General features: G+C 40.4%; 1 protein-coding gene across 1 annotated transcript; it reads right to left on the bottom strand.

Moving 5' to 3' along the window:
• Positions 1–6,579: 6,579 nt before the first annotated feature.
• On the bottom strand, positions 6,580–36,633 carry MMP2 (matrix metallopeptidase 2). The gene is made up of 13 exons (XM_033070153.1): positions 36,316–36,633; positions 32,606–32,832; positions 31,066–31,214; positions 28,859–28,987; positions 27,959–28,132; positions 23,688–23,861; positions 21,038–21,211; positions 19,516–19,671; positions 17,672–17,813; positions 12,989–13,125; positions 11,046–11,205; positions 8,303–8,412; positions 6,580–7,574 (listed from the first exon to the last, which is right to left on the bottom strand). Exons 1-13 carry the CDS (start codon positions 36,457–36,459, stop codon positions 7,471–7,473), a joined length of 1,980 nt encoding a protein of 659 aa, XP_032926044.1. The 5' UTR covers positions 36,460–36,633; the 3' UTR covers positions 6,580–7,470.
• Between the last annotated feature and the right edge of the window lie 30,463 nt (positions 36,634–67,096).

The raw sequence follows: 67,096 nt of genomic DNA, 5'->3' as shown, positions 1-67,096 counted from the left end.
AAGTTGGCGTACTAGTTGCATGCCAACATCTAAAAAGAATTATTTTTAAAAGAAAATTTCAGAGTTAAATTAACATTTTCAGATGTTGAATTATACCAGAGAATTGCACCAAGGTGACTTGTTAAAATTACATTCAGGTGGTATCAGTTTCAAGAACAAAGACTTTAACAAGCCTGGAAAAAATATAGATAATAGGTTGGAATATCCATAGTGCCTGGTGGAGATAGTGCTGAGATGTGGCCAGAGGTCTACTGGCAGCACACTGTGCTCCTATAAAGACAATATTTCCTCTTCAGACTGGCGGGAATTGCTGTGGAGGACTTACCTCCTACAGAGAGGAAATTCCTTGAACCTGGCTCGGTCATTTCTGAGCCTGTCCTGCCTGAAGGCTGTGTGGCTTTGGATGACTTTCCTCATTTGGCTTGAAGGGATGGTGACTAAAATGAAGAGCTTGAGGGACGTGAGGAAGGAGAGACAGACAAACTCAGGGGAAAAGCTTCCCCTAAATTAGTAGGGAGTGTACATATGGCAGAGTGTATATGGGAGTTGTGACACACGATGCAACAGTTCTCCCTTTCTTTACAGAATTGCTTTTGTAAAAGAATTTTCACATTTATTCCCGACAAAATGTACTTTTCCTTTTGATGTTTAAACACTCTTTATCTTTTTAAACAGCCTGGTACTACCCCAAAATAACTGGCCCAAAGAGAGCAAAACGCTTCAGGCCTCCTGCCCGGCAGTCTGAGAGCGCAGGAGCGCTCCGAGGGCTGTTCCCAGCGCTGCCCGTGCTGCGGGGGCTGTGGGGGGCTGTGGGGGGCTGTGGAGGCTGTGGGGGGCTGCGGGGGCTGTGGGGGGCTGCGGGGGCTGCGGGGGCCGTGCTGGGAGGGGGAGCCGTGTCTGTGGGCTCCGGGTGCCCTGGACCTGTGCGGGTGCGGTGCTGGTGGGTGCGGGTGCGGTGCTGTGCGGTACCGATGCTTTGCGGTGCCGATGCTTTGCGGATGCAGTGTTTTGCGGTGCCGGTGTTTTGCGGTGTTTTGCGGTGCCGATGCTTTGTGAGTGCGGTGTTTTGCGGTGCCGGTTCTTTGCTGTTCCGATGTTTTGCTGTTCCGATGTTTTGCGGTGCCGGTTCTTTGCTGTTCTGGTGTTTTGCGGTGCCGGTTCTTTGCGGTGCCGGTTCTTTGCTGTTCCCATGTTTTGCGGTGCCGATGTTTTGCGGTGCCGGTTCTTTGCTGTTCCCATGTTTTGCGGTGCCGATGTTTTGCGGTGCCGATGCTTTGCGCTGCCCGCAGGGGCCGCTCCGAGCCCGGACAGCGCGGAACCCACAGCGAGGAACATCGAAGTCACTCCCCTTCCCCAAAGTTTGTCTGTGACAACCTGTCTGCTGACTCTGGAGGGAAAATCCAACTGGAAGCAGCGCTGTGTCAACTGCAATAACTCTCTCCCAGTTTGCTCTAAAGCTGTCAATTATTGTAAAGCCGCTTCTTGGCTCGGCAGTGGCTTTTATCCCCTTGAACTCCAGGAATGGTTCTAGTTTGCATCCACATTTCATAAATGTCCTTCTGAATTAGCCAATTTTGGGATTGTATGTAGGCTACTTTGGTATTGTATGTAGGGCTAGTGTGGATGCAGTTTATTCCAAATTTAGGGGAATAAAAGGCTCACAAACTTTGGTTGTGTTATATCCTCCATGATTTTTGCAGAGCCTTCTTTTGGCTTTTCACAGTGTGCCACAGCCTAGCTCATGTCACAGTTTTTCATATCATACTCCATTACTTAAATATAATTCCTAAGAATTTTAGCATTGGCCAACAATCTTATATGGAAATACAATGCTGTGCAGTGCTAATAGAAAGGCATCTAAATGTGAGAATGGATGAAATTCCTACAAATGAGGGGTTTAGAAGCCCCTTTGATGGCATTAGAAACAACAGAAAAAGGAATTTCAGTGTAGGTCCTCCTGCTTCATTCTTTTGAGCTGCTGATTAATAGAATTGTGAGTGGCCTTGAAAAGTACATTTTGTTATTGGAAAAAAAAAGCATGAAAATGCTAGAATTTGCTCTCTCTTTGGAGGCCTGGGCTCAGCACTCAATGCATTGGCCACAGAGAGGAGGCACAGCCCTTGTCTTCCTTTTGCAGGCACGACTTACCTCTCTGATCAAGTCCTTTGGCTTGGTTTGCCTTATTCACTCCTCTGCTGCTGTCCTGAGGCACTGAACTCTGCTGTGGGGCTCCACTGAGTCAGGGAGCTGGAAAGGAGAGCAGTGGAGAGTGGCAGTGGCCAGGATTGCTGAGGTACAACCACAGCAGAAATAATGTCTCCATGGCTGAAGGAACTGTATGATGTGACACTGGATGGGAGACCTGTGGTTAAATTTCCCAATTCCTTGGCTAGTGGGGATTAGAAACTTTGTGCAGTGGAAGTGCTGGGTCTGCATCATTGCCTGGCACCTAACTGCAGAGTGTGAAGGATTTCAGGCTTCAGCCCTTTTGGCAGCAGTATTGTGCTGTAAGAGGCATAGAATATAGCTGTGAAGGAGTCCAAGGTTGAAGCAGTGGTAAGAGACATGGAAAATAAGCCCACTTGGATAGCTAAATATTGTGATTTCCTCTGTTTTAGAAAGTGGAGACCACCTCCATGTAATTCCAGAGACAGACTGCCAAACTCCAGGCTAATCTAAATTAAAACAATTATCCTCTTACAATATTAGTTTATTTTGGCAATACTAACAAATTCTTAACAGCAAACTAAGTCAGTCATTTGAGAATAATTCTGAGAAGTCCCAGAGGAAAGAACTGGGCAGTAAAAGACAGCTGAAAGTTCAACAGATTATGTTTCTCACCCTCTGTCTCGTTGGGCAGAGCATCTGTGGCAGGGTTTGCAAGGGCAATGCAGACCTGGAGTATCATGAGGCCTTTTATTCTTGTATCCCTCTTCCAGGCTGCCTCGTTGGTTGTCTGGAAGATTCTGAGCATGAGTATGGTGAATCTGGCTGAAGCTGAACTTTAGAAGCCTCCTGGGAGTTTGGGGATTTGCGAAATGAGGTGAAAGAATGATCCAGTGATGACATCAGCAGGCAGTGTGGACACAGACTTCCCCAAAGCTGGTTGGGCTGGCCAACCTGCAAATGCTGGGGTGGCCTCTCATGCAGCTATTGCAGCTGTGGAGAAAGTGTTTGAGCAATAAAGCAAATGAACTATTGATTCTCTTGGACTTCTTGGCTGTTGTCTCCAGTAGTGCTACCAGGGAAGAACACCCATGCAGGCTGAACACTTGTACTTTATCTCGCTGTTCTTTGCTCAGGCTGTGATGTATTTTCTGCAGAAGGGAAGAACTGGTGTTGTGGGCTAAGCAGGTTTAGGTCAATTAGCCTTCAGACAGTTGGACTAGGTGATTGTCATAAGTCTCTTCAAACCAAATATTCTATTCTGACATCTATATTAAATAAAATATTTTAATATAGCCATGAGCTATTAATTTGTGTGTGCATATGTATGTATGCACTCAGGCATATATTTAATATGTAATTTAGAAATAGCTATTTAGAAGTATATATATACTTCTTAAATTATAGAAATTAATTTCAGGAATTAATAAGGCAGTTCAAGACTAGAAGATACTATTGGTTCCCTTAATCCACTTCCTACTTGGTCCAGGCCAGGAATTTGTTTTCCCAAAAAACACCAGGAATAAAATGTCTGATGAAGGGTATTCTCTGAAGAGGCAAGGAGTTTTGAACTGAAGACACAGTTGTTGGTTTGGTGGTTTTGAGGGTTTTTTCTGATTTTGTTTTTGTTCTTACTACAGTTTCCTACCTGGAAGCACCTTAATACTTCTGATTGTTTTACATAACCAGTTGGACAAACGTTTCCCCTTGCATGTACCAATCTGTGATTCCACAGAGCTCAATGCCTGCTTGTTCGCTGATTTCAGCTCTCCCAAAAGCAGAAGTATGTTCATTCACTTAGTCTTTGCTGCTAAAAACATGCATTTCTGAGTTTGTAAATAGAAATAATTTGTCCAAAATGGACCCAAAGGACCTATTTCCTCTGGATTTTAAGAACAGCACAGTTAGTCAATTGCTAAAATTTATGGGTAGCTGCTGCTTTGTAAAATCAAGGCAGAGTAGCAGGAAGAAAATGTATTTTTAGCAAATACAAAGTGTTAGTGAGACACAAACTGTTAAGCATGACTCACAGCGCAGGCTGCTCTGTCTATTCAGTGTTTAAGCTGTTTAAGTGTTTTCTTGGCTACTTTTTATGTATTGTGATGGAGCAGTTGCTAAATCCTGCCCTTTGCCCAACTGGACTGGAGCTGCCCTGCTGGGGGCCTGCAGCCCATCCTGCTCTTAACTGGTAGAAGATTTCCTTGCTCAAGGAGCAAGAGTGTCTGATCTCTCCCCATGTGCAAAAAGCTTTGGTGCAATGTGTGTGCAACGCTACCCTGACACCAAAAGTCCTAAGTGAACCAGACTTCAATTTAATAAACTCTAGAAGTATAGCAAGGTTGAGAAATGTTTGTGCCAGATTTTGTATGGCTTTGAGGTAGACACTTATGCTTCTCTTTGTTTCTTCATCTTTAAAGAAGGTAGGTATAAACTTTTGGTTCTGCTCTGAAAATGTTCAGTGAGAAATGTGTTGAGGGCAGAAAAGGCACAGTCTTGGAGTGCACAAGAGAGGTGAAAAACGAGGCTTGGTAAGGGTAATCCGGTTCAGCCAAGGGTCTAGGGATCATCGAAAAAGCTCACAGTGTTGGGACAGACCTAAACAGGGAAGCAAGTGGGTGGGATGGATTTGCATGGGACATGGTAGGGTACAGGCTGAGCTGCAGTGCTTCTCAGGCAAGGATTTTCCATCTCATGGTTAACTCATTACAAACAGGAAAGAAGAGGGAGGTTTCAGAAGTGGCTCTCAGTAAGTGGAATTAGACCCAAAGACTTTTTCAGGACACATTTTGTGATTTAGTCTTTCCCAGGTCAGATGTGAAAGGCTAATGAGAAGGTCAGTATCCTCCCCCAGCTTGTCTGACGTATGTAAGTGATAACGTGGCAAATGTTAAGTTGATGAACAGAAACAGATGTGTTTATAAATGCCCGTGTTAATCTTAAAGTCGCCAGTCTGAAACTGAACCCAAAGAAGTGTGCATCAAGTTAAGGATAGAAAATTTATTTCTGGTTTTCTGCCAGTGATTTAGTCATTGGAGAATGGGTTTACACAGGCAAGAACAAAAGGAGAAGCTGAGCACCAGATGTGCAGAGTTTTGTAGGATTATGGTGCTGTTACTACACAACGTAAGATGGTAGATTTGCCAATATTGCAAAACATGCGTAAGTTGTAGACGAAAAGGAAACTATTTCAGTAATCAGTAGAATTTGATTTAGCAAGTTCAGATCTGGAAGGCCCATTGAAAATGTTTGAAACCCCTTCCATATTAAATACAGATGCTAGAGTAGGCACGTTGGGGCAGTATTGACATAAGAACATAAAAATCTTCAGGGGATGGTTATTGAGGATTCTTAAAACAGAACTTTAATTATTGCAGTGCTCAGAAGGAATGCCTGGCAGTCATTAAAGCAGAAAATATTTTCAGCACTAGTGCAGGAAGATGTTTATGATCAGGACAGATCATACATCCCTGAAATAGATCCTGCTATCATGAGAGGGTTGTCAGGTGCTTGTAAAACATGCAGCACTAACATTTCACATTAGAACCACTTTGTTTTGTGCTTTATTTCGTTGACTCTGGTGCAAGACTAATTGTGAAGGTGATGAATGATTTCTAATGACCATTCTGAGGAGGAGATAAGGCATTTTTTCTTTTGTCATGAAAACAGTTCTGGCTCATCCAGGTGAGGATTGTCTATAGTAACTGACAACTTCTTAAAGTGGAGTTATATCTGGATGAGTACAATTAAAAGACAATTTGGCAAATGCAGCCATTTTAGAAGAAGTATCTTTTCAGAATATCATAGTAAAAAAAGTGCTTAGAACAGGAAAGTACTGAGTGTAAACAAACATGAAGTTGTAGAGGACATGAGAAGACACCAACGGATCATGGGCTCAGGTATTAGTTACTGGTCAGTTCTGTGAATCATGAACTTAAAATGAGAGATGTTTTTAGAAGGATCTAGGTTGACTGATGCAGTCCATAGAGGGTTTTGCAGTGTTTCATGTGCGTGGAGCTGGATAAGATCTTTGGTCAGATGGTGTCTGATCTTATGGGCAGGATAAGAGTTTACATCTGTTTCTCAAGCTTACATCCCTACAGGATACACACACCCTCTCTTCCTGCCTGGGCTGTGGAGGGGTAGCCCGAGACAGAGTGTGGATGGCAGACAGGAGTGTGAGCTGTTCAGGGAGAGCAGCAGGCTTTGCACAGATACGGGACCAAATAATCTCTTTAATTAAATTGCTGCAGTTGCACCTTGGAACCAACAGAGGAAATAACCTGGGTTTCTAAATACCCCCCCTATGCACTTATATACTGGGGTAATGTTTTTGCCTTTGACAGGTAATGCACTGAAACATGTTGCTGAAGTTATAATTTCAAGTGGTACAAGGGAGCCTGGCCATGAGTAGTGTTGACAGTGTAATTTGATTTTATTGATATTGTTGGCACTTCATGTGTGGGACATTCTTTTCTAGTTTATCTTTTAATGAGAAACATTCTATCAGATTGTGAAAAGAACATTTTTTGTTGCCCAGTGCATAGGCAAAAAGCCTAATTGAACAAACCTCCCGATATTATAAAGAACAGGAAAATAAAACACATTAAACAATACTTGACTTTTATGTATAACTCATTGTCTTCAAAAATCTGAGTCGTTTCCATCCATATAAACAAGTAATATAGTAGTAACAAAGTGCATGAAGCAAATTGCTAAATTTAACTAAGGTATTAAAATAAAAAGTACTTTAAAACAATACTTTAACACAGTTTTTTGCCATGATTCTATCATGCATCAACACAAAGCAGATCCTGAGGCAACCTGTGCCTTTGACAGTCTTTCTGTATTATTATGTAAATAAATGGAAGTAATGATCAAACTTGTAAGAGGGTGAAAAACATCAAGACAAACCATCCATTTATAACAGAGTTGTATTTAAAAAAAATAAAAATCAAAGTGCACTGCTGGTACATCTCATTTGAGCCTATCTGGCATGATCCAGTCTCCAAAGGTTCCAAGGCTTTGTTTCAGCACCAAGGGAATGAAGAATGATGGCTGTTCTGTTCATAGCACTACTATGACTAGCACGACAACGGAAAAATTGTACCAGAATATATACGTAAACATCTTTTGTATACTGAGGAGGCAAACACTCTTAAATTATCTGATGTGTACAGTACTGGTACTTAGTGTTTTGGTGCCAGTACCAGACTGGTCCAGTAATTAGCATTCAGATCTATTTCTAATTACAGATAAGGCATATAACAAAAAAGTAAATATTTGGTTATTGATATCTCATATGGTTCAGCAACCCAACCAGTCAGAGCTTATCTTGCCAATTTTAACAATCTTCAAACTCTTGTCTTCCATTTGTAGATAGTACTGATCTTTGAAAAAGTAGGTATATCCTGTTAAAAGAAATAAACAAACATAATCAGACTATGAGGCACTTAATTCTTGATGAAAGATTTTTTGTCTCCGTGATTTCATGAAGCTTAATGAACTGAATGACTTATTTCCCAAAATATTTAGATATATTTGTATTATAAAAAAAAGATATATTTTAAAACTACACTAAAATTCCCATCCTGTAGAAGAGAGCTCTGGTTAAATGGAGCCTTAATAAGGTTAGTACTTTGTGAGTCAGAATTTTCTTGGATGAAAAGTTTGCTGGCAAAATAGATGTTGAAAATGTGACTGAGTCAAGGCTCATGTGACACCAGTGTTGCTTTCAGACTTTAGTGCATATCTGTGCAAAATTTAAGGTCCCATAAAGCCACAGGCCAGGATCTTAGCTGGAGTGCGTAGGAAATTAAGAAAAATTGCAACATAAAACCCATTCATGCCTGTGATCAGGGAGATTATCATACTTGAGCTCTGGTTGTTCTAGGGCAGGATGGTGCTGAAATAGTGCTGGGGCTGTGCTGGTGTGGGGGAACCTGGGGAGAATCAGGAGCTGGGAAATGTCCAAGCCACAAGGACTGGCTCGGTCATGCATCCCGGGATCCTGTTAGGACATCCTGTGCATCAGCCTTTGGGTGGCTCCATTTGGCTCCTACTCATGGACCACAATAAGTTTTGCAGCAAACAAATAAGAGAGTTTTTTTTTGTGAGTTCAATCAGAATTACAGCTTACCACTGTCCCCAAGGCCCAGGACAGCATCGAGGTTATCTGGAACACCATTCCAAGAGTCAGCAATGAATTTAGGGGATGCAAGCTCCATTTTCTTCTTTTCTTCATTGTACCTGAAGGAAGTGATATATCTACATTACAAATCTGCATTTAATGTTAAATTGTAATATAAGTTTTCAGGGTGTCCTCAGCAAATGTGACTATATAAAACAAATAACTGAGATTGTGGCTTCTATTTCATTACAATTATTGCTGATTCATTTAAAACCCTGTGAGATACTACATCTGTCCTTCAAAAATGCAATGCTGAATTGAAAATGCAGTTTCTCAGGAAAGTTCTTTCCAGAAATGTAATTTGGATGGGGATCAGTGCTGAGCAGTGCAGGCATCCTGAGCACAGTGATGTGCAATATAGTTTGAACCAGGCTTCAAGTACAGCATGTGAGGCCTCAATGACCCTTCAGGTGCTCAAGCACCTCTTCAGGAGCAGGAGACTTCAGAGAGGTTGTCTTTGACAGTACTGGAGGGAGAAAAACCATTTATGTTCCCAGTTTCTATTTATCCATGTCCATAGCTATCTCAGGTTACTTTTCCCTCATTGCTCCATGGAACTACTTGGATTATATCCAAAGTTACACCAGTTCTAATGAGCAGTAGGTTGGTCAAAATCAATTTAAATTATTCATTTAAATTCCTTACTATTTTTTTTTCCTGGGCTATTTAAAGAAAATCTAATACCTTGCTGGGTAGCTTTAAAACTTGAGCTGTGGAATCTGAGCCAGCTCCTTTTCCCCTCCCTCACAAAACTCTGCTGTGCTCACCAGTCTTGTTATAATAACACTAAAATAGCTTGTGGCTGGAGTGAAGGAGAGAGAAGGCTTCCAAAAAATCCATTTAAAGTAAGTGTGATAATGACACAGGAAGGACTATGGTATGTAACTACTTTGATTCCATTGACAGAATCCTTGTATAAAATGTAACAGCCACGTACTTAAGGGTTATAGCGTCTGTTCTGCAGAGATGCATTTTTTTTCTGAAATATTTTTCAACTGCTTGCTTCCTTCTTTACACAGATAGAAATCACTTAATCCTATTTTGTTTCCTCAACAATAAATTATGCATTCTGCAGTGACTGCACTTGATGAGGTACTTTGATAGAAATACTGTCTGTGATTGGAGTGATGAATTACTTGGAGGCCCTGCAGTACAGTTAATCAAAACAATAGTTGGTACAGAGGAGACCAGCAGCTTTTAAACTCATGGTCTGTAGGCTTTAGTAGGAACCTGAAGTGTTGCAAATGGCTGTATTAGAAATACTTGTGTTTAAATGGTCTCTACAATATGACATTAAAGAATGAGTAACATTCTGTAAGTTTTTAGTTCTTTTTTTTTGCTTTAGACAATGGAGAAGATTACTGTCCTTAAAGTAATCGAAAATTATGATCAAGTGGCAATTGTATGGACAGAGTATTTTATTTACTTACAGGAATCCACAGCCATTAGGATAAAATAAAGAAAGTAATTCAATTTAATCATAACATGAAATTATTGTTCGCATTAAATGGACTCAATTATACTGAGACTTTATTTGATATATTATATAGAATATCTCTCAGAATTAACCCTTAAAGATTGGAGAATCTTTTAGATTTCTGGTGATTATTTCTGATGTTTAACTTTCCTCTAAATTGTCAGTAAATGAATGGGTTCACTTTCAGCCTGTTGTGTAATGTCTGCATTCCTGAAATAAAGTCCTGTTCCTGGAACTGGCCTCTGACAGTGACTGCAGGAGTCAGGGCCTCTGTTTTGTTCTGATGCCATTTTGATAGCACAGAGGTAACTCACAAAGTTCCTCCCCTGCTTTTTAGATGTTCTTTTGTGCCAGATTTTTCTGGCAATTATGGTAATGAAATTCCATTAAATACAATTATACAATTAGTAGACTCTTCAGGTGTAATGCAGGATATTTGTTTATACAACAACAGTAGTCTTGAGACATTTGAAGGACATTCTTTCTTAATCTAAGATGGTAAGAGCATGATAGCAGGTCACCTGAGTTTCACTGGAAACATGAAAAGGATTGAGAGACTGTCAAAATGAATTGAAGCTAGGCTTTTTCTCAAAGCACTTACAGATACACCTGTGGTTTGTTCAGATTTCCTCAGTGCCAGCTATACTAGTAGAGCAAAGGTGTAAGTGATGGTAGATCAGCTGCTGAAAGGATTTACAGTCATCCCCAGCATGTTTTGGTTGTCACACTGCTGTTTCCTTTAAATCCAGTGCCTCTAAACCTGATGGCTCAGTGAAAGAATTTCTTAGGCAATCTGCTCAATCTTTGGATTCAAGTGGTAGGAGCTCAGTGTACTTTTAAGGAATTCCTTGCAGAGTTTTCTCCCAGCATTTGTGAGCTGACAGTAAGGACAACTTGTCCCTGTTAAGAGCCAGGGACTGCTGTGGGGCAGTTGCTGGTACAAGGGGGCACAGGGATGAGTTGTGAGTGGGGGGAGCCTGACAGACACTCCCAGACACCCTCTTCCATTGCTGGTTTTGAGGCTGGTTTTTCTCAATTCCAGTTTCCTGTTGCTGTACTGAGCACTTTCCTGCTGTCAGCACTGTCCTGGCAGCCCTTGTTTGTATTCCCAGGGGATGTGCCCTATGTTTGGTCCCTGCCTCCTGAAGCTCAGGGGCATTCAACCCTAGAGACAGCTCAGTCAACAGCATCCTGCCACCACTCAATGCATCTTACTTCCAGTATCTGTCTCCAGCAAAAATGTATGTCCTCTTGTTCCTGCCCCAGTTAAAAGCTGCATCGACACGCTGCACATCAGGGGGCAGTCCCAGGCTGCTGAGTTTCTTTGGATAGCCCCTGTCCAAGTTGCTGGCTGAATAAACCCAGTACTCGTTTCCTAAGTAGAAGAGGGAAAAAAAACAAACAAAAACTGTTTATTAATCACTAACAAAAGGGTATTTCTTCCTTTTTGCTTTGCCATGTGACTTTTTATTGCACTAGCTGTACCAGTAGTCTTTCTAGTATTGTACCATCCGTGATTACAGTACAAGTGAACTGTGATTACCACTGCTTTTGCTACTGAAGTGCTTCTTACCTCAGAAAAAGACATCCCCTCTTTTATCTTGCTTCCTCCCTTCTTAGCTGATGCACCTTTGAGGCAGACACTGCCTCATACACTATATGCTAAAACATATAATATGCTTGGGATTTTTATGCTAAAACAAGTAGTTTATACAGGAAATTTTTACTATGATGAAAATTATCTGATAGGCAGGGATATCTGATCATGTTCACCCTTTATTTGTTTTGTTGAAAATTTTTATTGAGTGATTAACAGGAAGTTTTTCCTCAGAGTTCATGTTGTCCTTTGTCACACAACATTATCTAATGTCTCTCCAGATGTGTACTAGTGGACTATGTAGTAGTGTTCCATCTTCTTTACATGGAATTATAATTTGCTTAGTAAATAATCTCACTGGATTCTCTGAAAGCCATGGAAAGATTTATTCATGAAAGGACATTTCTTTGATTCTGTGTTAGTGGGAAAGTAAGTAAGTATTAATGTGAGAAAAGTGTAAAGTGTGTCATTTGAGATTCTTGGAAGTTATTGATTCACTATTCAGGAGCAAGGGGTGGGACTAACCAGTAAGTATTTTAACACAGTTGTGTTATTTTCAAATCAATCTTTGTTTTTTGATAGTTCTTATTTATTTTTTAAAAAAGGAGGTTAGCTATGTTTTCCTGGAATTTATAAAGAAAAGGACAGGTTTAGATGTGATAGGATTATATATAATATATGCAATATTCAAAGTGTTTTGATTTGCCTGACTTTCAGTTTTTTTCCCCCCATCCATGTAAACCAGAGCAAATGGCCTCTGAGCCATGTGGAATAGATTATCATTACTTTTTTCTCTCCTGTACAGAAAATGTACAGCAGCTTTTGCCATATGGTTTTTACATGACTGGAGATGTTTAGTCATGTTTTTTAGTAGATACTGGAGCCTAGGTTTTGCTGGCTCAGTTCTTCATGTTGAAAACAGCCTCACAGCTCTGCTGATTTGACCACTCCAGCTGAACCATGTGTGACAGACAGAGCAGAGCTTCCTGTCCTGCTCCTCTCCCATGCAGGCAGCTTCACAGTATCCCCTGCCTGATGAGCCACCAAGGAAGGGGCTTGGAAGCCAAAGTGGAAGTCAGTCTTTGGCAAAAGAGAAGGAGACAAGGAAGGGCGTGAGGAGAAAAAAATGAAATGTAGTCTTCTCAACAACATGTGCTGAGATAATAACTTAAAATGGAAAGAAACAAGAAAAACAGGGTAGTGACTGAGGAAAGAGAGCTCCCACTGCTGTTCTTGCTTTGCATTTTAAGTAATGATTCTTGCTTGGTTTTGCTTACTGTTGAATCTCTCTTTCCAGGTGCTTATAGTTCTCTTTCTGTTGTACTGGAGGCTGAATGCTGTTTTGAGTCTTTCAGATCCAGCCTTTGTCCTAAAATCCTCAGGGGGGAGTAGGGAGATCTGTCACCCTACCTGTGAGCTCTGCTGGCTCTCAGACTGTTCCCTGTCCCAGGTACAATTCAGAGAAAAGTGAGCTTGAATGCAACATCATGCAAGTGGCTACTTACATTTTGAAACTTGAAACCCACACCTGTAAAAATAATATAGCCTTTAAAACCAATACCTGAGAAAAATACAGCCTTCTCGTCCTGAGGGGCCTCATAGACAGCGTCAATTTTCTCTGGCAGATCGGGCCAGAATGTAGCAACAAGAAGAGGACCTGTGGGTTTTCCTCGGGGGTTTATAGTCCTCCACATGAATCTGAGCAGAACAGAAAATTGTGCAGGATTTACAATGAACTAATTCAGCAGCACATCTGTTTCTCATCACCGTGGCCCAGGCCACGTGAGCACACACACACACAGACACACACACAGACACACACACAGACACACACACACACATGCGCGCACAGACAGCAACAGCGCTCGGAGCTCTGCTCTTCCCTGACTGAACAGCAAACTCATTTCTTTGGAGGCATCATGCTGGAGTAGCTGCACCATGAGCTGCATGCTGGACTGCAGGTGAAATTCCTGTGCTGATTGCTTCCTGTTACTCTTCTGCATCAGAACAAAATTTATCCTACAGTAATTTCACGAATACAAGCCGCAGCAATTTGACCAAAATTTTGGTGGAAACCCGGAAGTGCGGCTAATACTCGGGGGCAGCTAATATGTGAATAATTTTCTGACATTTACAACCCCAGACGTGCCAGCCAGGGCGCTGAGCCAAGCACCTGCCAGTAAAAGCCGGCATTCCACGATTGTTACAGTGTTACTGTGTTGCCCTGGCTCCCTGCAGGCAGCACGGGGGGCGGGGAGAGAGGCGGGAGAGCTCTCTTCTTCCCTCCTCTGCCGCAGCCCAGGGGAGAGACGGGGGGGCCCCGCGCCGCCATTGCCGCAGCCCGGGGAGGAGCGGGGGGGCTCTGCCCCCACCCTCCGCCGCCGTGGCGGGAGCAGGGGGTGCTCTGTGCCCGGCCGGCGCCACGGTGGGAGCAGGGCCGGGGCGAGCGAACCCAGAGGCGGCGGCCAGCCCCGAGTGGCAGTGCCGGGCTGGGCCACCTGGCCCCGTCAGCGGCCCCTAGCGGGCCGAGCCTGCACAGCCTTAGTTGAGCCAGTAAACCCCGCCCTCCCGCGGTTCTGTTAGTATTTGGCAACTTTGTTGCACGCGGGTCCTCGCTGCGAACGACAGAGCGGCTTATATTCAGGTGCGACTTATTTATGGACAAAGAACGAAATATTTGCCAACACCCAGAGATGCGGCTTATACTCAGTGCGGCTTGTATTCGTGAATTTACTGTAAACTTTGAGTATACAAATAAAATGCTTTGAGCCTACAAATAAACTCATTTACACAGCATTTAAAGTGTTAGAGCCTCCTGCTGCTGTGTATGGAGCAGATGGATGAACCTTTGACAAAAGCAGAGTTTTGCATTCCATGAACTGCTCTTGCAATTACTATTGTAGTGACTAAAAGTTCAAATTTAATAGCAGTATATCATAGTGCTGGGAAGTGAGTTTGGCTGTAAAAGAAAATGCTAGCACTAAAAACGTTCATTAGAGAAATGCAAAGGGTAATTTATTCGCTATTTTATACGTAAGTAGGATCATCATTTGATTTAAGCTTTAAAAAGCTGTAATTATCTTTAAATGGCAGAGCTTTGTGCTGAGGGCTTTTGGTATTAAAAATGGCACTGCTATTTCATCCTCCATAGAATGAAGAACTTTTTTCCCTAATAGAACAAAACTTTTGACATGGTTATAAAATGAAAAATCAGCAGGCTGTTGGAATTGCTCTTGCACCAAGCTATAGTCGCTAAATTCTGAGGTCAAACTGCTTTTGCCATTAATATGTTTTTAAAGTTTAAGGTACTACTGGCGTTTTATTTTTTGCAGCGTATCATTACCCATTCCTGCCTAGAATAATTTTACCTTTGGGAAGTCCAGGATCTAAACTGCATTTTGTTGTCTAAAATTTGGAGGAACAGTCCTAAATTAATGTAACAAATTGCTGTATTTTTATCAATAATGAGGATAGTAATATGTTATCCTATCCTTGTTTTGCATACATAGATGTATGTTTAACACGTACAAAAATATCTCTGAGCATAACTCATAATTTTCATTTACAAAAAAGAGGCAAAGAATAAGCCATCTGGCTAATTACTGCTCTTGAAAGTGTTAAAACACATATGACATGCTGCAATTGATAATACCATTTGTTTCATGCATCTCTTTTTAGACAGAAAAGCAGATTCAATATGATATGGAATGGAAATTCATATAGAAAATCTTTATAAGACCACATTCATAAAAGTAGTTCCTTTAAAAATGCAAGTTACAGAATTCTTTGTCAAGTTTGGACCTGATTTATGGCTGAATCAGCTCCAGTAATTGCTATCTGCATGAATTTCAAACTTGCCAGGGCCAACAGAGACTTAACACCAGGTTTTTAATAAACCACACATTTCAAGGGACTTGTTAAATTGGTGAGGTTTTCTTTTGGAAAGGGAAACTTTGCCAGAGCTGGATTTTATTTTGTTTTTGAATTACGGAGAAGGTATTTCTATTTCTGCACATCTGACTGAGGAAATGGTGAAATTAATTATTTGGCTTTCTCATTTCAGTTTCAACACAATAAAATGTTTTAACTCATCCATATTAAATCTTAATATTACATTTATAGACAGATTTAACAATTTAGTTACAGTAGGTCTTTTACACCATATTTAAACACAATCTATGTTTTTGATGATGATGATAATGATTTTTATATGCAGTTATTGAAAGTGCGTCTTCTTTTGTGTCCTGATAATTTTCAAAGTGTGAACTTTTGTTCACTCTCAGAATAAAACCATCAATGGAATTGCTGGTTTTGGGCATTCTGTGCCCAATAGAAAAGCTCAGTTGTTCTCTATGGCTAACAGTGCCTTCAGTATTTCCCCTTTCCTGGTAATTTCCTTTCCTTGATTTGAGGTGGGGAGGGAAAATACTTTTTTTTTGAGAGAGAATTAATCATATCTGACCTCCTTTTTGCTATTTACTCTCTTTGCCATGTGACAGTTGGATTCTATGGTAATTTTCATGAATCATGAAAGTCACACGACACATGACAGACAGCTGTTTCTTGCATTCCAAAAGTGAGTCATGATGCTGTTTGCCTGATACTTGGAAAGCTGCAAGACTGACAGGCAAAGCCATTCCAGAGCAAAACAATTCAGCAGTTGTCTGCTTTTGCTGCATGCTGGATAAAGGCTGAGCCAGACTGAACAGATTGTTTTGGTATTTGCATAGTTCTTAGACCAACTGTACCTAAATGCAAAATACTTCTATTTTGTTGGGATTATATAGGATATTGGATCACTCTACTGGTTTAGGAGTTGATTTTACATTGTTCCTTTGTGTGACTGCTGGTTTGCAAGAGTAGAAGCAAGGTGGAATTCTGGCTGAAAACCAAGGACCACGAGTGAGCAGGAGAGGAGCAGTGGCTGGGTATGGTGTGGAACTTGGCAGGGGTTTTGCAGCTGTGAGAATGTTTTTCCTTGGAAGGTGCTGAGCTCAGGTGAATACTTCAGCACTCTGATGACTAAATTAGCAAAAGTGGGCACCGTTTTTGGCAAACCTGTGAAGCTTTGTGTGAGGGTGATCTGTTGGTACTATGAGGACATTTGGTGGCCAAGGAAAGAATGCTCCTTGCCAGTAGGGATCACTGGAATCTTAACCTGCAGCTGACAGGGCCAAGAGAAAGAATACAAAAGGTATCAGTGTGATCCCCACAGACCACATTGAAGCTTCTTACAAGCAGAAGGTTTAAATTCTGTTCTACATTGCTAAAACACAAAGCCTATGATAAAGATTAAGTAAAACTTCCAACATAAAGCACCATTATTCTGAGTATCATATAGATTGGATCTAGAAGGAAATACATGGAATCATTGTATTTACCCTTAAAAATCAACTAACCATGGTTTTTTGTTACTAATAGCTGGTGAGTAGGGTTAAATCATGCAGCATAGTAATAAATGCTTCATGTATCTAGCTGAAAATTTGAATCTGGAGTAGATGGTTGGACTCATATCACCAGGATATACAAATAATTTTTAAATTGCTATTTTGTGAGGGAAACTTGTTTTTTAGCTTCTGTTTCTGTGTAACTTTCCACTGACATCTACTAGGGAGCAATGAACAGCTGGGTTTCAATACTTCCCTTAGCTTGAGATGCTTGTGTATGTTTTTATATCATAGGAGACTGATTTTGGCACACTCACTGAATGTGTGTGGACCCAGATCTTCAGTGGTGTTGGGAGAATGTTCAGGGTCGCTGATGATAAATTATCCTGAATTTGGCATTGATTTATGACAGGGAAGAAGAGGGTCTCTCACAAGGGTGCTGCCAAGTCCCATACTCCTTAGGAGATACTCTTCATTGCTGAGCAGCTGGGAATACAGGCAAGGGAGCTGCAGCTGAGCAGGCACCTCATTTTATGAGGAATCTCTGCTTTTGCATCAAAAATGCCTTTCTGTCTTGGAGGCTTAGAACACCTGTAGCTCATCCCAATCACCCGTGTCCTTGGTGGGTTATTACAGCAGCCATGAGTCACATAATGCTGTTATTTGCTGACTTTGGACTCCACCTGAATTAAACCATTTCCATTTCCCTTAGGAGTTGAATAGGACACTTTCCCATCTCTGAACACACAAAACAAAGGGTGGATGCTGTGCCTGATAATAAATGTCCAGATTTTGGTGAACAGGTCTGACAGATGCCTTCACTGGAGGCTCTCTTGGTAAGCAATTCATTCACTTACCTATCTTTGAAGAAAAACGTTTCTCCTCTAATTTGTGCGACCCCATCAAACACAATGTCATGCTTGCAGAGCTCTGGAGTGACAGGTCCAAGGGTTGGGCCTGGTCCTGGTCCTGGCCCTGGTCCAACATCAGGGGACACCTCTGTGATGTGAGCAGAGATATTGTTACACTGAGTCAGAGCAAGAGCTGCCACGGTTTCTAAAGGGGTCACTGTGTGCAGGGAGTTCTTGAAGGAGGAAAAACTGATAATAAAAACTCCTCAGGAGATTTTGGTGGTTGAGGACAGCTGAGGAAGCCTTGACTTCAACTCCTGTCCTAATGCCCTGTGCAGCCTCACTCGAGACACGGTGCCTGTGTCTGGCTGGGCTGAGCTGCTGTTTAACCTGAGAGATAATGAGAAGGGACTATACTGCATTCAGAAGTGAGCATTGCAATTTGAAGATAAAGATTTTAAAGTCCTTGTACTCAGAATTATGTGCTGAGAAAGACACCAAAGTGGATTTCTCTTTTTTAAAGAAGTCCAATATTTGGCAAGTTACAAAGATGCATTTTGAGCCATTTGAGGATCTTCCTGTCCTCACCAAGAATAAAAATGTGCTTTTCAGAACATGAATTTTTCCATCTGGTTTATTTTATTTGGTATTATTATTTGGCTGCTGCTTCTCTTGAGGCATTTGCCTCTTTTTCTCAGACATTGGGTTAACTTACTGTATGAGAAAAAAATGGAGTATAGCTCATTTGTGATAAAATGAGAAAAGAAGGGTTTTTTAAATAGTTGTTTTACATAGAAAGCAGTTTGTAAATGGTTATATCAGTTGAAAAGAGGAAGAAAGATAGTTTCTTCTTGGATATTGAAGCATGCTTTAAGACAACTGGGTTAGGTTCTGAACTCTTATCAAAGATACACGGTATGGGCTCAGAAAACTCACTTAATCTTGACCATGCCTCAATTCCCATCCTTAATTAAAGCAGCTAAGAACAAGGAATAATGAAGACTCAAAAAAGATTTTTGTCTCATGTGATAGTATTTTTGACATATTCTTATTAAAATTTCTGAGGTGTGGAATACTGTAGAATATAGTCACAGTTAAAAAGATGTCTCAGTAGAAAAGTCAAAAGCACAGGAAGAGAAATGGAATATGGGAATGACTGCTAAATTGACTGTAGTACACTGGTGCCTCTGCAAGGTAGAAAATGTGTACATGGAAGGAATCAATCATGATGCTACTTATGCATTTTACTAAGACTATCTGTGGAGTAAATAACAAATGTTAAACTTAGCTACATAAAAATACTTAAATCCACTTTTTCTCCAGGAGACTGCCTAATCCATTTACATTGAAGTTTCAGCTCCCACACACTTTCTGCAAATGTTATTGTGATGGTACAGCTTGAATTGTGGGAAGGCAATGTGAACTGTTTCCCAGCTGGGACACAGGAAACAAAGAAAACCCCTCTTGCAGAGGGTCACAACCTGGGAAGCTCAGAGTATTGCAGAAAGTAACATCCAAACCCACCCTCATCAGGTATTTCAAGCTAGAGACAAACATGGCATTTCACTGTCCCAGTAAAGGCACTAGAAATTTTCATCTAAAATTTTGTTTATGGGGTGTTTTGCTGCTTCTTTTCCCTCTGTAAATTTAGTGCCTGTCATCCTTAACTTGTGATATTTGATTTAAGTAGCAGGCCTGGTAATATGAAGAATGCAGGGGAAAGGAGCAGAGGATGTTTCTGGCATTGGTGGGATTGTGCCATTTGTCATTTACTGCCAATTCTGAGTCCCAGATTTGAACCCCTGCTGCCTGATTTTCTGATGAGTTCTGGGGATGGGGGAGGACTTTACCATAAAGCTCCTGGATCCCTTTAATGTCGTCCTGAGAAAGTCGGAAGTTCTTGGTGTAGGTGTAGATGGGGGCCATGAGAGCTCCTGGGTCCTCAGAGTGCTCCAACCCCATAGCATGGCCAAATTCATGGGCAGCAACCAAGAAGAGACTGTACCCTGAATAACACAGTAAAACAGTGTTAGCTGCTTGCATTTAAACAGAATTGTACCACATAGGTTATTCACAATAAATAATAATGATTACTACGTACAGCCTCCCATGGGGAACATCACACCTATTGCCAATAATGACATTTCACTGGGAGATTCCAAAACCTTCTTTTGTAGGGGATCTTTACTGCAAGTGACTCTGAGCATAGTCTTAATACTTGTATGAGAAAAGAAAGTGTAACAAATAACATTGGACATCCCTTTCAGTTACAGAAGAATTGAACTTGTAATCTAGATATCAGATCTTCCTTTTCGCCATGAAAAGGCTTGTAAGTGATAAACAGGTCTGTAAATACGTGTCTCTGAGAACAGTTTCTGAATCAGCACTGATGTGCCAAATCCTGTTAGGTTAGAAATAACCTTTTATCATAGGGTGACATTATATCAATTATGCCCAAACAATCTCTGAAATTTGGCAGGTTTCTTTCTTCCTAGAATAACCCCCTAAATCTAGTATTAATTTGTAAATATGTAAAAAGCCTTTGGTTCATGTTAAAATATGGCACATATTAATCAAAGTAATTTTAAATAGCAATATTCACCACATAAAATTTATACTGTCTCACTTGCTTTTTAAACATGTTTTTCATCCTTCGCAATATCAGTCACAAATATATTAATTTTTACATTTAGCGTTTGTTCCAAATTTGTATCAGTGTATCATTTACTGCACACTAATGAAATACTATAGTTCTTGTGGCTAACTGGAGGGGAGAAAAAGCATCTATTGATTTATTAATTTATTTCATGGTTTTGTATTTTGGAAGGATCCTTCATCACTGTATGTTACTGTAAGGTGTTGCAGAGCAGGAAGAGGACATACAGTAACATGGCACTCTCTTGCATGGAGCAAAAAGAGAGCAATTTATTGAAGAAATCCATAGCTTTATATAAAAGAGATCGTGCAAAACGAAGCAGAAAACATTCATTGGTCAGAGAAAGCAACACATCCTTGTCTCAGGCTTTCTCACGGATCCAGCAGGTGTTTTTCTTTTGTTATAATGCTTTCTCTTATGTTTACATTAGAGAAAGGTCTCTAGCTTGGGATAAAACCTAGCTGAGCCTGAGAAAGTTAGACTGGAAAAATCCTCAAGATTTTTTCCTGGGCCTGTAACAGCCACAGCTACAGAAAATCTGAGGGTTTCAGACGAGCTCTGGGTGTGACTGTAGCTGTATCTCACACTTCAGAATGGGGGTTTTGCTCTGATTTCAGGCTGAAGGGCTGTAACCAGCAGTGTGAAATCATTGCAGACATGCTGCCAGGGGTGTGGGCACTGCTCATGCCCCGTGCTGCCCTGGCAGGAGGTGTCACCTTGGTCTGGACAGAAGCCCCACTTGCGGTCGTCGTCGTAGCTGCTGGTGGAGGCGCACCAGAGCTTGCCGTCGTTGCGCCCGGCGCTCGTGCACGAGTCGTACTTGTTCCCAAGGAAGACGAAGGGGAACACGCATGGAGCGCCCTCGGAATTCCCACCAACTGTTGACATGGCTGTGGAAATGACAGCAAAACACAGTGAGAAGGGGATCCCTTTTGCATCTTAACTACACTGAAAGCCGAAAGGAAGAAGGAAGACTGCAGCCCTTCTAGGAATAGGAAGAAAAAGGTTAAAAGTAACATTTGAAAATTGACAGAATTAAAAAGGAAAAAGTCGACACATTGCCATTGCAATGGACTTGCCGGTAGTTTTGGTGGGGGTGAGAATGAGCCCTGGACTCATGATCACAGCTCTGGGGAAGCAGCAGTTTAACAGTGTTTTATGGAAGGTGATTGCCCAGTGAGTATCTTTTAATGCTCATTCCTGGTGCTATTTTAAAGTGCTTTAAAGCGTTTAGGTAGAAAGCAGGGTTAGTGTCAGAAAGGTTAAAGAGCTGTTGAATATTCACCTGGTGGTGAGTGTCCCACTGAAGAATAAAATTTATATACCCTGACAGTAGGGTACAGTGTAAAATCGTGTGATTTTAAACATTTTCTAAAGAAGATGATATATTAAATGGGGATAACTTTTTTTTCAGCAAGTATTTTGCAAAAACGAGAAAATTTCCCCTGTGTTCCCATTTATGTAGTATATGACAATAATATATAATATATAATATATAATATATAATATATAATATATAATATATAATATATAATATATAATATATAATATATAATATATAATATATAATATATAATATATAATATATAATATATAATATATAATATATATAATATATAATATATAAGAAATAAGAAATAACATTTGTATGTGCAGATATTTCTAGAGGGAAGAGGATGTAACTGCATTTAAAATAACAGTTTAAAGTATGTATCATGAAGAGAATATGAAAAGAATATAAAACTCATTTAAATTCATTTACACTGCTACCTGGCAGTTCCTTTCAAATGATGGTCTGTCTTCTCGGAAGGTACATGACAGCTATACAGAGGCCAAGCTGGTTGTGTCCCTAATTATTTATTAGTATGTATTTCTCACTCATTATTATTTATTAATAGCCTTTTATGCTGGGAAAAAAAAGGTTAAACTAAGCGTTTTTCTTAGTTCCAGTGATAGCAACTGTGTTACTTAGGACTTTGAATACATTGATTCCAGATATACTGGTTCTTTTGTCTTTTGAATGATCCTTTAGAATTTTCTCTTCCTAACCTTGTAGCAATTTATAATGAATTTGAATGAATTTGATCCTTTGTTATCCTTTTTTTTTTTTTTTTTACATCTGTAATGTAAAATGGATGGGTTACACCTGGTTATCAAAAATAACAGAAAGCCAAATACCAGTACATCAAAGCTGTATAGCAAATGGTTAGGCCATTTTCAAGAGACCCCAAAAAATCAAAAGGCAGGATGCATGTAGGCTTGAATGTAGCTTCCCCTTGGCTCTATTAAAAGCCAGAGATTTTAGAATTGCCATGGTTCACTTCATCTCTATGCTTACAGCTCTAATGTCACATAATGAACATCTGAAAATGAACACCTGCCAAGATATTCACACTATAAATTAATTTTTGTTCCTTAATGTAGTAAAACTCAAGTTGGAAAGTATAAAAATGTGTGAAGAAAGTGATTTTTTCTTTTTCATGGCTAAACCATTTCACTTAGTTCTTTCGAATTGCTGAAAAGATCTATTAATACAAGCTTAACATACTAAGTAGGATTTCTTTTTACAAGTGTACATGGAAGTGTTAAGCTAAAATATTATTCATACTTTCTTCTTTCTCATGAGACTTTCCTTCCAGGGCCATTAACAAATTGTAATCTGCTTGTAATTATCCTGCAGTGGTAGCCATGCATTTGTAGGTTCAATGCCATTTGTGTATTCCTGACAAGCCTGTGCTGTGACACACCAACAGATTGCTCCTGTTCCAGTTACATCCTTCACACCTGTGGATGATACAATTCCTCCAAAGCCATCTTCCCCTGGCCCCTGGAACTTGCTATAATAGATAAGGTATCCTGGATACCAAGGTTGAGCCAAGTTCCTTAAGAATTTGGTCACTCTCCTAACACTTTGGAAGATAAATGGTTAGAAATTAGTCTGTGTAATTGGTCAGTTCACCTTTAGAACTTCTCACTTAGATTGGATGCTGTTCTTTGTATAAACTTTTATTGGCTGTAGTTTGAATCCTCCCTGAACCTATAAATATGGCTGTCTGCCCTTTGTAATGAGAGAATCCTGCTTGATCACCCTTGGCATGAAATAAAAGTTCTTGTGGAACTCCTCAAGTAAGGCCTCCAGTCTTTCTCTGCTGGCTAAATGTGCGCTTTCTGAGAGATAGCTAAATGATTTTAGCACTCTCTGGTCCTGGTAAATACCACCAGGGATCAAAAAGAAAGCCACACACACCTCTGTTAAAATTGTGTCTAACTCATCAACTTTTGTGTGCTCTGGTGAAAGTGTGCTGAAGGAGACTTGTTAAAACCATGAGCAGGCAGGCTGTGCTGTGCAAGCAGCATTGCTCGTACCAGTCTCTGGACAGAAGCCGTATTTCTTGTCTCTGTCGTAGTCCTCAGTGGTCCCACACCATCGGTATCCGTCTGTCCTGCCTTCTGTCGTGCACTGCTCATAGGACTGCCCTTGGAATTTGAAGGGAAATTTGCATGGCTGCCCATCACCATTGCCACCCATTGTAAAAAGTGCTGGAGGGAGAAGGAGAGAGGGAAATGTCAATGCACAAAGGTCAGAATCAACAAGGAATCACAGTGTGCCTGTGGGAACATCCCTGGGTCTGGGCACGAATCAGGAGGGATGTCCTTCACACTGGGACAGTCAGACATCTGCTGGGTCTGTCTTCTCCAGGCTGCTCTGTCACTGGGAATCCTCTGTGCTAGGACAGTGTGCTGTGCCATGTGCTGGTGAGAGGAAACTGTGAAAGCACCAAACTGCTCTTGGCCTTGCCCTGAACAGAGATAAAAAATCCTTCATGTGTTCATATGCTGATTCCCTGGAGTTTTAAGAGCAGCACTGCAAAATTACTTATCTGTTCAAATTCCCAGTGTAAAGCATGCATGATTTAGCCTTTTTAGGGTGTCCAAAAGCACCTTTTTCCCCTCTTTCTCATCCAGTTTAAAGGAGCAATTAAATCCCAAATGTGTATGTGGGAAGGCTTGGCAGGTTAGTTCTAATTTTGTTGCTGTTTTTGATGACTAAACAGCCATTGCAGTCTCAGTGTGTAGGATCTGAGGGGTTTTTCTTTGCTTAGTCTGATACATCAGTGGGAAGAGGCATTGTTGATGTGTGTGCTTCTTTAGAGCAGCGCTAAATAAACACCCCAGACCTCTTTTGGCCTAAGGGTGCTGGGAAAGGCTCCTGACAGTGGGGTCTTGTGACACAGATGGTCCATTTTGCCTTTTACACTTAAACCAGCAACTGGCCACAGCATCAGCAACATGAACCAGTAAGTTATAGAATTTCCAGTCCCACTCATGAGAGGACTTGGAGCTTTGCAGGCCTGGCCCTCACACACAGGTTTTTTGAACTTCTGCTCTGCTTAGGAGAGTGATTTTATCTTTCTGCATCCTGGGCATGGATCCTGTCTGCAACACACACTGTGCCTCCCCAAAAGAGCAAGCTGCAAATGTTGTTTTTTTGTCTCAGGTGCTGTACTGAGACAGGAAAGGTTCATTAACTAGGACTGTGGCTATTGTGATTGGAGAAGGACTATATTTTTTAAAAAAAGTAATGATAGAATTGGAGAGCAAAGTTAAACAGAGTTGTTTAGATGACTCACTTACCATGAGCTGCTTCCAGCTCTAGGTCTGGCAAGCTCTGCATTTTAATAGCCTTTTTTATATTGGTTTACATGTGGCTAAGTTGCAAAAACCATATGGAAAGCCAGTCTCTTACTTTGCATGCAGCCTTTCTGAGTCACAGTCAGAATGCAGTTTTTAATTTTGCTTGAGGCTTCATCATGTGATGGTAACAACAATGGTTTATTAAGTTTTCAATCCTCCCCTCCTTACTATAAAATTGCTTTAATGTAAATGAAAGCTGGAGAGTGGGGCAGTTTCCCCAAAACAAAACTCAATTTACTTTTAAGGGGATATTAAAGGGCCTTGTTCTGCATCATGGCAAACTCAGCAATTTAAAACCTAGTGAAGACACACTGAAGTGAGAGCAGATTCAGACTGGACATTACTAATATGTGAACTTCACTTTTAGCTGTTCCTAGAAAAATCAGGCAGTTGTGATGTCAGGAAACCTCAGTCTGGAAGACTAAAACCCCCGTGGCACAGATCCAAGGTGGAGGTGGCTGCAGCTTCAGGAGGGCTGTGCTGGGAGAGCAGTCAGCAGCAGCCTGTAGGGTCTGTGATGGGTGTGGGGAGCTGCAGGCAGAGAACAGATTGTATTGCAGAACCAGAGTCAGGAGCCTAAACTGCCTGTAGTGTCAGGGGAGTTTGGAAATGAGAAACATCAAGGTCCCTTGATCCCATATGGCAAAGGAGAAGTTCAGCACCTGTGTAAGATTTGTGTAATAGGTAGATAACTTTCTGCTTTACCTTCTGCTTTGACAAACTGCAGAAATATCAGTTTACAAAACTGGGGTAGGGATCTGGGATTAACTTTAGAAAAGCCTGCTGCAGCACCATAGCATTAAAGATGTTTCCATACATGCACTGTAGCTCTCTAATGAGAAGAAGTGAAACTAACTTCAGTGAGTTAAACATGAGAGAAACAAAGGCCAACAGACAGGAATGCTGCCCCCAACACAGACACTCTGATGTAAATCCTCCCCTATCTGAATTTATTAGCTGGGGTTTAGCAAATGGTGCCTTGGAATAATGAGTGAACAATGCCACTCTGCATTTAATGAGAAACATCTGTGCATAACTGTTCATGGATCTTGCAAAACAATTACATCAGAAACAAAAGGCTGAAACCCTTCTGCTCCATTTCAGAAACCTTGACACTGGCATTTCCAGGAACTTCACTTTCAGAACCAGCTCTCCCTGACAGTGCTTCACTGCTTACATTTTCAGCTTTGCATGACTTTAGCATGTGGATCTCCATTTCTCCAGCTGCCTATAATCTGGGCTGCCTTCTGACTGTATCTGAGTGCTTGCAGTATTTTGAAGAAATGAGCCAAATTGTTCTATTTTCTGGCTGAAAGAATTAACCCAAGGGAGAGGAGATTTGGGGAAAGATGGGAAATGGAGATGGCAAAATTTCACAAAAATAATGTTTGTACAGTTATGTGCATGTGCACACTTATAGGCGGATGAAGTAAATATTCTGAAAGTCATACCACTAAAAATAACTTTATAAAAAATTAATTGTAGTCTGTGTAAAGTTCTCCTGCTTGTTCATCCTCTATAGCTGTATAAATAGCTGTCACCAGGGTAGATCTCAGCTCTAAATATGATCTATAACAGGCAATCAGGGGTTTGGAAATTAAAGAATGTCTTTTTACCACATTAGGGTTAGCAGACTGATAAGTTCTACAACAGATTGTCTTTGGAAACCACCACCATCCTGATGCAGAAAATATGTAATGTTGTATTTGAAACTCTATGGTCTTGCTAAAAAGGCCCAAAAATCTGTCAAGCAGGAATCCATTTAGTGTTTGGCTACAGCAGGATTCCAGAGAATCCTGTTTTGAACTTTTTCTATGTACACATACCTGCAAACTTTTGAAAAAGAGTTTCTTTTCAGACACATACATATTAGTACATGTCCATGTGTGACAGTACTTGTGTGCTGGGACATGTTGGTCTCTGCTTGTGCACTCTTGGGCTGGCAAAGCCCTGAACGTGTTTTGTTAGCTTGAGCCTTAAGCACCAATAATTTTCTTTCAGTAATCTGCATTCTCTTTCCTTGTACTGACTGCATGTAGCCATAATATTATAAGTAAGTTTAGTGCAATTGTTTCAAGCAGAATTAGCATGAATCTGAACAAAGCACCATTGCTTTCTGGTTTGTTCTCTTTCAAAACTCTCTTATTATTTGTTATGATCCAGGAGTAGTGGGCAGGCGTTTTAGTGACCCAGGGCTTGATAAGAAAGATAAAAAAGTGATGAAACACTCCCCAAAGCTAATTGTTGTTTATGTACAAAGGGAAAAAAATGAATGTGGGAAACTGCAGTACTGGGAATGGCTTTTAATACATGTGCTAGGAACTAGCAAACAGGAGGTGGAAGGAGGGAAAAGCACCTTACCTCCTCTACTCCTCTCACTGCTGATAATTTACCTCAGTAGGCTACAGCCAGTTATACTTAATTGCTTCTCTAAAGGTTTCCTGCCATGTGATGTACAGGAGATGAAATTAACACTTATACCAATAAATTATCTGAAATGTTATATCCTCAAGCTGTAAATACTCATCAAGATTTTCAAGCACAGAAATATGTGTTCCTCTTGTTTCAACAGGAAACATAGTCATAAATACCTTTGAAAGACAATAATTATAATCTTGTGTATAATTTTAAAAAGTTGCGGCTACATGAAGACATTACAAACTTTGTCTAATCTGCAAATTAATGTTTCCAAATATGGAATAAAATTATCGTGAAAGAAAGTTTTGTTCATATTACAAGAAGGTAGTACAGTCATAGCTTTCATGGACTTCTAATAATTTTGTACAGATACTGATATGTTGTTATGATTCCATAAAAACCTTCATTTTTTTATCTGAAAGGGAAGGAAGTCGGAAAGCACAAGAAGAAGTGGATGAGCAAAGAATAAGGGAACAATCTGCCAGGAAAAAAACGAAAAACCATTGAAGCATTGCTTTACTTACACTCATGGGGACAAAAGCCATATTTCCCATCTGCATCGAAGTCTTTGGTTGTGGAACACCAGAGGAATCCATCGCTGCGTCCTGCATCCGTGCAGCTGTTGTATTCCTTGCCATTGAACCAGAAGGGAAATTTGCAATATTCACCATCTGCATTTCCATACTTCACTCTGACCACTGTAAGGAGAACAAATGCAGTGGGGAAATTAGCCACCTAGTGATACAAAAAATACAGTTTCTGGACATCTTCTTTTCCTGGAAGGTACTGATATGGAAATGCAGTCTGAATTTCCACTTTGAAATTCAATCTGTTGCTGGTCTCTCTATTGGCAAGTGGCATAGCTAAAATAGAAACTGGTAATTTAAAAATAATTGCATGGATATTACTCATGGTGTAAGTGTTAGAATCAGCCCAGAAAAATATGTATGTTGTTACTATGGCAAGGCAAAGTTAAAAACGTGCTGTAAATACATTTAGTAATTTAGTTTCTTATGTAATATGGCCTAAAATGTTCACTATAGTTTCAAAGGTTCCAGGCAGCAGCTGAATATGAGCTGAACTTGCCTTGTGCCTCATAAACCACTTGGGTATTTCCAATGGGCCTTGCATGACATTTGCTGTAGCATGGGGGGAGAGGGTGGAAACACAGACACACCCAGATCCTGGGGTTCATTTCAGTTTGTCACATGTAGTCTTATGAGTACAGTATTGATGCTGGAATATATACTAATGCATAGATAAGTCACTTATCCATAGCATTTTTTAAAGAGCAGGAAGTTTACATTATAGAAATGAATTTTCACATCCTAATATTTATTGACAGTCAATGAAAGTATTTAATGCAGCGTTAAAACAGAGCAGCCAGCAGGTCATATGTTCTGAAACATGAAAAAGTCTGGTACCTTGTCCCTCCCCAAGAGTCCACAGCTCATCATCATCAAAGTGGGAGTCTCCTCCAATTCCTGGCCCTGGTGCAAAGGCATGAGCCAGGAGCCCGTCCTTGCCATCGAAGGGATAGCCATCACCATGTTCTGCAGGAGCAAGCAGACAAAAAGGAGCAGTTTCTAATGACCTCAGGCAGAGTCTCTACATGAATGATGATTATCATGTGTACTTTCCCAACCAAGACAGCAGCAGAATACTTTAGTGAGTGAATTTACTGGTTTGGGTTGTGCTAGCAAGACTGATCCATGAGAAAACCAGTTCTTACAAAGAACATGAAGTGTCATTACTGCAGTTGTCACAGCATGGTAATTTATATCTCATAAATACAGTAGAAAGAAATAAAAAATGGTGAGGAACAGTGAAGTATTGTACATGAGATGTATGACTGCATACACAGTGCTATTTCTCAATGCAGGCTGATAGGGAGCTGTAACTTAAATATTGTAGGTGAGGGATATTTTCAGGTAGTTGGTATCACTCTCCAACACAGACATTGGAAAATCAAGGCAGATTTCACTTTGCAGGCTGCTCTTTTCTGCTGCACCTCAGATTGCTGTGCTCTTTCCTCTGTGCAGGATGCTCAGTGCCCCAGCAGGAAGGCACAGCTGGGTGTCTCAGCAGTGAGCTCTGAGCCCTGAAGGAGCCTGTTCCTCCTTCACTTTGAGCACTCCAAGACTCAGGCAGCTCCCAGCAGCAGGTTAAGCAGCTCTCCTGATATTACACTGTAGGCTTTTCTTGGAAGTACACCACTTGTGGGTAAGGCAGGCTGGCACGGGCATAGCCCTGGTATTCATAGCTCTCCCACCACACTGACCTGTGCATCAAAGCTGCCTGCCAGCATCTCCAGTTGCATCATTTCTGGTCTTTTGGTCTGATGTCTTGGCATTTAACAGAAGCCCTAAATACACAGGCCTGATTCTCTCCTCTGTTACACTGATTTCAGGCTGGTGTCGCTCCTAGTGCTGGTTCAGTTAATTCCCTTCAGCGTGTCAGTTGTGAAAGACAAGATTTTGATCTCTATTAGGTCCCATTTATTTAAAAGTAGACCCTATACTTAAGAGAAAGGTTAAAAATGAAGGAACCTTGTGGATGTCTGAGCCCTGGTGAATCTGACCTGCAGTAAAGTGATAGGAATGAGTGAATGTGGAAGGAGCTTTCTGACCACAGTTTCTTAGCTGGCTTAGCCTGCAAGTACTGAAACCAGCAGAAACACTTCTGCTTTTGTAAGACTATTTTTTTTTTTTTTTTTTGCAATCCAAGCCAGTCTGGACGAGGATCTGAAGTCCTGAGTGTACAGAATCTCTGCAGCTTTTGAGGTCAACTCATCAGAAGCTGAAGCAAAGCAAACCAGCTTGAAGTGAAGGCTTTTACAAAGAGTTCAGTTGTTTGAACCGTTCACTGAACTTCCAAAGTCTACCTCCCAAGTAATTGGCTGCACACAAATATCTTCATTAGTATTAAAAATTCTACGACTGTTGAGAAGAAGTTAAATGCCCCATGTTTACACTGAAAAGCCATAAACATTCTTTCAGGGGAAACCAAAATTAATTGAGAAGATGTGCACAATGAAAATGAATCAAGTCTCCCATCATCAGATGTACTCAAACCATAGTTCAGCTTATGATCCATATTTTTAAATTCTTCAAGACCAAAGAATGCATTGAAAGTTTGCATTCTGCCATGCTAAAAGAATGGAAACCAGCTATGGAGTCAAAACTGGAAATCACAAATCCATTTTTAAGCTGTAAAATGTTAGAACCCTCACCACTATCACTGGAACCCAGCACACAGAGCTATAAATAAATGGTATGATGGCATTCCATTCTCTTCTGTGGCAGGAAGCCAGCTCACATAATCTGAAGATCTGTACCATTATGTCTCAGTTCTATTTCTGATTTATAAATTTAAAAATAAAACGTTGCCCCTAGCAATTCTCTTTTGGAAAGATAAATATAGTGTAAGGATATTGTATAAATACTTTCTCTCTCTCTCATACATAAGAAAAAGTGAAATTAGATCTTAGCTTGTATGAGCCAAGTGTGAACTAGGACAAGGTTTGCCAGAAAGCTTCATGGGGGCTACTTCTTGAGGGTGTATCATTCTAAACTGAGGATTAATGAAAAGAACAAAACCAAAACCATAAGTAAAAATAGAAAATATCTACCCCATCGGCCAAAATTGATCATAATGTCTGCTTCTCCATCATGTATTCGGTTAAATCTCAGTGGTGTGACATCACTCCAGACTTGAAAGGCTCGAGCAAAGGCGTCATCTACTGTCTCAGGATCCAAATCTGGGGTGTAGCCTATAATCCTGGGAGGTAAAAGCAACAGTTAAGGGACACACAAACATCCTCCCTGTATTTGTTTTCTGCTCAACACCCTGAGTGGGCTCAGCAGTGAAAGCAGCTAGGAGGTAACACTGCTGCACGAGATCTAAACACCTCCCTTTGATTCAGAGATGGGTTTAGATGTAGCATTTACTGTTCATTTTCTTTTGGCATTGACTCAGCAGCAAGAAGAAAATGATACATCCAGAGGCTGTAAAGCCTGGATGTAAAGCCTTGCACAAAACATTCTGGGTTTTGCATCAGAGCTGAGACCAGAAAAGGAGCTCAGTAACATTCTGAAAGTTTCAAGTGTGGATTGTTTTGCTCTTTAATAAGAACAGGAAAGCTGTCCTTCTCCCTCACCTGTGTTGCTATCTGTATATTGTTTAATCCCTGTATAAAGTCAATCCTTTACCTGTGTGTGGGATACATTGGCAATAAGATACATGGGGAAATAGGAGGAAAAAGCATGTAAGATAAATCTGTAGCCCTGACCTGAGAAAGGACAAATTCCTAAGTGTGTTGCTTTCCTCTTCTTCATATATTTTAATTGGCTTCTTAGTGCCTTATATTATTGCCTTCTATATTCCATATAAAGACAAGATTCCAATTCTTTGCTGCTGGGGCTGTGCACTGTGAGGGAAACTACCTTATGCCTAAGGAGGATGAGGAAGATTCAGAGGAAGCACATCAGCAAGTAGAGAGCTGCCACAGGGTTTTTCAGTCTTGATTAGGTTAGTCACAGCCCAAGAGACGCTTTGAGTCCAAACTTGTGAGGGAAGAGCAGACTAAGGCATGCAGCTAAGACAAATCTGTTGGTTTTTTTCATTGGTGGTAAATGTTTGTTCATGGACCACCTAAGGTAATGAGTGTTTTACCACCATGAGAGCTGGGTTGGTCCCTTACTCTTCAGAAGAAGATTAAATTAGAACATACCAAACTTATTGTAATAGGCTTGTTGTACCTCATGTTTGTCTGTATCTAAAATACAATTGTTAGATTTTAAAATTTATTCAATCATCTCCTTCTTAGGAGTGCAGAATGAAGGGGAGTTTGACCTCTGCAATCAGTGAGTACTTTGGTCCTCCTGGAGCAGATGGGCAGGTGAGATACTCCTGTTCCAGCTCCCTTGGGATCCTTGCTGCAGAGCAAAGAGTAAACCCAAAATCTCAGTTTCAACCAGAACCAGAAAGCTGATGTCCTGATATATTGCAATGTGAAGTGACAGAGGTGTTTGTTAAAGCATTTGGTAGTTTTCAAAACACCAGGGGGTTCTAATTGAAGGAATCTTGTTGAGCCCTCTAAACAGCTGCTGCATTTCTGAGTGCCTTGTTCTTGGTATATGTGAACAGAACCCACCATTACCAGTCTGTACCTGTATGTTATATGATTCTTTTCCCATTTTGGCTTTCTTGCAAAGAAGTTGTAATTGGCTACATCAGGGTTACCACAGCGGGGTTTCTTCATTGTCTCAATTGTGTTTTGATCCAGATCTCCTGTTTCAGGCAGCCCAAAAAACTTCTGCATTTTCTTCAGAGTATCTTTCAGGACAAATAAATTGCAACTGTCTTTTGGGCAGCCATAGTATTTATTCAGGTATTGCTTGGGGAGAAAAAACACAGAACAAAGACTTTAAAATTAAAAGGTTTGATTATTAAATAAATAGTTAATCATTACAAATAAATAAATAAATAAATGCTATAATTCCATGTTAGCTTTCCACCTGAAACTTTCTAGTTTTCTTTTCAAAATTACAATTACTAGTCTTTGAGGGACCAGCAGGATCTCCTTAATTGACACAAAGCATCCTTGATCACATGATGTTGCTAATTAAACAATAATTTCCACTATTAGCTGTCACCTTTACTTAATGAATTGCTTTTAGTTATTAGAGCACAGAGCTTTAATGTGGAACTACAAGGTAAAAATGGATTTGTCTTTTTCGTTTCTTTATGATGTATAAATCTGCTTACAGCTCTAGATTTTGTGCAGTCTTTTGTTGGAATAATCTGAATTATTGAGAAACTCCTCAAGAAATCAAAGCAATCCCACAAATGAGACCACATTGATTGCAGAGAAAAACCCCATTCTTTACTCAAACCAGACAGAGTTCTTTGAATGTTGGATGTGCTTGCTTTTGAGTCAAACATTGCAAAGACCTGAGGGAGAAAGTCTTTGGTAACAACAGCTGCTTGGACACTACAGCCAATCAATATTTCCATACTTAAAACTCCATTGAATGCCCCAGCTCATTATGGCCAGACTGATATTTCTGATACAGCTGTGGTGGCAGTTCACAAAGTCTTCTCTCATTAAAAAAGAGTGGTCCTAAGGGACCCAAAAGATGGCACAAATCACATTATTTCCATCTCCCAAAGTGACACCCACAAAAGTCTCCTCCCCTTCTCCTGAGGAAGGGTTTAGTGTGTTTTATGCCCCTCTGTGAAGGAAAAGCTGCAGCCATGTGAAATTCCCAAACTGCACCCAAAATGTGCTTGGCCCTACCCAGGGCTGAGAGATGCCCTTGCCAATGGTGCTGTCAGACAGGAAGGCTGCAAGTTACTGATCTTCCCAGTAAAAACAGTCTGCAGCTGAGGAAGAAACACCCTCCAGGTATTGTATCCCAGATAGTAACTACAAGCCCAAGGGAGGAAAACACCTGAATAAGGTAAAGGTGTATTTGCTAAAAAAACATGAGGAATATCAGGGAGAACTGTTTCAAACTGAGGATTACAAGAAGCCTGACAAAATGATTGCACATTTTAGTTCTTATGCCAGCAAGTATTCCCAAGAGAAACCTTGCTTCATGTGTCTAATTAATTTATTAAGTGTACCCAGGAGACTGAGGATAAAGCCACAACACCAGCAAAATAAAGCAGAGGATATTTGATAACTGCAGTTGGTCAAGCCTAGCTTTCACCACCTTCTTCACAAAGTTCAGGCTAACCTCATCTGCCCAGCATAGGAAATGGTTCAGGCATTACTCAGAAAGGATTTAATCAAGATGTTACACCATTTCCTTCAGAAGGTACTCCATCCATCATGATTAAGCACAGACTATGGCTATTTTTTGTGATTTTTGTAACTTCTGATGTGGTATTTCTGCAGTGGGGGCTGTGGTACTGGCAGATAAAGGACACACAGTGGTTTCATCTTTGCTTCCTCTGTGCTGCTCTCCACACAGAGTTAATGGGCCTGGTGGAAATTATGTGAAATGCACTAAGAACATAATGAAACAAGCCAGTTTGGTTCTTATCCTAATTTTCATTTCATGCAGTTTGATGGATTTTGTTATGGTTCTGCTTGCACCCCCAATGACACCCCATGGTGTAATACAGGCTGTACATCAGACTGACACTTACTGAAGAACCAGGCTGCTGCTCTTGCCATTTTAGGTTTGGGAGCAAGCTATACAATCAAAAATATAAACTGAAGCATGGTCAAGAATTTTACTTGCTAGGATTCTAAACAGAAAGCTAACCCCTTTCAGTTTTTCCTAAAATGGAGATTTTAATGAAGATGAGAAATGACCATGATCAGCTGTTCTTTGAGGAGAGAATCTTGAAGAAAATGTAATGTCTATGCAAACCACATCTTGGCCTAGGCTGTGAAATGCAGTTTCCCCAGCGTCAGCAGGGAGCTGTGGTGATCTGGAATTTTGATCCAGCCCATTAATGAAACAGGGTCCAGCTGCAACATAGCAATTTGTGTCCTGATGCTGAGTGTTGGGGCTGTTCTGATGGAGGCTGTGAGGAAAGGCAGCCAGTGAGCATTGCCCAAGAATACCCCAGGAAAGACAAAGAAGAACTGCACTGTTAAACCAGCTTGTAATTTTCCTCTGAGTACACATAATAAATATGTTTAAAAGAAACAGAGACGAGGGGAGATGTGGATTGCAGTTATTGAATAAAAGCCTGGCTGTGTCTAAGAAAATAGTTTCAGAGTGGTTAAATTGCTCCTGGACACGTGGGACCCCACTCTCCTCTCCCAAATGCACTGCCCCTGCCCCCAGCTCTTGGCTACTGTGCTGCTGAGCAAAACCTTGGGTGAATTTGTTTTGTTAACAGCTGAGGAATGCCCTATTTGGGTCAGTTTGTCTGTTTTTCCTAAACTTTCCGACACAGCTCCCAACTGGAAATTCTCTCTCTACCCTCCCCCAGACCTTCTTGAACCTGGCAAGCTTTCCCAAGATGCACACAAACTCCTAAAGAAAAGTGAACAACTTTCAAATCTCTAGGTCCTAAAATAAGAATAATTTATCTCAATCCTCCTTAAAATGGATTTACTACTGAAGAAGAGAAATAATTTAGTCTATAATTTAGTCTATAATTTACATGCTAAAATAAGGATAATCCATCTCAATCTCCCTTTAAATGGACTTCCCCATAATGTCACTTTTATGAACGTCCACAGGGCTAAAAAAACATTAGAATAAAATGCTGTAGAATTATAGCTATAATTTGCTAATATTGCAGAAATCCAAGCTCCTTTTTTTTTTGTTCCAGATTGGATTTGGGGGAAAAAAAATCTTTAAACCTCTGTGAGATTGTTTTCCAAAGTCAAAACTAGTCACAATGGCTTCTGAAATTCGAGCCAGCTTTCAGTTGCAGTGTCCCTTAAAGCTGTGTTTATGCAACCCACGGTAAACAATCTGGAAAACACACTTGTGAAAGCTGGGACACATGCATTAAGGGAGTCTCAACTGCCCTCACTTCTACTTGATTTCAGTAAAAAAATTAGATGTCTCTTATTTGCCCTTCTCCCTTCTTACCATTGCAATTTTTTGATTACAGTCATGATGATTTAATGAAAATATTTTGTATCTTGAGACTTAAAGGAAAAAAATAAAAAACAAACCCCAAACCCGACTTTCTTTGCTGGCTTTAAAACTTTTAAGAGAGGAAACATTACTTGGCTCCAGTTTTAACTCTTGAAAGCTGATACCTTTGCTAGCTAGCTAGCACTTCCAGAGACTCAGGGGAAAGAATGCTACAGTCATTCCTTAGCCTCAGCTGAAACAAGAAAGAAACATCTGCTTAAGAAACAACAATATAAATCTGAAGCAAAGATGAAACCAAGACTTACCACTGCTAGCTCTTTGTCTGTTTTGGGAGTGCTGTCTCCAGGAAACTTAATGATTGGTGACGGTGCGGCTAAAGTTTTGTTCAAAAGATATACTTGGATGAGTAGTACTTTAAAAACGAAGCCACAGCCAACGTGGGTCTTCATTCTGCCTAAACTTGTGCTCTCCTCTTTGGAAAAAGCTTTTCCCCACTGTCTGTCCCTTACTTTAGCTGCAAAGTGCACCAGTTGCTTATCTGCACATCTTAACTCTCAGCACCGTTTTCCCTTTTGCTTGCTCTAGCAATTCCTTTGTATGTTTAAAACATCCAGATGCGCAGTCTCAGGCTACCACAAGAGGAAGTCTGAAAACTAGTGGAAACATGAGAAAAGGGCAGTTACCAGATGTGATTGCTGTGATTTTAAGGTAGCAACAGGCAGATAGTTACTATTGCTGAAAGAGGCCACATTTTCTCCTCATTTGCATATATGAAATATTTATTTGTGCCAGAGAAGAGGAAAAAATAAAACCTGGATTAGTCTTGAAGACAAGGTGCCTTACATACATTTCAAATTTAAAAAAAACCAAAAAAAAAAGAGAAAGAAATTACTAAACGGTATTTTCCTGGCTAAGCATTTTTACTATATTTTAGCCTATTTATATGTCACAGACATAATGATATGCTTTAGTCATGTGTGATTATGCTCCCACACAGCGCCTTGCAGCAAACATTTTGACTATGGATTTTGAGACAGACCCTGCACAGGGCAGTGCAGCTGAGTGAGGTTTCTTGTCCCCCTCCTGCTGAGGCTGCACAGAGTGTGGGTCTGTGCTCAGGGCTGTGAGCCTCGCTCCCTCCCTGCTCCCTGCACAACCTGCACAGCTCTCTGTGAGATCATTGTGGCTGGTTGGGTTCAGAACCAGCTTGAGGCTTGGCCACCAACAGACACAGGGCATCACCTTACCCCTACAGGGTAAAAGTTAATTAGGCAGATTCAGCAGTAGAAATGAACTTCAATAAAGGATGTCAGGGAAATTGTAAAAATTCAGTGTTTGATTGTAATGGGGTTGGATCACCTGGTGCAACTCCTTAATGTGAAATTTTGGTGTAAATATGGCCATTGTCAAGGACAGTCCATTTATTGTGTCATTCATAACATTGCTGGCTTTGAGGTGCTATTCCAAGTGGAATATTATTTTAGCTGAATATCCCTAATCTAGGGTTTGGCTTGTGATTTTTCAAGATGGGAGGCTGATAGTTCTGCATGACTGTGAACTGTGTTCTGGCCAGCCAAGGGTCCACAGTTTCTACTGAACACAAATCCAGCTATGAAAGCTCCTCTGACCTGTATGTCACCATAAAGATTGCCACGACTTTCCAATGAATGCTAAATGAAAGTTTTCCAGATATGACTCATTAACAAATAGGGCTGCTAATGAAAAGAAGGTACTTTGCAGGTGTTTGGTGCTTTACTGACGATATTTGATAATTGATTGTAAATAGTTAATATTGGCAGTTGTTTGATTTATGCTGGTATCAAGCTATTTTGCTAACTGCAGTCCATTGTCCATGATGTGAATAGCCTTACATAAAGGCAAGGATTTCAAAGGTGGGGGACTGAGGGGCTCAGGGAGAAAGAAAGCACTTGCAGGGGCTTCTGCTGCCCATACACTTCACTGAGAGCCCAACACAGCAGCTGCATGCAGGGTCAATCAGCCATGGGAAATGACACTTGAAGCTCAGGAGACAATGAGGAGTTACAGGAACTTTGTGCATGGATGGAGCTGTCTTTGTCAGCAAGTGCCTTTGTATTTATCCCACTCATCCTTTCAGGAACGAATCCGGCACAACTTGAGTTACAGTGAACAACTTTCCCCTAATGGTTCAACTTTGAAATGACACATTCTTTTGTAGCTTTTCCCCATCAGCAAAAATCCATGGCCACTTAAAGGGTTGCCTTAATAAAGAGCAGTTCTGAAAATATGATCCAGTTTTTCCAGAGCCTGGTACTTGGCTGTGGGGAATGACTCTTCTGCTTTGTTTGTGATGACAGCTCGTATTTGTATCTGGCCATGTGACACTGTAAGAGAACAAAGGCCAAGGAAGCCTTCACTACATGTGCCAAGTTACTCTTAGGTCTCCTTAATTAAGCAAGTAAAAATATTATGGATCATGTTGCAAATTCTGTAGTTATCTCTGTGCTTCATGTTGGGTCGAGGGCTGATGTAAATCTGAAGGCATGAGAACCACGTCATTTTCATAAGAATTTTAATGTAATTTATGACAGTTTAGCAGCTTTCATTTAGAAGGGTACTGTGGTGAAGCTGTTTAAAGCCAAATGTGCCCTGGCACATTCCAGTTACTCTCATAATCCTCACTGAAAACTAATGAATGCTCTGTTCTCTGTCTGTCCTAATGAATATCGGATCAGAAATGGATGAGGGAACTTTTGAATGGACTGTGAGGTCTGTGCAGTTTGAAAATCTCACTGTAGTTTCTTATCTTTGCTGGCAGTGACAGTAGGTTGAAGTCACCTTCTAAATACACTTTTTAGAAGAAATTGAGCAAAGCAACAGAAACCACACAGACCTGCAGTGAAGCATTGTGTCTCACCTTTGTTTGCATTTTTGCTGGTAAATGGCTTTGCTGGTACTACTTCAGTGAGTGAGCAGGTAAGCGAGTTATGTTCAATTAGGAAACATAATACATAATGCAATATTGGATTTGTGGGTATTGGGTGAAGCAACAGATTGAGTTTCTGAGCAGTCAGTAACACATTCCCTTTCATTAGCACATGACATCAGAGATCCCGACTGAGCTGCCCTCTTTCAGATTGGAAAGGAAAATACATGTTGGTGACACTTTGTGAGAGTAGAAGCCCTTTGTACTCAGGCTAAATTTGGGGTAAAATGTTTGTTATCTCCTTATATTTGTCCTTAAGCTCTATGCCATCATGCTGCTCTAAGTGTGCTACAGAGGTGCTGCTTTTCCAGGCTGGGAATGCTTGGTCCTGCTGCTCCTGGCCTCTGCTTTGAGTCAGAGCTTGGTTAAACAGCTCCTGAGCTCTGCTACAGCCCACATAACCCCTCCACTCTTGCTGAATTTGGAGACATGTATGATGGTTTTCTTATCTCAGGCTAGATAAGCTCCAGATCAGGGAGACAGAAGGATCTGAAGTGATGCATTCTGACACTGACAGGTTAACTGCTGGTAGTGTTTGCTGCACAGACATTCCTCAGACCTCCACACTCTGACAGTAATTAGTGACTCTGGGTAGACTTCCTAGAAGTTAAACATTGAGGAAAGAGTCAATACAAAACACAGGGAAAGAAGAAAAAGCCCTGCTGAGAAGAGAACCTAAGGCCATCTACAAACTTTCTGGAAGAGCTGAAGCAATAATCTAGTTCTCCTTTCTCTTACCTTAATATTCTGTAAGATAGTTTGTCTGTGTAAACAGATGCTGCCTCTGGATTAGCTACAAAATGAACATAGTTGTATCTTCTACTACTGCCTTTATGTATTTGTGGAAAAAATTAATTTCTCTGCTGCATATAATTTCTATACTAGGTATTTATCTGATATTCCCATTGATGTAACACTCCTGAGTCGTAAAAGGCTCCTCTATAGTTACTGAGTTTGTTTCAGATTAGAACTACTCTATACTGAAAATTTTAAACCATCTACTTTGTGAGAAAGATGCCAGATTTAGTTTTTAAATGTCTACTTTCATACATTAGTAGTTACTGTATGGCAGACACCACACAGTCTGAGAAGGCAAATGCCTCTTTTGAGAACATACTTCAATAATAACAGTAGAAAGGGAATCATGATGTCTTTTGAGCTGTAAGCTACATATCTCAGTAGATCTGACTGTGATAAGAGAAACACGAGCATGCATTAACATGCTGTTTTTATCAAAGGATTTTTCTATTTCAGAAAATGATTTTTGAAATGATTCAGAAGCACTCAGCAGTTTCAAGATTAGACTTCAGATGGTGTCCTAGATAATTTGCTCACCAAGTGTCATCCCTCTAGAAACACACTGTAGCAATTCCTACTGTCACTTATTCCAAAATTTTATCAAAAGCTGATGATTTCCTCGTGGTTCCAGAAGAGTAGGCAGAGTGTCATGAGCACAGGCCATGGGAGGATGATGGATTTATTCCTTGTGGGGTTTCATGTTTTAAACTGAAACCTGTTGCTAGGCTGAAGAAATAAATAATCATCAGGACAATTAAGGTCTTAAGAAAACAGCTGATCCTCTGATAGCCAACTCAGCTGGTTCTAGCTGGGTGCAATGTGATGAGTGTCTGCAGTAAACTATTGCAGAATGTGTGTATGGCCTCTTCTCATGTGTTTTCCACGTCATGTGCTGTCAGTTTACAGCTTCTAGTTTAGGAAGCCAAACAAGTTACTAATCTAGATGGACTTGCATTGATTTTAGCAGGATTTGTGGAAAAGAAAGAACTCATTAAAGTCATCAGAGCTACCATAGTGTTCTCAAAGTGTTTCAAATAGAACTTCTAAGAAACTGGAAAACCCAAAGCTCAGGTGATGGAAAAATTTGCCTGAACTTCAGGAAAGGTGCCAATGAAAATATCCCAAGGTCCAGTTTTGCCAGACCTTTGGCTACTTTTTGGTTTTCCAGGGTTGCCTTGTGACTCATTCTCTTTTCAGAATTCCCATTTTGCAATTTCTCCTGGATCAGCATTCCGGAGCCTTCTTTCTTCTTGTCCAGGGAAAAAAGTTTATAAGTACCAAGAAAGCAAAGATCTTACAGAAGAAAGCATAGGAATGGACTATGCTGAAAAAGGGATTTTGATGCCTTTTACCAGAAGTCTGACTTGTGGTTGAAGTAGCAAGGCCATGAGTGAGGTGCCAGACTGAAGCTCCCCTGAGCCTGTAGTGTGTAGGAATCACGTATTTACTCACTGCTCTTTCTTAGAGGTCCTGTCCTGAAGGTGGGGCATCTCTGCAAATAACAGGAGTGACACACCAAGGGATTGCATTCTTCCTGGGGTTTGACACAGGCAGGTCACTGAGCTCCCAGCTCTGCCTTTCAGAGCCTGTAGCAGAAACAGAGGGTGCCTGCTGCAGCATCCCTGCAGGGACGTGCCCCCGGAGGAAAGAGGAAGGTGTGATATCAGCAGTTTATCTGCTCTAGTAAGGCTGTCTCTAGGAAGCAGTGGTTAGTGACAGCAGTCCCTTTAAAAGGATTAATAACTTCAGCAAGAACTTATTTGTATTGCAGACATTGCTCATCTAAGTCCTGTGGGTTGAAGGGTTGATCCGAACACAACGTAAGCTTTAAACATCCACATCATTTATCATCTGGATGTGCTCTCTGCCTGCTCAGCAGCTGGCCCAGGCCTCAGTGATCCAATTCACCATATCTGACCACCACATGAGGGAGTCTTTAAACTGCTGGAAATCAGTGTGTGTGTTTGGGTGCATGGAGAGGTGAGATGGAACAATGTACAAAGGGTCAGCTGTTGGTACCAGATATGATTTTCAGCATTTAAGGTAGCAACCATATTTTTTGTTTTGTTTCTCTCATCATTACTATTTTTAGTAAGTTAGGTCCTAAGGATGTGAAGTTCTGCTGACACATGGATATAATTTGATAGCTTGCTACTAAAATAGAAATTACTATTTTTTATTTGATAATGAACTGGGCTTTGTGAATACAATGTGCAGAACTAATTTGTCTTTACACATACAGGTGGTTTCCTACTGGTGCTTCCAGGCACAGGTGGTTCAGAAGAAGTCCTGATGCTGCTGCCTTTGGTGAAACTTGGCAAGCTCTGCATGATCCTCAGTAGCACTTGGAACAGATCCTGCTGTCCACTGTTGTTGCCTCCTTGTGCCATAGGCTGTGAATGGGCCTGTGGAGCTCCATGAGGCACCCTGCAGTGTAAAATGTGAGTAAAGATGATGGGACCCAGCCCTTTGCTAGCCAAGTAGCCACCCCTACCCCATAGGAAGAGCAAGAGCTAAATGGATGTGATTGCATGATCAGCTCCTAAGCCACAGTGCAGAGCTATGGCATTTCTGCTGCCCAGACTTCAGACACACCCCAAGGAATGCTGCACTCAGTGACACATTTCCCAAGTCCTCTGAAGAGGCACTTTACTCACAAACAGTGCCACCCCCAAGCCTGGCTGTTCCCCACTGCTGCTCTGTTTGTGTTCATGGGGGATCTCTGTGCTCTAACAAGGAGCAAGTGCAATCCTGGACGTGTCAGAATAATTCTGCTCGCCTTGCTGCTGCTGCTGGGCAGCTCTGCTAGTCACTGCCCACCTCACTTGTCATTGTAGTGTTGTGTTCAGACACCAAGGGGCCTTAATTAATGACTTTGAAGATATGGTCTTTTATAATTCATGACAGAACTTTAATTAAATCAAATATACAGCAGTTGAACTAGCAGAGGATTTAAAGTGCACAATCTTTGATGGAGATAGTGATTCCCTCTGACCACTGGTGGTGGACACTGAATGCAAATTCCATTTCTTCACAGCAGATTCAGAAAAGAATGGGCTATTTTTTTTTTTTTTTAAACAGAGAGGTCCCTGTTGTTATAGACTGGAAAAATGGTAAGGTCAAGAGCCCTGCAGTCATTTGATTCCCTCTCCTACCCCCATCTCCTCCTCTAGAATCCTCATGTATTATAAATGTCTGTATTGGTAGGGAAGAGAAAAGCACACAGTTCTGTGTGATGCTTATATTTATTTACTCATAATTAATTTAATTATACTCATTTATTATTTGTAGAGATGGTAGAAGTAAGATGTAGAAGTGCTGTGCAAGGTTCACGTACTCACTCCAGGACTCTTCTTAAAGCAGAAGGAGAATTCTTATTTCACATAAAGGGAAACTGAGGCAGTGTTTTCACTCGGACAATGCAGGAGAAGTTCATGGAATTTTGATGAACTCAGCCTGGTTCACAGATCAAGTGCATGTCTTTCTGGCCTGTGTTGGGATAACTGGACTTAAGCAAATATGTAGCAGAATTATTTCTGTAGATTAAATCTGTTGTGCCAGGGAACATGGTTTACTTATGACAGTTGAATTTATTTCATTTATTTATTCACTTTATTCACTGGATTAATTACTTACTGGATTTGGTCTAACTGGATTAATCTAAATTTCTTTAAAAAGATAGTTTTTATCTTGGAGACTTATACTGCTATCCCACTACTGCCCTGACTTCCATGGAGTTTTGGAATGTATTTCATGGTCTTGCCTGCTACATGGATTTCATGGGTACTCTGCCTACTGAGAGTTTATAAATATTTAAAAGACATTTAGTTTTAACTATTTAGAATATATTTGCGGCTTTGATTTTACAATTGTGAGTTGCATTTTAAATTTTATCATCTCACTTGGTCTGCTAAGGGATGGGTCTCCTTTTCTGTGGGGTTGGGTGATTGGCTGAGGTTGCCAAGTTTCCCCTCCTGTGTGTATGAAGGCAGTCTATGATCTTACCACCAGAAACCAACCAACCAACAAACAAACAAAATCAATCAACAAGAATATCTATCTTCTACATATCAAAAGCTAATAAATTGAACAAAATGTACAATTTAATAGAGCTAAGGGAAACTGGTCAATAAGTCATGTCAATATATTTCAAAAAAATTGCCGTGAGAGGGAGATGAATAATGGAAAAAATTGCACTTGAATAAATTAGTCACTGCAAGCTGGTAAAAAATCAAAAATTTCTTATTTAATATCTATAGAAATGGTTCAACAGCAGCAAAATATGATTCAAAAATGTATTTGCTAAACATTGACAATCATTCAGCCATCTATAGTTACCATCTTTACCTTCAGAGCAGCAATAATTTCTTAGTTATAAACATAAAAATAGGAATATATCTTATAAATAGAAAATAACTTTCCTGGAAAGGAGGAAAGGATTTCCTCTGTAGTTGCTCTTGGTAATGTTGCAAAAAGTTCCTTTGTTTTATATTACTAACTTTTCATGTAGTACTTCAACCAACTGCTAAAACTACAATTTGTGAACTGTTAAAATGGAATTCCCGGGCACAATCATGGGGGATTTTTATTTGAAGTTTTTTTTCTTTGTTTTTATTGTCAATTTGCAACAGCAAATCATTAGTCATATTGGATTATTTAAGGCTGTTTGTCTGGCAGATGTATTTATATGTGATTCCTAGCAGCACTGGGCTGTTTGTGCAGGTCCAGCCATGGTCAGGGCAGCAGAGGCTCAGATTTCAGAACGCCAAACCAAAGGGAATGTCACAGAATTCAGGCTCTTCTCTGCTTGGTTTAGTGGCACCTCATTAGAAAAACTTTGGCTGATTTTCAAGTGTGCAGAGGGATGCTCAGGGTCAGTCCAAGCCTGTTCCTGGCACTGCTCATGGGGCAAGGTGCTCAAGGAATCAGGCTCCTGACTGCCCTGCTGGCACACTCAGCCATCCAGGTCAGCTTTTAACGAGTCAACCAGCTCATCATTTCATCGTGGACATCACAGCAACAGAACCACAACCTAAAGGTGCCAAAAAGGAGAGGAATCCAAGGGCTCCATGGGAATCCCACAGGGGAGAAGGGAGGAAATCCCACAGAACTTCTGTGGTGGTGTTGGGTTCAAAGGGAACTTCCATGAGCTGGGAAGGTGAGCAGTGGCACCACCTGCCTGTCCCCCAGCAGCCTGAGCTTCTCTAATGACTGAGAATGACTGAATAAAGGCAGTGTTTTAATGGGCAGGGAGAGTGTTTCTTTAAAAGGATTAAATTCCAGCTTTTTGTCTTTCAATGTTTTTATTACTCTTCCTAGGATTTTATGAGCCATTAATTTCTTTCATACTTGACCATTATCAATACAGGGCAAATAAATGGCTAAACTACTTCCAGAGAGCCTGATGGACCATACAGCAGGTCTGCATTTTCCTGTCAGGAAGACTGATTCTAGGGCCATTTGCACATGTTTATACTGGGTTTTATTCCTGATTTCAAGATATTAAAAGATGTGAGTGCTGCTGCACACAAAATCTGGATCATGTGTTTTTTTCTCTGTTTCAAAGAATAAAGTGCTTAAGGTTTTACTCCAAAATTTAAATGAAGATTTATTTTGGTTTTATCCCTGTGCTTCCTAGGCTCCCTCCCTCCCTCCCTCCCCAGTCTGCTGTGATGTAATAAACAAAGATTTGAATTGGGAATTATGATCATAAGCAGATCAATACATGTTTTTCTGATGATAGTAAGATAAGCAGGGGGAACTTCTGTGTAAAATGACGGATTAACAGGCATTACTGAAAACATGGCATCTTCTGTGGAGCTGCAGCACCTGTACAGTATTACTAAGTTTACCTTATTGTAATTTTTTTCAGCATTACCATCTGTGATGGAGTCATCTTCCTATTCCAGGAAGATACAGACTAAATGCATTGAGCTTTCTTGCTTTCAGCTCTTCACACTGAGAGCTTTTGGAACCTTACAGCCTCAATAGTTATAGCTAATTATTTTTCCCTGCTTGATCTCCTTAGTAGCTTTGGGAATATCAGTCCATATGTTACCTGAGATAATATTTTACCCAGAACAGTGGTTTCATTCTGGATGCTGCTTTTACTGAGCTTTTGTCCACTCCTCTGGTGCTTCTACCTGCAGTCTACAAATCTTTCTTGGGTAATTCCAGAGCAGAAATGTGTAACCTTAAAATCCTCAACCCTCTGAGTTCCTGAGGGGAAGGTAGGACATTTGACCTTCTTTGGGGAATTAAATATGTGATTTATCATTTATTTAATTCACAGATCTCATAAATTAAGAAGCCATTGCACACTCTTGGTCCAAGATGCAATCCTGCTTCTCCAGCACCCCTTTCTGAGCATAGTAACACTCAGCACTTGCTGCTGCCAACTGCAAGTCCATCTGAACTAAATTCCTACAAGAACAGATCCAATACCTTTCATCTTGGCAGAATTTAATTTCTGCTTACCTTAATAATATCTAAGTTTCAGGGAAGGATGGCTCTTCAGGTGTCTCAGCTTTATTAGGTTTTGTATTGCCTGTCCACTGGAGATTTTATACATTAGCTCTTCCAGTTTTCTGCTCCGGACAGAAAACCCCTAGATTTGCCTCTCAGAATTCACCATTCCAAGAAATACTTACAAGTATGTCATGAATTCAATCTTACTATGTACCAGGCTGTTTCATAGGTACATCAGCTCCTTTGCACAGAAACTTCCATTTTCATTTGTTTCATTGAAGTTTACAGTAAAGCTGCCAAGATCTTTCTAGGAACCTCCCTGATACCATATGCAGAAGGGGAGATAATCTTCTGCCTTTAAAATCAGATGAAATCCCAATAATCTGTAACTCTGCAGATTACAAACTGCAGCCCTCTCACAATGAGTGTCTGACCAATGCACCATCTCATGTTACGTTCTGATTTATTGCAGATAGCATGAGAACTGATTGTTGTTTGTTATTAAGGTGAACATTCAGATCAGAATCAATGAAATATTTATGGATTGGATACACTGTGTGTACTTCAGAGGAATTCAGGAGCTGTAGCTCATAGGCTGCACAAACCTCTTTCAGTCCCAGACCAACCTCCTGATTATCTAAGAAATGTAACTACTCCTGAGGAGTAAAACAGGAAGAGAGCAGAAATGGTCAGAGACATTGTTGGTATACTGGATTCTTGCAGATGTAGGAAATGTATCACAACTGATAAAATCACTGGTCCCTGTGATGAAGGGAAGAATATTCCTCTCCCCTCTACCTTAGATTTGCAATAGGTGTTGCTTTCCCTTCCAAAGTCAGAACAAGGTGTAACAGGAAATATTGAAGTTCTAGAGGAAGAATTGAGTCCACGATGGGAAATAAATATATTTTTTCTTATTTGATTGAGATTTCTAACCTGTGTGTATAGATACCACATCAATTTTGGTGGGATAACAACCAAGCTATTGATAGTCTCTCCAAGATTTGGAAGAGAACTTTATTCAAATCACACAGTTCAACTGCCAAATGCTGCTTATTCTTGCAAAAACTCTTAGGGCCTCAATCTGACAGAACACTTGAGCACTTGTTTTTAATCAATAGTCATGTGAAACAAAAGAGATTAGTCTCATGCTTAAATGCTGGTTTGGAATGTATTTGGTTGAAGAAAATTAAATGCATTTATCATTGCAAAGAATGTAAATTCTGTACTGTCAAATTCTTATGGGCTGAGGTTCATTCAAAAGAATAGCACTACTCATAAACAGTACAAAGAGGAAAGCAGGCATATTAGCAAGGAGAATATTTAATACTTCCAAAGCACCTTTCACCCAATGAGTTCACATTGCTGTGTGCATAAAAATGATCAACATTTCAACACTTCCGTGAACTAAGCTGAATATCTCCTTTCTCAGATGGGAAAGTCAAAACACAAAGACTTTGAATGATTTATCTGCATGAATTGGTAGCAGAGCTAAGAATCAAATCTTGGCTTGCCTCAATCTGCCATGGCATTATTGCTCATATGAACTATTCAGTCATTTATATTACATAGAAAAGACAAGCTCTATCATTCAACTGGATAAAAATAATTTAAAAATATGATTTCAGTACAGCTCTTGCTCGCCATTCTCCAAGATCCTTTTATTAGAAGTTTGCCTTTTAGTCTCCCATGACACCAAGCCTTGGATTTAAAGTTTACTGCATTCATTCCGCTTTTCACTTCTACCAAACAAAAAGTTTGGGCTGGCCAAGTCACCTTGTCCAGTGTTAGGACACTGCTATATAAAAGTGAGAACAGGCAGGGCTGAGTGGAAAAGTGGTTTCCCACCTACAGGCATATCATAGATGTGAAGTCTGTTATTTGCTTCTCATTTTGAGAGCTGTACAACAATGGATATTTAGAAGATGTGTAATGTACTCTCCTGAAGCATGGGCAGAACCTTTTTATCACACAACTCAGTGTACTTCTCTTTCTCCCAGCCCCTGGGTGTCTCCTCTGCCAGTTGTGAATCATGAGAATTAATAATTTACAGTCTTTTTCCATAGAATGTTACACTAAAAGTAATGTTCTTCTCATTATGTTGCAAACTGGAGATTCTAGATCCTAAGGAAAATTGCCCAAGAACCTTAAAATTATGAGTTCTTTACAACCTATGTGTTTTGACCGAGAACTTTTTAAGTGCAGTAAAACCCAATTATCTGGTCTTTTACTCCTGGAAGTTTTGATGGTGGATTCTTCCTCTTGTAGACCTTGGAATGCTGATCATTCACTTTGTTGGGGTACAAGAAAGGGTTCCTTACTTTAAAGATCTTTTATTGCTTTATGGTTTAATATTTCTATAGAAGCCAGATGCTTTTCTTAGTCCATCTGTCTCACACAATGCCCACGTGCATATCTTCTAGTTTACATGCTACAAATAGCTTCTTAAATGCCATTACAGTGAAGGAAATGACAATAAAACAATGGCACTTGCCCCCTAGACCTGCTCCCCATATGTCTGACATATCTGCTTACTTAACAGAATAGAGCTTTTATTATTGCTAGCAATTAAGAGACAGTACAGTTGAGGGAAAGTGAGCTGGTTTTTGCTCTGTCTGAGACATTAACAGCATCACTCTCAGGTAAATCTCAGTTACTGATTTTTTTTATTGCTGATGATATTTGAGCTCTGAGCACCAGACTTCTGATTCCAGGTTGCATTTGCACAGCTGGCAGTATGTAAAAAGAAAGGGGAAAAAGGGAGAAAAGAAAATCCCTTGCCTCATAAATTGAGTAAAGTTAGCCTGGAAGATATTGAGAGACCCTAATGGTTCATTAAAGCACATTTTTCTTATTTTTAACTTCAAGCAAAGTTGGTGGGGAGCAAAGAGAGTAGTTAATGGTGTTTGTAGGAAAAAATGCATCAAGGTATGGCAATATCATGATGGTTTGTAGGTCCCTCTTTTTAAAAGCTGTTACATGATCTTCATCTGTTGCCTGTTTTATGATGTGCCTCTTCTCCAGGATTTCAGCTCCACCCCACAGGTGGCTGCACCCACCCACTCCTCTTTGTGCCACTTCTGCCACATCCCAGGCTTCTAAAGAACATGTCACAGTTTCATTCAGATGTGACATTTCCAAAGTTATCTCTCATCTTTCTCAAATACAAATGTTCCTTGGAGGCTCCAAACTGTAGAATGCAGACACTTCTGCAGGCTTGGCAAAATACCTAACTCTAAAAATACATAAGCAAATGAACTTTGAGGGAGCTGAGCCATTCCCTTATTCTGATCATGGCAGGAAATATCTGCTGTCTCTTTACTGTTCAGTACAGTTTTTATATAAAGAGTTAGAGCTGGAAGATGTGGGGGTTTTGTGGATTTTTGGTTTTGTTTGTTTGCTTTTTGTGCCTGGTAATCCAAAACAATTGTCAGCCCCATTTAGCCATCAAGTTCAGCTGCATGTTTGGCTGAGGATGCCTTTGGGAACATAATGGATCACAGAAGCATGGAATCACTTGTGTTGGAAAACACCTTTAAGATTGTAGAGCTCAACAATCATTAATCCTGTTATGCCAATAACAGGATACACAGCTTTGACACCAGGTAAAGGAATGTTGGATTGGATAGCATTAGGTTATATTCCAGTGTAATAGAGAGCACAGCATAAAGGCACTTCCTACAGATGTGGGGAAAAAAAGAAAAAGTTGTCATGTAGAACTTTCATTTCTCCACTAGGACGTACTTGTCCTAGTCTGGAGAATGCAGGCTTGCTCTCATTTAAAGGTGTGTTCAGTTCCTTTGCAATGGACAATGCTATGAGCAAAGCATGAACTCTTAGTGTCTTCTCACTAAGGCTGACGTTATTAGGAAACTCATTCCAGTTTTATTCAGGGAAAAATACAGAACCCCACCAGTCAGCCCAGGGTCTGTAGTGGCTTTGGGTATAAAGCAGCTGAAGAAAGGTCATTTAATACAATAACAAAGGGTTTCCTGTGGACTTACAACTCTTTGCTAAGGATCAAAATTCTTCCTTTGATGAGACATGAGATTACTGACTGTAAGACTTGGTTTGTTATCAGAATTAGAATACTGTCATGCTTCATTTATGAGTATTTGCATAAATCAACACATCTCCTTCTTTAATATGATGTACAATGCTAAGATCTTAACTTAGGCTAGAGTTGCTTCTTTCCTCATATTTTATGGAGCACATGGACTTGATTTTTAAATTTTTAATTCTAACACATCTTATTAAACGTGCAGGCACAGAGAAGCACCACCAGTCAAAGACATCATTATTATATGCATGGAGGGTTATCTTCTGCCTTTCTACCCTCATCATTCATTAATGATGCACAGAGTCTTGTCATTTGTCTTTTCAATTCTTTGACTTTATTTTATTGCTCATACTTTATGACACATGGAGAGCTCTGTAGCAAGCATTAATCATCTGCTTTATGTGTCTATGGAAATATAATCTCTCTTAGGCCAGAAAAAAGTACCTTTGTTCTCTTTGGATTTTGCCTATGAACTTGGTCTAACATCACTCTCTTATTGATGGTGTTTCTTGCAGTCTTTAAGTTTCTAAGAAGATGACTAACACAGCTCTGCTGTATGCTGAAAAAGCACCTAACCTATACAATGGAATGCTTGGGTTTTCCTCACCTTTACCTCATTTCATAGCTGCTCCTATGAAATCCCATCAGGGATAGTCATTGGCACCTCAGGTGTAACTCCAGTTTGCCATTCACACAGTGATCCTAGATGAGATTAAAATGTTGCTAACTGCCAGATAGAAATCTCTCCTGCCTACTGTGTTGGGTGTGTGTCTTTGCAAGGCAAGCTCAGGTCCACTGGGGCCAGTGAGGAGACTGTTAAAGCAGTTCTGACTTCTACATGTCACTTTGGAAAGCCCCCCAAGATACTCTGATCAGAGTCTTTGGAGTGTTTTAAGTTTTTCAAATTCAGTTTAAAGAGCTTAATCAAACTTTCTGACATAACTGGTACACATTAACATTTTTCAGCTGTAAACACACAAACCCAGGAATTTCTAATTGCCAGTAATTAAAGAGTGTGGTTGGTTTTGAAATGCTTTCCTATTGAAGGAGTCTGAAGTGGTACAGATCCCTAGTGATGTTCCCAAGGAGACAGAGGCCTGCCTGAGGCTGCCTTGCTGCCTCTCAAAAGGTAATGGGGAAAAAATTGGGCTGTGTACTCATCTTGCATAAGCATTTGGGTTGGGGCTACTGTTGTGTGTTCATAGAAAAGTTGGATAACTCCTTTTTATTAAAAAATTAATTAGTTCACTGTGCCAAATATCACTTACTGCCTGATGTGACATTTAAAATTACTCTGGTGTGCATAACTTTTTTCTGAAATGGTTCAAGAGCTCAGAAACACAAACCCATACTGTCCCAGCAGGATGTGGGTGGCTTCCACTGCTTTATTGAAAACATTTACGAATGAAATGTTCTTTGGACTAGAGCTTACCCTGAATTACTCTGAAAAGATCCAGAGACCTGCCACTTAGGGGCCAAGTTGCATGCATTTCCTCAGAGCTCTTTGGAGCACACAGAGAGGCACTCCTTGTCTGATGCTTCAGTGCTTTACCCAAACACTGACTATGAGAAGCAGGGCTGGAAGGTCTCCTGGGGAATATGATATACTAGAACTGTCTCAGTTTCCTCTGGAGCATCTGGGGCTAATGACTGCCAAGAGGAATTTGATAGGAGGCATAGCCTAATCTAATATGGTAATTCCTAGATTTTCATGATAGCTTGATGCTTGACAAAATCCACTGCAGCTTTTCCCTTCCATGTGCTCACAGAAGATTCTTGCATAATCTGTTTTAAAAAACCCAGCAGAGTTGCTGAGCCAGGCCTTGGCAGTCCATCCTCTAGGGACATACTTGCAAGTATTTTTGTTTCTCAGAGTAGTATTTCTGGTGGCCACATCACAATTCAGTTTTCAAGTGCTTGTCTTTTATTATCTCTCACAGGATTTCTTGATCTTCCTGTCTCTTCTAGTCAGTTCAAAAATACAGTAAGAGCAGCCTTTATTGTGGTATTCTGGACCTTCTGTTTTCAGTTTCAACTACAGTGAGGAAGCCCAGAAGGAAAAAATGCCTTTTATTTCCCCCTGTAAGAGTTTAACCATTTAGAGCCTGAATTGGTTTAGCAAGTACAAAATGGAGTGATGCCTCTTTCTCTGAAGATTCAAACGAAAAAAAAAAATAGAGATAATCTAAACTTTATGCATTCACACCAACATGAAATTAACTGAAAAGATTTCATGTATAGGTCATTAAAATGTGTTCTACTGCAGTGTTTGCAATGCAGTAATAGGAGCAGTATCACTCTCAAAGGCTGAGCAGTCAGTAAGTTTACCTTCCTTTGGATTACTGTCATGCATGTGTGGAGAGTGGGTGAGAACATGAGAGTGTCAGGCAAGGGGCACTGTGGAGTCATGTGAATTGGATTCCCTGTCTGCAGAAGCACCACAGTAAATGTGCACCAGGGCTGTGACTGCTCCCACTGTGTGTGCCCAGTTTCCTGGGGATGCATGTATGTGCTCATGAAACGAGTAAAAGTGATAAACACTGGTCTGACATCCTGGAAATGGAAGGGAGAGCAGGTTACCAAGAAGATTAGGTTTATAACTAAGTACTTAGAGAGGAAGTGCATTGGAGGATTAAAGCTGTTAAATTGCAGACAGTGAATTATCCAGGTTCATTCCTTAAGTATCTGTACTCCAGAGTGTCCATCTACTGCACAGTCACCTTTTCAACAGGAAACAAAAACTGAACACATTTCCATGCAACATGGATTGGAAAAGGACAATAATCCCAAGCTTAACAAAGCATTTATTGCCTAGTAAGAAGAATTGATGCACAACTATTTTTTTAAAATTATATTTTATTTTACATTCTTCAAACAAGGGAGCATGAGTTTGGAGTTTTTTACAATGCAGGATCAGCTCTACTCTGGTATTGGAGGACAGAATCTGCAGCACTTTGTGTATGGTGATAAAATGACTCGGGTGTTAGCAATTCTGCTACTTCCTCTAGAAAACTTCCACAGCTGCATAAACATTACCAGAGGAGTTCTTCCTGCTGTGCTTTCATTCAGAGCAGAAGTGAAGAGGATTGTGGTCCCTCTCATTCAGTAGGGCAGAAACATCCTGGGTTCACTGGGAAACATCAGGAAGGTGTTTGGAGGGGAAGAGGAAAAATCCCAAATGGTAAAAGAGAAAATGTGTGCTAAGGATTTGGGCTTTGAAACTGAACTGGATGGTAGGAGAATGAGAGTAAAATGTCCATTCTCCTGAAGGCAGCTGCAAACACCAGACAGATTGAAATTATGGGATAGTGATGTTTTCATTTGTACTTCTGCTTCCAGTTCCCACTTGTAGGCAGAGTCCATTCAAATACTCAGCTTGTAGTCAAGTAAATTGCTTTTAAACAATGAAGTAGTGGAACACCAGAGCTTTAAATGCTCTTAGAGCTTTAGCATAGGATTTTTCAAATTCCAATTCTGACACTTGGAATTCCAGACCAGAGTTTCCCCACTAGCCTCCTAGAAACCTATGGAGTTATTTTCCAGGGATTTCCTCAGGAAGTGGCCATGCATCTGCCTCAGCTCACCACGGACAGGTTGTAGCTTCAGGGCTGGAAGCAAGTCCCTGAAAGTCTGAGCAAATTACTAGAAATACAGGATTACTTGTCTTCATAAAAGTGTCTTGCAACCAGGATCCAGAGGATGTCTGCCCTGCTTTCTCTTATATCCCAGGGTAATGAAAATTTTCCACTCAAAGTGTTTTAATGAGGATAATTACACACACTTGCTGTATTTAGTTTGTGATGCTCTGACTTCCCATCTCAAACTAGCAAAGCCACAAAACAGAATGCTATTTTTAGATGGAGACACTCTCTTGGATTCATGCTGAGTATAAATATTTATAAGAATAAGGAGCCCAAACAATTCAAGAATGTTAAATTCATCCAAATATTTTCAACAGTGGGTGAAGCTGACAAGTAAAAAGGTTATCTCTGTTATCTTACAACAGAATTTGCTGAAATTACAGTTAATATATATTTTCCAGGCTTGTATTTACTCAGAGATCATGCACACTAATGGCAGAAATAGAGACATTCTAAAGATTTGGCATTCTCATCTGTTTTGGTCTTCTGTATCAAGCAGTGCCAGGCAGTTTTCTCTCTGCAGGAAGCAAGTGCTAATGAAGGCATCACAAATGTCTGAGGGCACACTAAGATCTGTCCAAGTTTGCTGCAGCCAGCTGAGAGTGACTTTCAGGCACTCGCGCAGAAGGCATCACCTGGACAGTGTGTAAGAGAGCATCAGTGCTTCCACTCCAGAGGGACCTGTGCCAGGCTTTCTTCTGAAAAGTTCCCTTGCTGGAGTGTCAGGAGAAAGGAACCATGCTAAGAGTTGTCAGAGTTGGTAAGTGTGCATGGGATTGTGACACTGGCACATGGTGTGAAACTGGGAGACTGCAATTTTCTCTCCTTGGTCCAAAGTTGAGATTAATCCAAGGCAAACATGACCTTTACTGCCCTTAAACTGACAGCAGAAGTACTCATGGGAATCCAGACAGATGCTGCACACAGTGAAGGAAACACATCTGGAGGGCAGCTAGTGCCATCCCTCAGCTTTGCAAGCTCTCCTGTGAGCCAAGTGCTGTGTTGGTACTCTGTGCTTGCCCTGGGTGTGTGTGCTGAGTGTGCTCAATTCCACATCACTGAGCCACGAGGAGATCTGGAGCCATGGCTTTTAGAGCTGCCAAGTAGGCTCTGTTTTCTCAGGTGCTGCTTAAGGGCACGTGGTGATGAAAACTCTTCTGCTGCAGATCTGTGAACTCTTGAGCAAGAGAGATTATGAACCTCCTCAAAATAACAGTGTCAAGGTGGGCTATGTAACTATCTGTTCACTTGTATTAAGCAGTGAAATACAGCTTCTGCAGCTGGTGTTCGCAGCCCACAGATTAGGTAGAAAATCTTAGTGTCAATTAATATGCATACAGTCATGGTGAATAATGCCAGATCTGTGCCTAATTCTAGTACTAAGCCTGTTGAGTTCATACTGAACTTGCTGTGTTCAGAGATCAGTCCATTGCTGCTGATCAATCCATCCTCCCACTCTGGTGGTGCCTGAACCCAATTCTTAGAAGCTTGAAAAATTCATACATGGAAAAATCATGATATGGGCTTATTGCCTCATGTTCTTCTCCAGACATGCATTCCTGACCTGCAGGGACAACCCCAACAGAGGCATTTTCTTTGAACTATTATGTCTTTTCCTATGGTCTTAAGCTAAAGGCACCCTCTACTCTTAACTTTTGGCTGAGAAACAGAAAATGCCTGTTGGCATAAATTTAGGAACTTTTTTATACGTGTCCCAGAGAATGCAATTGGGAGTGACACCCTCTGGAGAGAGATTCAGTTTCTCAGCCTTAGCAGAAGCCCACCACATTAGTCTTTTTAGATCAAGATCTTTTGCTGTTGTACGAATCAGTAAATTGGAAGCAGACCTGGAAGGACAGGTATCCCACAGAGAATTGGTGCAAGAGAAGCATTCTGCACTCAGCAGGCCCCTTCAGGCTGGCTTACAGGGTCAGCCTTTCAGAGGGCACCTTGGGATTTCCAGTCTGTGTGGCTTCCTCAGACCACTGAGGGAGAGCATTGTACAACGTCTGATCAGCTCTGCTGCATTCACTGGCTGGGGACAGCACAAGAGATCCACTCCTAATTGTTGGACATACTAACAGTTGTTAAGAAGGATCTTTTTATTCTAGGGAAATGTGAAGGACAGTCCAACATCCTGAAGAGTTGTCCAAAACGGAATGTTTGGATTTTGAACTCAAAGCACGCGTTTTATGTCTGCATTTATCTCCAACACGCCTTTAAGCACCCTGTTAAAAAATGCAAACATTTATACCCTCTAGCCATTCCATTTGTGCTTGTTTAACCATGAACAAAACATTCCTCCCCCATCCCTCATTCTCATCCTTATCCTTTTCCAGCTTCTCATTCAGACATTAAGGAGTGATGTTAATGTCTTCTGTGGTAATAAAGGTTCTTCCTGACTCTTCTGTTCTGCTGTATAAAGACAGTGAAATTAATGGATAGTATGGGTAAAAAATGAGTGAAACAAAGGCATGGCTTGATGCTTGTGAGAGAAAAGCAAGCAGATGAACTCTGGGTGTGCAGCAGAATGATGATCCCACTAGGTATTGTGCTGGTATTGTGTATCTGGGATGCAGCATCAAAGAGAAAAGGAGCAGTCACCACAAACAGATGATTATGAAGTTGTTTCATAACTCCCTAACATAGCTTTCAGCAAATTAGTGAGAGATACTTTTCTTTAATGCTTGGTGACACACGCACAAAACCCCCAGTACATCTGATTTCTAAGGCTTCAAATGACGGCGTGTGCTCCTCTGCCACCCAGAATATAAATAAATGTGAAAACACCTCTTCATCTAATACTGATTATGGTCTCACTTCTGAGCAATATGGAGGAGATTAAAGCCTGATGCTTCTGTGTACTGCCTAAGGCACTCTCACAGTGGGGGGAACAGCAGTCCCCTTGTTCCATGTACTGTTCCAAATTCCATAAATGTCTGTGACGCTGCTGTCACCTGCTACCATGTACAGATCAGTCTAGCTCTCCATGTCAACTTTGTTAAGTGCTCGTTCTTATTAGCCTGAACAGTGACAATTTGTTATTGCAGGCTGCTCTGGGACGTTTCCCTCTCCAGCAGTACATTGTTTGCCAAATCTACATTTGTGCAGTGCAGACTGCCTGGGAGGATAAAGCTAGGGTTTTAAACTGGAACACTTTGTAGCTGTAGGCCAAATTCTGTTTTCAGTTACATCTGATCAGATCAAGGCTAGCATTTAGTCATGTCATACAAATACCCCAACTCCTTCATTTACATCAGGATAATTGCAGGCAGAATGGATCACTCAGACTCAGATATCTTGTTTATCAAAATTTAACAAAGCATCTTTTGTGTTAGCTTGATTTGTACGGTTTCATAAAAGCATTAAAAACCATCTAGGTGTTTTGAATTTCACTGAAGTCACTTAAGAAAACAAGAAAATTATTTTCAGAGTAAGGGATAGCAGGGCCATCTGATGGAACAAACCAAACACTCTTGGAGTCACTTCTATCACAGAAAGCCTAGGGCAGCTGCATTCCTAGCAATGGATTTTGGCAAGGTGCATGAAACCAGACCAGGCAACCTCCCAGAGGCAACACAGAGGCTTTGTATCTCCTAGAACATTCTGTTGGGGTGTCTGCAATGCATCCTTACCCTGCAGTGTGGGGGGTGAGGTGTACTTATCATTTCCATGCCTTCTTTTGTTATACAGCTCTCTGGAGAAATGGAACGATTCCTTTTCAATGCAACAAAGCGTTGATTTTAAGCACACAGGACGTGCAAAGCAGACGTGAGCAGGAGCTGAAGTGCACAAATGACTCCAGTTCTGTCCTTCCCTGCTGACTTACAGCTGTGCAGCCCTCTCAGGCAGCCCTAAATGTTCCCTAAATGAATTGCTGCATGGGGTCTCAATAAGTAAATGCATCTACAGGAATGTCTTCAGCTGGTGTAATTCAAATGAACTCTTTAAAGTCAACGGGAATTGAAATCACTGCTACCACCTAGATTTGCAGGATCAAAGGTTTCTTTCCCCTCACTCCCTGAAGGTTGCTTTCACTTAGGAGAAGTTAGTCTTTGTGAGTGCTCAAGGACATCTGCATCTTCGTTTAAGGCATTATCTGCTACACACTAAGCTCTACTCAATAATGGGTATTTTCCTGTGTGTTTCAAAGAGTATGTGAGCAGTGTAGAATTTCTCAGAATTTCTCACTCTCTTTATTTTCTTCCACTAGAAAACAAAACATCCTTACCAATCTTTTAGTACAAAAATTAATTTTAAATAGAAACATTGTCATTTTTTGCTTTAACTATGTAGTTAAGCCTGTTCAATTGTTTGTTGAATAAATGGGGTTTTTTATATTTGGCAATAATTATTGTCAATATCACTTAATGAATACTGTTATGAAAATGAAGCTCCCTAACATACCTGTATTAGTTTATGTTAGCTGAATGTTTTAAGCATGTGTAGGAAGCAGAGAAATTAAGTAACTAGAGATCTTTCATTTATGGAATGTGATAAACTTTATAGGTCAATAATACAGTTAATACCTTCAGGCTATTGAATAACAAACTGTGTTTGAGACTCAAAGGAACTTGATAGCAATTTTCTGTCTCTCTCAAAAAGCAGCAAGTGTTTTAAGCTTTGTGTGTGTTTTGTACCATACATGTACCATTTTTTACTTTACGTGTCATAGATAAAGCTGGAATAGGTGAGAAAAGAGGATTAACTATGCAATTCTGGGCCTTTGTACTATTAGGATGTCTTGGTGATAAACTGATCTGACCATTTGATGACCTTAAACAAACTTCAGAAAATAAAGCCAAACTTCTGACATGGCAACTTGAAAATGTGCAGGGATTTTTCATTAGGTTAATTGAGTCTTTTGAGGTGTGTATGTCTGGGTAAGGATAAATCATGATTTATCCTTACATTTTTTTAAAAAAGGCACCTGTAATTGAGCCTGGGCTGATTATTATTCTTAGGTATTGTAGCTCTGCCAGGAGACCCTGGAGGTACTGCAGACAGTGTATCTGGCCCTCTCAATATTTGAGAAGAAAAGAAAACAAATGTGTGGGACGGAATGTTTCCTAATAAAATATCATGTCTTAAGTACTTGGTTCCTGTTTAAGAATGGTATCTTGTAGTGGGGATTGATGTAATCTCAACATAAAGAAGTTTAGACTTTAGTCAAAGCCCATGTGTTTTGATTAGCAAAAATTCTTCATTTCCTCTAAGTGGTTTATTTGGGTTGCTTCTAATTGTGAAGAGTATCTGTGCTAGGCTGCTTATGTGGACAATATAAAAGATACTATGATAAAGGGCTTTTAAAATTTATTTTTCTAACGGCTTCAAGCCTTAACATAGACTCCTCTGCCTTCAGCCTTTGTGAGCCAGTTTGGCTTCCAGACTCAGATTTCTGTTGAGAGAAGGTAATCAATTCCTTCCGGATTTTGGGAAGCATAAATGTTTATTTGTCCATAACTGTAAGGGACTAACTTCCCAAAACTAACTGGGCATTGCTGGGTAAGCAAGACAAAGAGAATTTCTGCCTATATTTTCAGTTTTACTGCATACATCACTTATGAAGCCAACTTTGCCTAAACCACTGTCAGTAATCGTGTATTTATAGTTGTAGAGCTTAAATTAGTATTTTGTGCCAGCTCATTTGGAAAAACAGGTCTTGAGAGTACTTCTGGCATTGTCTAAAAAATAGTCTTGAAAATGATTGTGTTAATATTACATTTGCAATTTACAGTGAATGAGTGTCTCTGCTAAGCTTGCTTGGTTTAACTCTCAGTGACTTCAGGGGTGTTCTCTGTGTGGTTTTGTAGTAGATGCAATTCACAGTAAGAGGATTAGAATGTGATGTGCTGCTTGTTCATTTAAAATTGTTTTGCCTGAATCCAGAAGTTATGAAACTCAGTTGGTGGAGAGGGACAGAATTTAGGGGTGCGAGTTTTCCAGGGTCTGAAAGCTGACAAACTTCAGTTGGAAAGTTTTCTAAATAAAATTCTTTTATCTCATGGCAATAAATTATCCAGTCCTGTAGCTGTGGAGTCAGTCAGTAGACTTGATGGTTTAGTGACTTTTTTCAGTTGTGTATTATTGTTTTCATGTCATCCCCCACCCCACAAGGTCATTCAGGCCTGGAAATGTACCTGGAACTACAAACAGCTTATGTGATTCACCTCTCTTTTATACCTGAGCACACCTGGTGTGCTCCAGCACAGAGGGGATTTATTTTTCCTCCTGTGTTTAATTTTCAGATTTGTTATGTGGATGTTTCTTTTCAGTTAACAAATAGTGCAGTTTATCTGGCATATATTGGTCCTTTTGCCTATCAAATATAGATTAGAGTACAACTCTTCAAACAAAATTGTAAGGCTTGGAAGCATAAATTCACTGTAGTCCTGCATTATTTTTCTGATGGTATTAATCAAAAGTCCACTGAAATCACATGAGAAATAATGCTTTAAATCATTCTTCGTGGAAAAAAACAGTCAAGAAAAATCCCCAACCAATTCTATGATGCTTTTCTATATTTAGACTTCTAAAAATGTGTTTTAGAAGGTTAATCTGTGGCCTTTTCCCAGTTTGGGAAAGTTAACCTACTTTTAATACATCAGAGAACATGACATGACCTCTGGGAGTTTCTTGCATCTTCTTTTATTGCTGCAGCTGAGCCACTAATAGTTGCTTATTCATATTTTACATAATAGTTGTGCAATTTCTATTGTCTGCATGGTACCTTAGCAGTTTCTGCTTTTTCCATATGAATCTATTTAGATTTGCACACAAATCACTCTGTTGTTGCACATTATGCTGCAGTTTTATTACTGGTCTGCATGTCAGAGGAGTTTGAGTGACCATGACATGCCCTGACATGTCTTGTACGTTTTGGTTTTCTTTTAAGACAAAAAGGAAAAATGGGGAGTGGAACAAAAAAAAAAGTTAATTTCTCAAATGGCTATATCCATTAAGGAAGTCTGAATATTTCTTAACAAGTGAAACTAAGCTCTAGATACAACTGCCCACATACACAATCAGAGGAAGGGAAAGCCATAATCAAATTGGACCCTAACAGCCCATGGGGAATTTAAGTTCCTCTAGGTTGATAAGGTGGAGGTGTCCTCCAGGCTCTGGTTAAGGCAGACATCCCTGTGGCACAGCCTGGAGCTGCAGCTGGAGGTGGCAGCATCTGTGCCCTGCAGTTTGTGGTGGGAGCCAAAAGACAGGATTTCATTTGGAAAGAATGTCCTGGTGGGAAGCAGCCTTTGGGCAATGTGTGACAAATGTCTCATGGAATAAACTGGCCATGCTTGCCAGAAGTACAGGGTAATGTAGGGTACCCTGCAAAGTGGACAAGCTTAAAAGTTTGTATTATTGACAGCAGCAAAAAAAAAAAAAGGATAAAGAAATTAAATGACACATTGCCATGGCTGTTCATGTGTGAGGAGAATAGAGGAATTGAGATGCCTTATAATAATGGGTTTGACTTTTCAGTAATTGGCCAGTACAACCACAATTTTTTAAAATTTTTTTCTTTCTGAAATTCATGTCAATGTATAATGGTTTGGTGTCCTGTAACAGACACCCTAAACTTTGACTCTACTTAACGTCTAGTCCAAATCTTGTGATTTAGACCTGTTCTTGGGCTTCTGGACTTCATTGCAGCTCAGCAGACAATTCAAGACAGATGAGAGTTTTTCTGGTGTAAAACTAGTGTGGGATAGAGGGATTGAGTTTATCTGCAGAATTATTTTATATATATCCCTGATTTTAAAGACAGGCCATCTTTAAATATTTTACTACAACACAGAGGAAAATATTTGTCATAGTGATTGTAATGAAAGTCAAAATTTAGAGGGCTCTGTGCTGGAATGTTATGTTATTACTTCCAGCAGTAGATGCAGCTCGTTTGCCTCTGTTTAAAAAAAAATAAATATTAAAGCAGATATGAAGACGTTTTAAATTTAAGGTATTTCATGGTATAAACTGGGCACTCAAATGGGGATGCTCTTGGAGAAATACTGCAGAATGTAGTGCTCACCATGGGGACCATACTTTGAAATCCCAGCCTGAAAGGTGTTATGTAGCTGCAGCCTTGGTTGAGTAAATATGTTGAGTAAAACAGTTGTTTTCTAGGAGGTATTTTCCTATGACCTTCAAACAGCCTTTCTGTGTATTTATTTTCTCTTTAAAAGCAAAAAGCTTTTGTGTGAACTTGTTTTAAAATGAAAAAATAAAATCCAAGTAAAATGTGGTTGAAATGCTGCAAGGCAGCAGTTTCTGCCTTGCTCTTGTCATGGTGATTGGTTTCTGTTCCAAAAGCCTCTTGATACCAAATGCAGGCAGGCAGGTAAATGCTGAGTGAGAGGAAGAAATAGTGTTAGGGCTTTGCTGTTTGCTCTGGAGTTTCCTGCTAGCACAGCACAGAAAGTCTACGGCTTGGCAGGTCTGTACAGTGTCATTTAACACATCATAAATGCTCTGAAGTGCCCTTCCTAAGGTCAGATATCTGCATCAACTCCAGAGTGATTCACAAATGTGAAAGAATGAGTGTGAAAAACCAAAGGCTCCTTTTGGAAGTGCCTCAGTAGCTCCAGTAGTTGTAAGTCCTGGTAACTGTGATGCAGTATTGCTTTGGGTGATGGAGTAACTCTGTAGGAGCAGCTCTCCCAGTTCTCAGATTGGATACAGGCACTGGAAGTGTCCATGGATCTTGAGCTAAGGGCTGGTTTGGATGTTGCATTTTAAGTGGTGATCATTTCTGCAATTAGTAAGTGGCTGTGAGACCTGGACTCAGTGGGACAGTGGCACTGCTGCCCCTGCAGCAGGATGGATCAGGCCCTGCTGGTGGGCACAGTCCCAGCCCCAAACACAGGGAAACCCTTCTATGAGTAGCCTGCTCTCACTCTCCTACTTTTATCTTCAGGCTTCACCAACAACTGTAAACAGCCTGACTAGAGAAACAGCAGAGTTTTGGGAAGGCTTTTGATCTCAAGTATGAGAGTGGTCAGGCATCATGGTATGGTGTAAAAGACTTGCTAATCCTAAAGAAGTTTGTGGGATTTAATGTCTTACCAGGATCAGGATTTGCAGTGTGAACATCTCACTCCTCAAATTGTCTCCATGTGAGATGCCTGATACCCCACCAAACCTGCCATGTGCCATGCCAGGGGCACTGTGAGCTCACTGTGAGCTCTGTGTGCACGTGGGGCTCTGGAGGATCCATCTGTGAGCAGGGGAACAGAGGGAATGCCATTTAAAGCTCAGTGACATCAAGGAACATTGCAACACTGCTGCATTTTGGAGGAAGTGCCACAAGGGGATGTTCCTTCACATTGAGTTGGCTCCACATGGCCAAGCTCTAACCCTTGACAGATCTGGTGGAGCTCTTGGTGTGTTTCTGCTACTGAGACAAACATCTCTGCTCACTGCTCCCACGCACAGGGAGGATGCCAGTGCTGAGCTTCCCTTCCTCTCTTTGTCAGGCTCTTGCTTTATCCTTAAACACCCGAATTGTGCTGAAGGCTTCATTAGAGTTTGTCAAGTCAGCTTTATCCTGAAGGGAAGGGAAAAAGAGATGGCTTCCTGCCAGCTCCCAAAATTATGGATCCACATGGGAGAGACATCTTGAAGGGGGAAGAAAACTCTGCTGTAAAATATTTCTTAAGTTTGTTTTCCTGTGGAGCATTGCCTAATTGAATCCTACCATAAAAAAGTGATTGGTCAGGGCACCCTTGAATTAGTTAATGAGATTTTTTTTTGTATTCTGAGAATTCTCAGCTGTAATGATATCATGTTAAACTGTGATGTGCCAGGGCTAAAAGACAAGGGAATGCTGCAACTTTGCCCCTTTTTTATGATTAAAGAAATCAAGGTCATCTAAATTAATTCAGGGAATTTATCATAACAAAGAGAGACATCAAAGCATAGCAAAACTTTGTCTTCACAACATTTGTAAAATTCAATATTAGTCATTCAACTTGGGGAATGAAATTTGATGTGTGCACATGTCAATTCTGTAATCCCTCAACTGACATCCTGAAGCTGAGCTTTTTCAGTGTTTGATTGAAGGTTAACTCTACAGGTTTCATTTTTTCCTCTATTAACTCATTTTCTTCTTTGCACATCCTCTGGGGTTTTCCCTAATGACATCTTTCACAGTATTTAACAAGTCCTCAAATAAATAAAATATCAAACTGGCAGATCTGGACAAGTTCTAGAAGAAGTTTGAAGAGGTTGAAGACCCTATTGCCCCTAGTTTTATTTTATTGACCTACAAATGAGAATAAAATACTGCAACATCTTTAAGGGGTATTTTTAAGGATGCTTCTGCTGCTCCTATTGGGGATAAACACATTTTCTTTTCAGGGTCCCTGTTGAAATCTGCTAGTTTGGCTCTCAAACACAGCTGGAGAAAGTGGCAGCATAGGAGTTATGTGCAGAAAATGCTGAAGAGATAGATTAAAAAATAATTTGGAAACAAGGAAGAAGTTTGGCTTCAATGTTGCTTGTTCTGGCTAGTGGGAGGTTTTCTGTCCAGAAATTCATCCAGATTGGAGGCTGAAGTATGAACATTTATAGCAGTTGTGTTCCACAGCAGGATTATGAAAGGATTTGTGGGCATGGGAGAACTAGTTTGGGTCCAGCTCGTTTAAGAGGTCACACATCGTGTTCCACTCAATAGTAGGACTGCATTTTTTTGTTCTAAAACTATTCTCTTTTAGAAGAGCTGTTTTATACTTGAAAGGAATGCTTTGGACCTCCTGTGAAATACAAACTCCTGTTCCCATAAATATGAAGGGCAATAGAAGCTCTCAAGTCCTATGTTTTATTTCTTCTGGGCAGGTATTATAGAACTCCCAGTTTCTCCTGTCCTGTTGCTTCTTTACTTGGATTTGATAGTGGGGTTTCCTTCTTTCTGTTTTATTATTTTTTATTTTTTCCTACACTAATCCCTTCCCCTGCTGAAAAAAATTCCAACATTTTTCTTTCTGACATTGTCAAGATGATGCTGCACAGCTTGTAATAGACAGATACAAGAACCAGTCATACAAGAGACTGAAGCACCTCTATACTTGATCATGGTGTTTAAGAGAGGAGTGTTGTAAAAAAACCAGTAGCCACAGGGATTTTAAGTTAAATTTTAAAGAAGTAAAGTCAACTGGATTTATCAGTTTATATTCTTGAATCACATCAGAGGAATCACTGCATCCTTTGGATAGGTTTGAAAGAACATGTGTGGGACTGATCCCTTTAAGTCTACTGATTCCTCTCCCCAAAGTTTTACTTTGGACAGCAGTGACTAAAATATTTTACCCACAGAAATATTATAGCATGGTTTGGTAACTAAGAGATTGCTTCTATCACTGCTCTGAAACTATGAATCATTTAGCAGTGCAGTTTATCAGAAGGTCAAACATCTCATGAAGCCTTTATTACTTCCAGTATTTATATGACTAAATCAATTTTTATTGTTCCTTGATTTCCTTCCGAAATTTAAAGAGTTGGTAATTTACAGGTTCAGCTTAAACAGCCATGATGAGATCACAAATGTACCTGCAAAGCCACTCATGGGGTGGTTTAGGGTTTTGGCTTTGCTTAAAGGAGCCATCTTTTGCAAGGCGCTCTTCTACTGGGATATATTTTCTCTAATGACAGGTGAATATCTGATACAAAGGTATAGGAACAAACATTTGGGATTCCTGTTTAAAAGAAATCAATATCTTTTGATCTTCCAGAAAATTTAGTAATTTTTTGTAGTTTGTCCTGATATTCTTACAGAGCTAGCCACAGCCAGGAACAGAAATCGAAGACAGTAGTTTGCCAGACAGTTTTGAACTCCAAATAATGTCTGGTTCAAATTTAGATGAACATTTTAGATTTTTCATCTCTGTTCTCTTTTTGTTGAGGTAAGAAATGGTTAGCTTCAAAGACCACTTGCTTTGAACTGAACAGAGATTAGGGTGTGATCTAAAGCTTTTGCAGGACAATCTGTGATGGATGTGTGTGGTAGAATCACAATCAGGGTTCCTTGAGTATCTGCCTAGGGTTTTTTGTTTGGGTTTTTTAAAAGTATTAATATAAATGTAAAACCTGAAAGATTTGAATGTAATGTGTTGTTCAGAAAAAGCTGCAGTGAGTTTTCTATCGGGGTGTCACGGGAAAATTCCTCACTCTGTGGATAACAAGAAACCTGGAAATATTAGAAATGGTAAGACTTCAATAGCAGGAAGTGCAAGATGTTGTATTTACAGATGAACTGTAGAAATTTTCACTATGCACTTGGGGAGCTCACTGACCACCAGGTTAGTGATACCTGGCCATCTTTGATGCCCACTTTGTCTGATTAATTCTTTATGTGGTGTTCAATGATATATTTTCCTGAATTTATGAAAAATGGAGAAACTTTGTTGTTGTAAAACGAGTTCATGACAGGATGAAGATAAGGATGAGCATGAGATGGCAATAATATTTGGGGTTTTTTTCAGGTTGATTTCAGAATTTCTCAATAAGGCTTCATCAAAACTGTAATATGGAAATGTATGTCCAGTGCTGCAGATCTGGGAGTGGGACCTGCTGGAGTGTCTGTCTAGATGAGCCTGTGCCTTTAGGTGCAGCCTAAAGCACAGATCAGTTGAGTGAGCTGCATTGGAGCTCCCTTCTCACACTCAGAAACAAATTTTCAGCTTGAGAGGTAGCTAATACACATTTTAGGTGTGTATAAATAGGTTACTCATTCTCCAGAAGCACAGGCTTTCCTTCTGTATTATAGAGAACCAAAACCCATTTTAATGGCCTTTGTAAAAGGCAATTTTGCAATCACCCCACCTATGTTTTGAAAATGTGCAGTAGTTAACTATCACTGCACTGGTTGGGGTGATGGGATGGAATTGGAAACACCATGTGTCATTGCAGAAGTAAAGAGAATAAGGGGAGGAACTGGCACTCCCCAAAAACCTTCACTAAATGCCGTTCACCTGACAAGTGAAGGTCCAAATCCTGTTATTTGCAGCTGATTTTGTAGAGTTGAGTTGGGTATTTTCTTAAACTACAGCTTCCTCCATTCTTAACAACTGGCTCATGGGCTGTGGCCAAGAAGCCAGTGTGTTCTGGAGTTTTAAATGTGTGCAGTGATGTTTTTGTTGGCCTGAAGTATCTCCACT

This window comes from Catharus ustulatus, chromosome 11, assembly GCF_009819885.2.
Source record: "Catharus ustulatus isolate bCatUst1 chromosome 11, bCatUst1.pri.v2, whole genome shotgun sequence".
Taxonomy (NCBI): Eukaryota; Metazoa; Chordata; class Aves; order Passeriformes; family Turdidae; genus Catharus; species Catharus ustulatus.
Note: the sequence above shows the minus strand (reverse complement) of the source record. Positions and strands in the feature narration are given on the sequence as shown.

Bases quoted from the DNA above. Each gene is read 5' to 3' on its own strand.
- MMP2 (XM_033070153.1), bottom strand. From the start codon at position 36,459: ATGAAGACCCACGTTGGCTGTGGCTTCGTTTTTAAAGTACTACTCATC. The intron at 23,862-27,958 runs GTAAGTAAAGCA...TTCTCCCTCCAG, and splicing joins TGGCTTTTGTCCCCATGAGT to CACTTTTTACAATGGGTGGC. The intron at 17,814-19,515 runs GTAAAGTCCTCC...CTCACATCACAG, and splicing joins AGGGATCCAGGAGCTTTATG to AGGTGTCCCCTGATGTTGGA.